The sequence below is a fragment of the Ornithodoros turicata genome, unplaced genomic scaffold (assembly GCF_037126465.1).
Source record: "Ornithodoros turicata isolate Travis unplaced genomic scaffold, ASM3712646v1 Chromosome36, whole genome shotgun sequence".
NCBI lineage: Eukaryota > Metazoa > Arthropoda > Arachnida > Ixodida > Argasidae > Ornithodoros > Ornithodoros turicata.
Genome location: NW_026999366.1, coordinates 206137 through 265724, shown reverse-complemented (window position 1 = coordinate 265724; position 59588 = coordinate 206137). Strand labels below are relative to the sequence as shown.

The 59588-nt window shown below is 43.0% G+C and overlaps 2 long non-coding RNA genes across 2 annotated transcripts; one reads left to right on the top strand and one right to left on the bottom strand.

Annotated features, from left to right (window-relative positions):
• Positions 1–1186: 1186 nt before the first annotated feature.
• LOC135373949 (uncharacterized) lies at positions 1187–42808 on the bottom strand. Its single transcript, XR_010416681.1, has 4 exons — positions 42650–42808; positions 20955–21012; positions 14748–14813; positions 1187–1226 (listed from the first exon to the last, which is right to left on the bottom strand). It is a non-coding gene; the product is annotated as an uncharacterized LOC135373949 (long non-coding RNA).
• Positions 42809–56304: 13496 nt separating this feature from the next.
• Positions 56305–56977, top strand: LOC135373948 (uncharacterized). Its single transcript, XR_010416680.1, has 3 exons — positions 56305–56414; positions 56482–56767; positions 56835–56977. It is a non-coding gene; the product is annotated as an uncharacterized LOC135373948 (long non-coding RNA).
• The last annotated feature ends 2611 nt before the right edge of the window (positions 56978–59588 follow it).

Genomic DNA, 59588 nt, shown 5'->3' with positions numbered 1-59588 from the left:
TCAGTACACAATTGCAAATAACACCTGTTCAAGCATTTCACCAGTAACATCCGGAGTACCGCAGGGATCCGTGCTTGGTCCGTTGCTCTTTCTGATCTACATCAACGACTTACCAAACTACATCAAGTCCAATATATGCCTGTATGCTGATGACTGTGTCATATATAGAACCATACATAATGAACATGATCGAGCCATATTACAAAACGACTTACATTCTTTTCATCTGTGGTGTTCCGACTGGCTAATGGAAGCTAACTACTCGAAATGTAAGTCGATGACTTTCACTCGGTCATGCCAACCTTCTAACTTGAATTACGTTTTGGGAACATCAGTACTAACGCAGGTAAATAACTATAAATACCTTGGACTTCACCTAACACCAGACCTATCATGGCGCACACACATCCGTGCTATCTCATCCAGTGCAAACAAGTCCCTTGGCTACCTCAGGCGAAACATCCGTATGGCTTCACCACTTGTTAAAAAGCTTGCGTACACAACAATAGTGAGACCCAAGCTCGAATACGCATCTGTAATATGGCACCCCTGGCAGGAAACACTAAGCACTGAATTGGAGTCTATTCAAAACCGCGCCATCAGGTTTATAATGAACAACTATAACCCGCACAGCAGTATCACAGATATGAGGCATACCCTCGAATTACCCACACTGAAACAAAGACGTATACATGGCAGCATAACATTCCTTCATAAACTTTTCCACAGCCCTCTTGACATAAAACACGACATGATATTGAAACCCTTCCGGTCTTCATCACGCATTAACAACCTGAAAAAAATCTGTCCAATTCATGCTTCTACAACCTCGTTCCAAAACTCTTTTTTACCACGAACTATTGACCTCTGGAATAACCTGCCGAACAGTATAGTGACGATCACAGATAACACACGCTTTCAACAGTCTCTGACAGAACACCTGAAAGATTAACACTGAACTAACTTGTTAGGTGTTTTCATTATCACTAGACTTACCTTGATAGTTGCAAAGTAGGCTGTACACTAATGAGATACGTCATCATCGTAGTCTTTTTTTTGTAATTTGTTATTGTTATTATTATTGTTATTATAACATTGTAATTAGCATTACTGTGTTTTGCTTTGCCTATGTCCCTTATGTAATGCCCTCGGGCCTTTAAGGGTTAAATAAATGAAATGAAATGAAATGTAGTCGTTTTCTTTCCTGTTATGCGTAAGTACGGAAACTGCAAAGGAAAATGACAGGGTTTTAGGAAATGTCACACGTACTTCCCAGGCCATTCAGAGACATAAGGATTCCTGATCTGAACAATAGAAGTATGGCAGCCGTCGACAAAGCCAGACAGCGACCACGCTCGCATCCGCTTCCCGACGACATGCCTGGGGTCTCAATTTGCTACCGTGACACGCAGTCTCAGCGAGAAAGGACTCACGAGAGAGTTAAATGAGGCTTTGATACCTTCGACAATGGAAATGGCGTACTGGTGTTTGCCTCAAGGTGAGGTGTCATCTCAACTGCTTCATAGGTAAGGAGGTGAACTGACTCTCCAGTGTGACATTCAGCTCTCCCACCTATCTTTAAAGTGTGAGCTGTAATTTATGCTTTCAACATCGGAGTACGCAATTTTCATTGCATGGATTGGACGTCTTGACACGTTTGGTGAATAGAGAACGTTACCATGTGTGCTCGAGCATGTGCAGTGTTCATAACATATATATAACGCACCCCAGAACAATGTGTTTACTGCTGCGTTCATACGCGCTGTTATCGTTCTTTTTTGATTCCTTGTTAGGACCGCCAAGCAACGGTGGCTTTGAGTGGCACACAGACATGGACAGACGAAGTAGGACACGGTTAATAACAATGTTGCTGAAACCACTTCGCTGGTTCTCTACGATATGCGAAGCATCGTGCATGAAGGCTCAAGAGGCCACGTAGAAGAGGCCAGGTTTTGTTAGAACACGAGATTAGCACATCGCAACCCACGACGCAGCTCACTACGGATACAAAGACGCGATTGCACCGGCACCCCCGATGCGACGTTCTTGGACGTCGTTGCATGATTGCTGGCCTTGTTGCTGTCGTGTTTCAGTATTGGGTTGAGGATACGAGCTCCTCTCATGGACTCGAAGGGTGCACTGAAGCGAAACGCTGACTTCGTCTTGTCTAGTCACCGTGCGCCGTTTCCGGTCCAGGATCTCATCTTCTGCGGGTGATGCCCGCTTGCGAGACCCCATCTGATCTGACGCAACGAGTGCCTCAAGATCGGGTTCCATAATCGTTTTATTATAAACGGTTTGATAAACAATTATTGACGACAGCGCCACTGCGGCGCGCCAGTTAAAACTCGGCTTTGCATTGGTCTGGGTGCGAATGTGAGATGAGTGCGTACTACCGTTTCGTGTAGGCGCGACACGGGTATAGCTCCTTGTGCTGCACGCAATCGGGTGCGATATTGAATGGGTGCGTGGGTATACCTCCTAGCTTTGAAAAGATGGCTAAGAAGCAAGCGAGCTGGTGAAGTTGATGCATAATCTAAATCCCAAAGACTAGGAAGCACGAAGGGACCGTGTTCGTGTTCGATTCTACAGTAATCCCAGTAGAGCTTTCCAAGTAGCTCTGCGGTCGCGCATGTTTCGGTTGTTGTAAGCACGTCTGGTGAAATACCGCTGTATATCTTGAAGGGTACAGACCTTCATCAGCTTTATTTTGTATGCTCTTTGGTATAGTTAGATATAACGAGTGACACTAGATATGTGACGCAGCAGCTCGCTGGTTTCGAGCCACCCAAACGCCAAAACCGTGTGTGCTCAAGCTTCGAAAGTTGTCAAGGGCTGGAGAATGCTTTACGTGAGTAATTCTTGAAAAATTCGGTTATCTCTCAAAATAACTGGGCAGCCTTTCAACCTAGTAATTGTCAGGGCGATGGCCCGGTTACGCGAACTTTACTCTTTCAGATCGTGAAACAGTGCACACTACTGCGAAACCTTGCCGAAATTCCGGAGGTCTAACCTAAAAAGTGTTATAGTGATTGCAAAGAAACCCATGTGTATTATTCATTGTACGCTCCCGTACCGTATAGCTTGCAGCTTCTTTCTTTCTTTCTTTTTTTTTTGTGCACAATAATAAAGGACTATTGAATATCGCATTGCCAAGGGACCTCGTTTCGAAATCCAGCCTCCCAGGGCGCGGTCGGAAATTATGTGGCGAATTAGGGGCCATGTTTCCCGTCGTGCTCAGTCTCCTTCCTTCTACTCCGTGAAATTGTCAAAATCGCGCCGCACTGCCGCCACTGTACTTCCGCTCATATTTTCAGCGCAGTCCGAATATACTGTTCGGGACACGGTCGTCTAAAATCTTTACCCCGTGGCGGAGTGACCACATACTGGCGATGTCGCGCACAAAGGAGTTGCACCAATACCCGTCCCGAGGGGAGGTCGCGCTCAACTGCTCTACCTAGCAGACGACGCAGGGTATCCGATGGAACTCTCGAGAGAGAGATAGCGCTGAGTGGCCTTCCCTCTCGCGACTGTATTGATCATGGTACTGCTCGGCCACAGTGCGGAGATTTTAGACAACCGTGTCCAAAAGAGTACCTGCGTTGGCCGCGCGAGGGGTTACGCTGCTTCACTCCCGCCAGTACCGTATATATTAAAAGGGAGTCTGGCCATTAATGGGACCTGCCTATACCTGAGACTCCACCCACTTTTTGAAGTATGTGACAGATCGAAATACAGTTATCTATAATTGCATCCCTCGGTAGTAATTGGCCTGGTCGTATGGTAGGGAATGAGAGAGTTAGCAACCTGGACCCCTGGGCCCTGCCCCTGAGCCCTTCGGGTATTTTTCCCCGCGCGGCGCGTGTGCGGAGGTTTGTCCGCACGCTTATCGGCGGGGGGAAGGCTGCGTGCGCGCTTACCCTCTCACATTTTTCAGCCTGGGCCGACTTCTTTCGACATTTTTGCGCCTTTGCCGACCTTTTTCGCGTATTTTTTTCCCGCGACCGGCGGGCGGTGCTCCGGTGGAGGCTCTTACCGGTGGGCGGCGCGTGGCTGGAGGGCTGCGTGCGCTTTTACCCTCTCACATTTTTCAACCTGGGCCGACTTCTTTCGTCATTTTTCAGCCTGAGCCGACTTGAATCACTAATTTCTTCCAGCTACAACAGGTGTGCAGTAGACTGTTTACATGCAAAGTATAGCCATATACAAAAGTACAAGTGAAAATATATTTATTAAAGTCGTTAGTGTCGGGAATTATGTTATGACTCTGTGTGAAGGAGAAAAACTTAGCCAAAAAAACTCTGATGCAGAAGAAACACAATACTTATTACAATACTTATTACAGTTACGATACAATAGCATTGAAGGGTTGAAGGGGTATCACAATTTTTTATTAGTAATAGTCACGCAAGTTTTCAATTAAGCAGAAGGACTTGCACATTTTAATCACAGAAGATATTTTAATCAATATGATTACAATCAAAATTAAAAGTTTTATTATAAAAAGTCTCATTATTATACGTGAGCACCATAGTGGAGTTTTAATTACAAAGTTCTAATAGATGTACACAAAAAGTACAAGTGAAAATATATTTATTAAAGCCAATAGTGCTGGGAATTGTAATGCCAATTGTGATGCCAATCAGGTGAAAAAGAAAAACCCAGCCAAAAACCTTCACCACCTGAAACAGAAGAAACAAAATGCAAGACAGTACATGTAAAGAATATACATATTTTATTCACTAAACCTAGCCATCTGATTCTGAAAGAAAACATAAAATCAACATTCATCTCATTGCTTACTAGTTTAATATTCCAATATGACACAATGAATCAGTTTCTTATGAAGTGAATAGCGCAGACATAAGGAAATAATTTGAATCAACACGATCAACACATCGCATTAATATAGAACCAATCCTCCAACATGTAGGGAAATAATAGCTACACAGTACCATATCAAAACAAGTAACCGTCACCACATTTAATCAAAGAAGATATTCTTAATCAATATGATTACAGACAAAATTACAAGTTGTATTATAAAAAGTATAATATTCCTGTACGTGAGAACCATCAGTACAATAGCGGGAAGTTCTGATAGCTGTATGTAATTAACTGCGAACAGCAGAGACCCTGGAAGACCATAGGACACGAACGACACAAGAGGAAATAAAATCTATACGACTACAAAGAAGTTATTGTTAATCAAAACAACAGAGGAGAATAATCTATGACTTGAAAACCCGAGACGAGGTAGGGACGAAAAGAGACACACACAAACACGGTCTCAAACTCAGCTGACAGGTTTATTGCAAAACGACATTGAAATATCTCGTCCTAAGGAATTCAGATTGTTTGGTTGAATACTTCAGCCCCTTTCATGGTAAGAAATGTTTTGGCCTTTCTTTGGACATTAAGAATCTATATTACTCCCTGCAAGTTAACCTTCTCTTAAACAGAGTAAGAGACTTTTTAGAGCAGCAGCTGGTACTGTTCCAGTCAATGATTTTTTGCGAATCTTAGAATTGTACCTCAAATCCACTGCCATCTACATTGATGGCGCATTGTACACGCAGAAAACGGGTATTTGTATCGGCTCATCAATTGCGCCAATGTTGTCTGAGATTTATCTACGCACTGTTGATAATGCTATAATATCGTTTCTTTCTGCATTCCGTTCCCCGTTGGTACTTGTAAAAAGGTTTGTTGATGACCTTCTTACATTGTCTTGTGAGAAGGAGGGTCTTATTGATGAATGCCGTGGTATAATAGCCCCTGCTGCTCCTGAGTTAGCCTTTACCTTTGAGCGTCCTACCGGTAATTCTCTTCAATACTTGGACCTAAGAATCATGTTCAATCGGGGTCTGTGTTGGTCCTATGGCAAAGGAAAACCTAAGCCGGTACTTCCGGCCCATACTTGTCACTCGAAAAGTGTTAAATTCGGTGTTGTCTCTGGCTTACTGTCAAATGCCGCAAAAAAGTCTTGCATCCATAACCTTTGCTCTTCTATCAGCCACCAAATGCTTCGCTTGGGTGATGCGGGGTATTCTCAGTCTTTGGTGATCCGTGGTTTAAGGTTTATTAGCGCTAAGATGTTCGGTCCTGCCAATGACCTTGTGAAACCCCACGAGAACCGTGTGGTTATTCCCTACATTCATGCCGTATCACACAATCTCCTACATGTTGCCAAAAAATTTAATGTCAACCTTGCCTTTCGCAATAACTTTCGTCTTGACACCCTGACACCTTTCAGTAAATCTGTAGCAAGTTGTAAAAATCATAAGCGAATGTTTGTTTCCTGTCAGTCGAATATCGTCTATGAAATTCCTTTTAAATGTGGTTTTTGTTATATTGAGCAAAGTAAGCGTTGCTTAAATGATCGTCTGCGTGAGCATGCATTGAAGATGAGGAACAAAGACCGTGTGTCAGAAGTAGCTAAACATTTACAAGATTGTTACAACTGTGAACACTTATGGAATCGAACAATGGTGTTGGCTAGGGAGGCTGACCTTCATAGAAGGCTCCTTCGAGAAACCCTTTCTATCCTCAGTTATGGGAACTGTGTCAGCAAAGCTTCCCTAACCTTGTCTCCCGCTTTGAAGAGCTTGTTAGCTTACCCCCACTCTCCCACCTAGTGTCTATTTAAATGTTGTTTTGCAATAAACCTGTCAGCTCAGTTTGAGACCGTGTTTGCGTGTGTCTGTTTTCGTCCCTACCTCGTCTCGGGTTTTCAAGTCATGGGTCGTCACCACCAGCTCGCTTGCTACCTAACTTTCCTTTGGAGAATAATCTATCATTTTAACTATCATAAAATCATCCTCGTGACATAATCTAATCGAACACTATACAATTTTCATTCAAAGAGACCCTACAAACATTACTATTATCAACACAGAAAATAGATATGTTAAAAATGAACTTCACCACATAGCACGCCCCTAGCAAACAACCAGATCTGATGATATCTGCCCTGATTTATTGAAGACGGAGGCCGATAGATGTATGGAAGACCACGGAACGCGAACGACAAGAACGACACGAACACAAGAGGAAATAAAATATATACCACTACAAAGAAGATATTCTTAATCAATATGATTACAATCAAATTACAAGTTGTATTATAAAAAGTCTAATATTCCTATACGTGCGAACCATCATTGCAATAGTGTGAATATCTGTCATAACATTTTGAGCGCAATAGGGAATCTAGGTTTCATATTCCAACATTACACAACTTTTAATTAACCAATTTCTTATTAAGTGAACAGCATAGAGGTAAGGAAAAAACGAGAAACAACATAATCAACAACTACAATTAATAGAGAGCCAAACCTGCGCACCATTCAACACATAGAGAAATAATAGCTAATCAATCTATCAAAAGGAGAAATATTACGAATTTAACACTATAGCACAGATTTAAGGCTGAAGAACAGAGGAACACTCTAAGCGGCGACACGTAAACAACAACAGAGGAAAATAATCTATCATTGAACCATCATAAAATCGAACAATATACAATTTTCATTCTAACAAACACTACGAACCTTGATGGAGGTATCCACGACATAGAAAATATGCGCTGTTTTCATCTCGGTTTTCACTCTTTTCCTCACAGCCAGGAGACTGTATGCTTTATCCCATGCTTTATCACTCAAAGGGTTGGAAGCTATAAGCCTTCGTCCGGCAAACAGAACGCTCTAGAGGTCAGATAAGATAGTTCAAAGGCGATATATTTAATTGTGCAGTGCAAATAGATGCCGATATTACTCGTTGGGATCGCTATCTTTTCGCATCCTTTCCTTGAAACGGAAACCTTTCGTCAAAGTGGTTGACAAGTCGACTAAGTTTGTACAGATGCGATATTCTTAAAGAGAAAGGTACCTAAAAGGTACTTAAATGGTACCAACAATACCCAATCAAAAACGAGAAACAAATTTAATTACATTAATTTTTGTAATATCTTGCAACAGAAAGTTCTAATGAACCACACAGAAATATCAAATGTGAAATGCAACTCAGAGGTATGAGTCATTCCCATCTTAGAGATTATTTTTACTTATATCAATCGAGTGAACAATTGAAACAAATGCAAAACAATAATTATTTCAGGTAGTAACTTCACAATTCATAGAATATCAGTCGAGTGAATACTTGAAACAAAGTCAAAACAATAATTCTCACGCAGGTGGATATTATAGAATTCTAAACCAGATAATAAAATTTTAATCAATAAAATGAGCATAGATATGCTTTTAATTAAGTGGAGACGAGCACTTGGAAACAGAAGAGGACAATTGCTCTACATTGAAAAGATGGACAGATTTTGTACTCGCTACCATATGTCATGGGAAGATGTGATAAAAAACTGCTTCAAAAAGGAAGAGCCGCGAAACTATTCCATTATCGCTGCATTTGAATACGTCCTAGACATGGTCGTATTCGGAGAAATGGTACAAACTACAGAACTGAAGGTGCAAGAATTTATATGCCGAATCTACAATACTTATAAAAATATCTGCACATCTACGTCGGAAGGGCCACTGGGATTGATGGCGGAGTTTTTGAGGTTTGCTAACGAAGATTTGAAATGCACTATACCAGATGTAATTGTAATCATTGCAATTTGCATTGCGTTTATCAAGAAAGCAGTCAGATCAAATTATCATATACAAGCGGTCTATATCGCACTTTTCATTACGGATTTGTTGAAATTGCACATATCTGAGATGGAAAGTACATTAAAACTTATCACATGATATGTCCCACTACCATGGCAACGCAATTATTTTCTTCTACCAGTCTCTGCAACGATGTCGAATGAGAAGTTCAATATTGTTGTACAAGGTCTGATGTATCATCACTTATTGAAACTCAACGAACATATCAACAGCGGTGGACCACCGGACGATTTTCATCTAATATTGTCTTGTACGCCATTGAAGAACATTCACACAAAGAAAAGAAACATCAATAAGAGATTGTGCAAGTTCGTCGCAACAAAGTGCAAGTTACTGAAGCGAACCCGTTTCGGCAACACGCCGGCCGCGTTTCCCCAATGTCCTAACCGAAACCGAACGCGATTCTGCACCCGACGCGTTAACGCTGTACCGCACGCGAGCGTGTTGCTTTTTTCGGAAACGGCTTCGTCGACGCGGGTGACCCTTTCTTCGAGTTTTAAGTAAATTTCGTTCGAAAAATATTCGTAACTTTTAATATCTACGACATAAAGAATTCGCATTATGTTATAGTGTATATAGAAAATATCAATCCATTCGATTAAATTCTCTCTCATCATGAAAGAGTGCTCGTCAAAGTGAGCGAGCTAAAGCTTGCGTATTGTGAAATTACACATTGTACAACACTGATCGTAACTCGCAACATCTGTTCAAATTTTAATTAAACTCTTACTGATGTGTAGTAGTCACCACTTCTCCTGAATGTGAATCGATAAATTTTAGAATTTAAGCCACAATCAAATATCTTGTATAGTATGTGTGACTATATGCAGAACTTTTTAATCTATACGTTTTAAAAAATGCAAGAAATAGCGTGCAGTTTTGGCTTTGAACATTTAAAGAAGACAATGATCTCTGATGTTGAGTTTGCGTTTTACAAAGTTATGAGCTAAAAACGTATAAAAATAAAGTATGGCATTTCCATTTGTAGTGCCCGGATGCTATATGACACTAAAATAATGTGATAGTTTTTCTGTATGGCTACGAAAAATCTCGAGTATATTTTGTGAATTGGATCTACGTTTATGTGTGACCTGCGCTGATTTGGTTATTATAATTATTATAACATATCTTCCATTGTGTTTATGCTAACGCTCATCTTCATTGTATATTGGTTAAGCACTTCTGATGGCGGTTGTGTGATCCGCTTCTCCCTAAATGTGATTGCCACTTGGAAATTATGTCATATACGTTTGTGTGTCGTGTGTTACGAAGATTACGTGATTAGAAATGTAGACTTGGCCTGCACGTCATGCTCGTAAAATCCTTGGTTTGCATTGTGGCATCTGATAATAGATTCGCTTTTCGCGAAGACTTCGTATTATCTCGCAGGCACTGAACCCGAATGCAGTTGTAAAAGTTGATGACACTGTGTCGCGAACGCTATGACTTATCCCGCCGCGATCTTGCCTTATTTCCTTATTCCTATTCTTGCCTTCCAGTTTTGCCCTATCTTGGACAGCTCCTTTTTCCTATCGAGACACACAAGTGGATAAATGTGTTGACGAAAATATTTATTCCGCGCTCCTATTGGGTTGCTTGTCAAAGACTCATTTTCTTCTTCTTTTCCTACGTCTGGCCTAGTCCAACTGTTTGAGAAATATACATGCACTGTGGAATTTAATTCGTGAAATGTGATAAGTTTTCACAAAAAATTGATTATCTTTCTTTTTTTTGTAATCAAAGATTGATGTATCATGCCCCAAATTTCAATGACCGATCATTCTCCGACAATTCTATCCTTGGGGTGATGAAGTTCTACAGAGTGTAGTCGGGGAAAAAACCTATTTGGCAGCTAGCTCTGATTCCATATTAGAATTTTTGCACATAGTTTGCACATAGTTTTGCACATAGTTCGTTCCCTCAGCAATCATTGTGTTCAATCTAGCCATACCAAATGCAAAGTGTTTTTCATCGTGATCCGTAGAATTCATAATAACGATGACAAAGATTACATTTATTGTTTCAGTTATATGCTTGTTTATTCCGATAAATTACAATTGTCCTACTCCAATATTTGAAGTTTTCGTTTGTTGTCTTCATTGATGAATTCGGAATGTATTACACAATTATGTCTTATTATCGGTCGATTGAATCCAGCGTTGATTAATGCAATTGTAACGTTGTCGCCGCATTTGTATCGCTTCAGTAAGTTGCACTTTGTTGCGACGAACTTGCACAATATCTTGTTGATGTTTCCATTCTTTGTGTGTATGTTCTTGAATGGCGTACAAGACAGCACTAGATGAAAATCGTCCGGTGGTCCACCGCAGTTGATATGTTCCTTGAGTTTCAATAAGTGATGATACATCATACCTTGTAAAACAATATTGAACTTCTCATTCGACATCGTTGCAGAGACTGGTAGAAGAAAATAACTGCGTTGCCATGGTAGTGGAACATATCATGTGATAAATTTTTATTGTACTTTCCATCTCAGATATGTGCTATTTCAACAAAGCCGTAATGAATCGTGCGATATAGACCGCTTGTATATGATAATTTGATCCGACTGCTTTCTTGATGAACGCAATGCCCATTGCAATTATTACAATTACATCTGGTCTAGTGTATTTCAATTCTTCGTTAGCAAACCTCAAAATCTCCGCCATCAATCCCAGTGGCCCTTCCGACGTTGATGTGCAGATATTTTTATAAGTATTGTAGATTCGGCATATAAATTCTTGCACCTTCAGTTCTGTAGTTTGTACCATTTCTCCGAATACGACCATGTCTAGGACGTATTCAAATGCAGCGATAATGGAATCGTTTCGCGGCTCTTCCTTTTCGAAGCAGTTTTTTATCACATCTTCCCATGGCTTATGGTAGCGAGTACAAAATCTGTTCATCTTTTCAATCTAGAGCAATTGTCCTCTTCTGTTTTCAAGTGCTCGTCTACACTTAATTAAAAGCATATCTATGCTCATTTTATTGATTAAAATTTTATTATCTGGTTTAGAATTCTATAATATCCACCTGTTGTGAGAATTATTGTTTTGACTTTGTTTCAAGTATTCACTCGAATGATATACTATGATTTGTGAAGTTAATACCTGAAATAATTATTGTCTTGCATTTGTTTCAATTGTTCACTCGATTGATATAAGTAAAAATAATCTCTAAGATGGGAATGCCTCATACCTCTGAGTTGCATTTCACATTTGATATTTCTGTGTGGTTCATTAGAACTTTCTGTTGCAAGATATTACAAAAATTAATGTAATTAAATTTGTTTCTCGTTTTTGATTGGGTATTGTTGGTACCATTTAAGTACCTTTTAGGTACCTTTCTCTTTAAGAATATCGCATCTGTACAAACTTAGTCGACTTGTCAACCACTTTGACGAAATATTTCCGTTTCAAGGAAAGGATGCGAAAAGATAGCGATCCATACGAGTAATATCGGCACCTATTTGCACTGCACAATAAAATATATCGCCTTTGAACTATCTTATCTGACCTCTAGAGCGTTCTGTTTGCTGGACGAAGGAATATAGCCCCCAACCCTTTGAGTGATAAAGCATGGGATAAAGCATACAGTCTCCCGGCTGTGAGGAAAAGAGTGAAAACCGAGATGAAAACAGCGCATGTTTTCTATGTCTTGGATACCACCACCAATGTTCGTAGTGTTTGTTAGAATGAAAATTGTATATTGTTCGATTTTATGATGGTTCAATGCTAGATTATTTTCCTCTGTTGTTGTTTACGTGTCGCCGCTTAGAGTGTTCCTCTGTTCTCCAGCGTTAAATCTGTGCTATAGCGTTAAATTTGTAATATTTCTCCTTTTGGTAGATTGATTAGCTATTATTTCTCTCTGTGTTGGATGGTGCGCAGGTTTGGCTCTCTATTAATTGTAGCTGTTGATTGTGTTGTTTCTCGTTATTTCCTTACGTCTATGCTGTTCACTTAATAAGAAATTGGTTAATTAAAAGTTGTGTAATCTTGAAATATGAAACTTAGATTCCCTATTGCGCTCAAAATTTTATGACAGATATTCACACTATTGCAATGATGGTTCGCACGAATATTAGACTTTTTATAATACAACTTGTAATTTGATTGTAATCATATTGATTAAGAATATCTTCTTTGTAGTTTTATTTCCTCCTGTGTTCGTGTCGTTCTTGTCGTTCGCGTTCCGTGGTCTTCCATACGTCTATCATTCATAGTTGATTTTTAACATATCTATTTTCTGTGTTGATAAAACAAAGTAATGTTTGTAGTGCCTCTTTTCATGAAAATTGTACAGTGTTCGATTAGATTATGTCACGAGGATGATTTTATGATAGTTAAAATGATAGATTACTCTCCTCTGTTGTTTTGACTAATAATAACTTCTTTGTAGTGGTATAGATTTTATTTCCTCTTGTGTTCGTGTCGTTCGTGTCCCATGGTCTTCCAGGGTCTCTGCTGTTCACAGTTAATTACACACAGCTATCAGAACTTCCCGCTATTGCACTTAGCTATTGTGCTCGAAATTACTCACATCTATCAGGTTCTCACGTCCCAGACCTTTTATAATAAAACTTGTAATTTTGATTGTAATTGTATGGATTAAGATTGATCAAATGTTGTGACCGTTTCTCGTTTTGATATGGCATTGTGTAGCTATTATTTCCCTACATATTGGAGGATTGGTTCTATATTAATGCTATGTGTTGATCGTGTTGATTCAAATTATTTCCTTATGTCTGCGCTATTCACTTCATAAGAAACTGATTAATTAAATTTATGTCATGTTGGAATATTAAACTAGTAAGCAATGAGATGAATGTTGATTTTATGTTTTCTTTCAGAATCAGATGGCTAGGTATAGTGAATAAAATATGTATATTCTTTGCATGTACTGTCTTGCATTTTGTTTCTTCTGTTTCAGGTGGTGAAGGTTTTTGGCTGGGTTTTTCTTTTTCACCTGATTGGCATCACAATTGACATTACAATTCCCAGCACTACACTGTAAACTTTTTCACACCTTTAAAGGTGTGCGCTATGCACATTCAATCTGGTTGCGTAACATTGCACCTCCAGTATGATATTTTACAAAATTCGGAAAGCCTTACTAAAGATCAAGTGTCAGTGCAAATCTTGCTTTCATTATGTCTTGGATATCGTAGGTACGAGCTAATGCATATATGCATCGCTATCGATAATCGAGCACGCGCAAGTGTCTACAATACTGTTGAACAATGTTGAGATGCTGCAAGACTAAATTTTTGGAGGACAGACAACACTCGAGTAAAGAAAATTTGTGCGAAACCGTGCTCCATTATGATGTTACCAAAATTACACCTAAAAAGGCGTGCGCCATGCACGCTATTACACCTTTAAAGGTGTGAAAAGATTTAGAGTGTATTGGCTTTAATAAATATATTTTCACTTGTACTTTTTGTGTACATCTATTAGAACTTTGTAATTAAAACTCCACTATGGTGCTCACGTATAATAATGTTAGACTTTTTATAATAAAACTTTTAATTTTGATTGTAATCATATTGATTAAAAATATCGTCTTTGATTAAAATGTGCAAGTCCTTCTGCTTAATTGAACACTTGCGTGACTATTACTAATAAAAAATTTTGATACCCCTTCAATGCTATTGAATCGAAACTGTAATAAGTATTGTAATAAGTATTGTGTTTCTTCTGCATCAGAGTTTTTTTTTTGCTAAGTTTTTCTCCTTCACACAGAGTCATAACATAATTCCCGACACTAATGACTTTAATAAATATATTTTCACTTGTACTTTTGTGTATGGCTATACTTTGCATGTAAACAGTCTAGGTGTCAAGTCAGTCAAGGTGCTGGCCTCCTCGAAAAGCCTTAAGAAAACTTCGTGCTGTCATCAGTTCGGGCTCACCACGGGCAGTGTCCTGTGGCTAGCACGAGGAAGCATCCCATACCATAACCACTTTTCCATCATTTATTGTTATTGTTGTTGTGCTGAAGTGATAGCTCGGACACCTAAATGAACAATGCGATGCCAAAATATTGTGATGCGCTTACCGATGTGCCCACTACGTTCAGTCCAGAAGCCGCCGCCACCTTGCCGACACTGTATACAGCAGAACCCTGCGTGCAGAACACACAGATCATTGGTACATCGTTTATATTGCCACACTGTCGATTGCTAATTTGTGTCATGTGTACGGTGAAAGTGGACACCGTTGAAGGAAACAAAAGTGGAACAAATGGGCACTCGAAATATTGTACAAGTCAGTTTTCTGTCCCTGTATTGTTGTAGGACGCTAATTCCACAGAAATTCGACCACCGCTGGAACTTGGATATCTGCGGTTTCTTGAAAAAAAATATAGAAAAGATGTTTGTTGGGACGCACAAAACGGACGGTGCCTTATCAAGCGAAAGTGCTAAACACATAGCGGTATATCAATTGTAGTTAATGATAAGTTCTTAACAGACCCAGAAGAAGTTTTAAGTCAACTTAATAAATATTTTAGTGACTTAGTGAACCATGTGCCTTCATTAAATAGCCCTAGTCAAAGAGCCCCGCTGTTTCCGTCAAATTCAAAACAGTTTTTTCCTCGAGCTGACTACATCTGATTAGGCGCTTTCAGCTATAAAGTATCTTAAACCATTCAAAGTGCTTTGGGCATGATGGCATATCCACAACGTTCCTTAAACGGTTCGGGCATTTTCTGGCTAAGCCATTGTCGGAGATATCACTTGACATATTTTCTCACGGTGTTTTCCCCGACACACTTAATATTGCTATGGTTGCCCCGATCTATAAAAAATCATGTATTTCTGCAGTTGGGAATTATCGTCCTATATCGATACTTACTTTTATTAGTAAGGCGTTCGAGAAAGTAGTACTCAACCAATTAGGAAAAAGAATCATGAGGCGTTACGTTGTTCTGGATCAGGGAGGGCCCAACACGGTAGGCCCACCATCATTCGAAACCGAACTGCCGAAATACACCGGAACGTAGGCAAAGATCACTGGCAATATGTGCCTAAAGACCCGAACCCCTCGGATCTTTTAGCTAGGGGCATATACCTCGAGGAGCTGTTCGCTTCATATATGTGGTGGAAAGATCCATCTTGGCTGCAAGACATTCCTGAACTAGTGGCCTGTCCCAGTTCGTCCCTAAATACCAAGTCACTTCGGAAAATTATGAAACGAGTCCCACGGTCTTGCACACGTCCGCTACGCCGTCGGCAGCAATACTGAACGGGGAAATATACAGAAGCGCAAGCACCGTACATCGAGTCACAGCATGGCTTCTGCGTTTCATCAGCAACACCAGGCTACCTTCAAAGATAAGGCCATAAGGGCCATTAGCTGCTCAAGAAATTAAAGATACCGTACACTACTGGATTAGGCAAGTGCAGCACACGTCTTTCGGACTCGAGATCACTTGCTTGAGACACCGTGAGCCGATGCCTAAGCCCTCTAAGATTCGGGAGGTGACTCCTTTCCTGGATGACGACAGTATATTAAGGGTCGGCGGAGGAATGCGCGCAAGTGAACAATCTTATGGGGTGAGCTACCCGATATTGTTTCCGGCTAAATCTTGCTACGTCAAACTGCTGACCTTGGCTGCACATCGTCAAGTGCTGCATAGTGGTGTGCGCCACACCCTTGTGCAATTACGAGCAGGGCTCGAAACCGTTATCTTTTTAGGTTCGGTTCAAGTTCCGGTTCAAGGTTATCGGTTCGGTTCAGGTTCGGGCTCAGGGCAACCAAAATAATGGTTTGAACCGATATTAATCGGTTCGAACCGGTTTACGTGTGCTGTGCTATTCAGTGTACCATATGTGAAAATGTATAACAGGTTCCGGCGATGACTCTTTTCTGCCTCTTACTCCCTCGCCTCTACACTTCATAGGTGCAAAGAACCATGCATCATATTTTTTCGGTTCAGTTCCGGTTCGTTCAAGGGGAGAGAAAAAATGTTTACGGTTCGGTTCGGGTTCGGTTCGCCAAAAAATAACGTTTTTTTTTGCGGTTTTTGGTTACGGTTAAGTTCCAGTTTCGACCCCTGATTACGATAGATGTTTTGGGTCATTCGTGTGAGCCAACAAGTTGAACACGTTTTAAAGGATTGTGTGGAATGCAAGAAAAGCAACGCCAAGCATGAACATCAAAGCGAAGGACAACTTCAGTCTTATCGTTCCTCCATTAGTCATCCGTTTCAAGTAACAGGTGTCGATTTTGCTGGGCCAATCACCATAAAACAACGCAAGAAGCCTTATACGAAAAGGCGTACATTGCCTTGTTCACCTGCGTCGTAACGCGTGCCGTACATCTGGAACTGTGCGATGATATGTTCGCTGGCATATTTTTGCAGGCATTCCGCAGATTATCAGCAGGCAGGCGACTCTGCCACACCGTGTGCAGTGACAACAGAAAACCGTCTAAGCTTGTTTCTAAGAAACCTCATGACGTATTGCGACCCGTGAGAAACTCGTTAGTTCAAGACAACTACTCTGCCAGGGGAAGACGCTGGAAATTCATTGCAGGACGAGCTCCCTGGCGGGGTGACTTTTGCGTTCGGTCAACTCAGCCATCAGGAAGACCCTCTGAACGCAGGTAATAGGGTTCGTGGTAATGGAGACCTTGCTCACTGAAGTGGAAGCGGTGATCAACTGGAGGCCAACGATCTTCGTTTACAGCGAAGCGAATGAGTGTATTCCACTTACGCCAGCGGCTAAGATAACCGGTAGACGTCTGGTAGCACACCCCAACACGTTAGCACTTCCCCCTGTGGACATTCTTCGTGACACTGCCCTATCGGTAGACCACTTTACGCGCATATAGAACAGACGCCAAGAACATCGTCCGGTTGCTATGGATTCGATGGCGCAAGGAATGCCTCGCAGAACTGCGCTCAGCGTATCATTCGCAGCATCTCGGAGGGTCAGACCTCAAGACCGGTCGTCCTCACTGAAGATCCCAGCCGGAGCATGCTCTAATGGAATCTGGAGGGATATCGAAAGCGCACTTCCAAGTTCACATGGGAACGTCCGGGCTTGCACTCTGATAACGTTTAATAAGGCTCTTCTCAGAAGACGGATTCCGCGTATGTACAAGGTCCAGTGCAGGGAGCGCAACCACCATCATATCACCCACCATCAGACCCATTGTCGCGGGCGCCAAGTTTCCTGAATGTCCCAAAATAGACGACAGCTCATTACGTCATCGCTCGCGTCACCGTTCTTGGTCGCTTGGCCATTGAGCCATGTCCTTCGTCATGGAGCTCCCCGCGCATCAGTGCCGGGCTCTGGTCTCCCTTTTTGCTTTCGTTCGAGCTGCTGGCCTCCTCGAAAAGCCTTTAAACAAAACTTCGACCTGTCATCAGTTCGGGCTCACCACGGACAGTGTGCTGTGGCTACCACGAGGAAGCATCCCATGCCATAACCACTTTTCCATCATTTATTGTTCTTGTGCTAAACTGATAGCACGGACACCTAAAAGAATATTGCGATGGCAAAATGTTGTGATGCGCTTACCGACGTGACCACTGCGCTGAGTGCGGAAGCTGCCACCACCTTGCCGGCACTGTATAAAAAAGAACCCTGCGTGCAGAACACAGATCATTAGTACATCGTTTATATTGTCACACTGTCGATTGGTAGCCTGTGTCATGTTTAGGGTAAAAGTGGACACCGCTGAAGGAAACAAAAGTGGAACAAATGGGCACTCGAAATATTGTACAAGTCATTTTTGTGCCCCCATATTTTTGCAGGAGGCTAATTCCACCGAAATTCGACCTCCAGTGGAACTTGGACATCTACGATTTCTTGAAAAGAAAACAACAACAAAGAAACAAGACATATTTGTTGGGACACGCAAAACGGACAGTGCCTTATTGAGCGAAGGTGCTAAAACACACAGCGGTATATCAATTGTAGGTAATGACAAGCTGTTAACGGACCCAGAAGAAGTAGTTTTAAATAAATTTCGTAACTATTTTAGTGACGTAGTGAACCATGTGCTTTCATTAAATAGCCCTATTCGAACAGCCCCGCTGCTTCCGTCAAATTCAAAACAGTTTTTTGGCATATTCACAACGTTCCTTAAACGGTTTGGGCATTTGCTGGCTAAGCCATTGTCGGAGATATCAAATGACATATTTTCTCACGCTGTTTCCCTGTTGCTAAGGTTGTCCCTATCTATAAAAAAGGACTCCAGTTGGGAATTATCGTCCTATATCGATAGTTCCTTCTAATATTAAGGTGGTCGAAAAACTAATACTCAACCGATTAGAAAAATTGTGTTAAAGGTTTAACTTATTAAATTGCCATCAGTTTGGTTTCCCCCGAGGTGTGTCAACAGGTTTAGCGTTGGTCATCGCAACACACAAAAAATAAAAAATAAAATGTAATCAAAAGAATATGGAATCTAAACTTATTAATTATGAGCATTTTAGTAGACTTGACCAAGGCATTCGATTTAATAAGTCGTGAAACCCTCGTCGGGAAATTAGAGATTTATGGAATCCGCGGAGTACCACTTAGATTATTACGAAGTTATTTGCATGATGGAAAGAAATTTGTGTCGGTATTCGGATACAGCTCTAGTGTTAAAGACTCGACAACTGTTGTACCCAGGGCTCTATTCTTGGACCTATTTTCATTTGTTGTTTACATTAATGATCTGCCTGACTGTCTGTCACAAAAATTGTTTTCTTTATACGCTGACGACACCAACGTTTTTGTGGATGCCGTTAGCTATTCTGTTCTCTTTGCTAACGCTATAATAATGTTTTAAGTAAGTTCCCCTTTGGCTCTCACTTAATAAATTGGTCCCCAATATTCAGAAAACCTCATACGTAATTTTCCGCCCACGCCAAAGGTTTCTCGACTTCGAGCAAGGGACATTATATTTTTCTAGCTGTAGTCTTGAAAGGGTTCCTTCAGTCATATTTGTAGGAGTCATTCTCCATGAAAATTTATGTTGGGATGATGTTTTCTTTGATCCAAGATTCTTCCAGGTTTATACGCACTTCCAAGGCCTTAGACAACTTCTTCCCAGTCATATTCTTCTTATTGTATACTATGCCTTCATTCATTCACATATTTCGTATGCCCTGAAGGTATGCGGTCTTACTTATTCTGCTTAACTCTATCCCCTTTTAATTGTCCAGAAGACAGCCCTGCGGATCATCTTGTCTACGCCCCTCCATGATTCTAAATCTTTCCCTTTCTATTGTCTCTCTCTTCAAGATATTCACATCCTTGTGAGATATAAGGTTACGCTTCCAGTGTACCAGCTGTATCATAGTATGGTTTCAGGTCACTTGATCTGAATGAATCATTTTCAAACATCTTACCCCCTACGTTGTCAAATTGCCCTGTTACAACCTGCCTACTCCTAGATCGAACTTTGGTATTCATTCAGTGCCTTATGCCGACTCCAAAATGTACAATTGTTCGCCGGTATATCTAAGATTATTGACCAACTTTTCCCAGTTCAAGCGGGAAGTACCTATCTTTCAAGGTGGGTAATATATATTACGTACCCAAGTTTTCTTTTTTTTTTAAATCCGTATTAGAGCCGCGAAGCAACGGTGGCTGTGAGCGTGTAGAGAGGACAGCAGGAAGGAGTGGGGGACAAGGGGGTTAGTATGCGTCCTGGGCCGACTTGGCGAGGAACTGTGCCGACATTTGTCTGGAGAGTCTTCGGAAAATCCAGGAAATAACAACAAGGAAACAAGTGATCGACTTGAGATGCCGGTTGTTTCCGTAATTCTTGCGTGTATTCAGCAGAAGATCACTTGGACCGCGATGTCACGCTATTGTTCCGCTTTCCAATGCTCCACCTGCAGCATTGAACGCGGAATAAACGCGTAAAAGCGGACGACGCGTTCACACCGCGATAGTGTTCCGTTTTTTGCGAAGCGCGCCGACACCTTCCGACCTCGGAGCGAATTGCCGGATATTAGATTAGCTGCAAAAAATAAACGGCGCAAAACTCCGAATTCCCGGAACACAATAAATTCCGAAAAGTTCCTTCCGTATGTGCCAAAAATAAACTCCGAAAGAAAAGCCCGATTCCTCATTGCATCTTGCGTATGCCAGATCCTTTTGAAGTGCGTCTGAAATGGCCGACACCCGATTCTGGATGCAATGTTCACTCCCCGCTACTGCTACCACCCAGAAAAAATCATGCTTGTCACGATACACTGCGTCTCGTATAGCAAGTATACCTTCTGTATATCTAATACTAATTGGTATTGTGTACTTACCGTTCTCTTCGCGGCAGAGATGATGTGGTCAGACATTTTCGTTCCGGTAGTAAGGGAACTGCGGGGAAATGAAAAAAAGGCACATGAAGCCTCATTCCAGGAACAGGGTCACTTCGAAACATCCCTGATCTTCACTTTCAGAAAGAAGTGACTCAAACCAAAGGGATCGTTTGGCGCTCTTGGGAATGAAAATATCTTAGAGGTGGTTACACCTAATTTTATGTACTGAAAGAGGAATGTCGTCTGAACTCCCTCATTGGTGAAGAGGTGACCTGACTGGATCCCCAGCACGACACTAACTTCACCCTCGCTCGTAGATGTTGTACGCTTGAATTGTGATTTGTTCATTCAACGCCTCAGTACACTATTTGCATTGGATGCAATTCTCAAGGTTTCACTTGTACTTCAGCGATGCTTCGGGAAATGCATGTGTTCTTGACACGAGCTTAAGCACATGCGTGGTACGGATCTGCGTTGTATGAATCTCGCACACAAGAAGGTGTGTTTGCTACTGCACTAGGAAGGTTAAGGGGACACTAAAATGGCTCTCGTACATTGTGTCAAAAAAGAAGAAAGAAGAAGAAAACTTCAGAGAGTAAAAGGAGGGGTTTCACTGTACCTAAATATGTGAAAGGCTTTGCATGACCCACACTCTAAGGAAATGAACTTCAACAAACAACAACTTTATTTTGTCTTTGGAGAGTGGGGAGGTTCATCGCCACAGGCGATACTCTGCCCCATTGCTGATGGGAATGTGGGGAATAAAATAACGGGCCCCGTCACAATAAGGATCGAAGTCCGATGGTGTCCAGAAATGTCAGAAGAGCTTTGAGCGCAGAGCGTTGCTGGGCTGGATTAGGCCAGGGACCAAGCAATTTCGATAGGGAGAAGGGGCGAGAGTCCAGCTGACGAAGAGACTCGGAAAGTGTGGTTCGGGAAGGTCGGGAAGGTTCGGGAGGTTCGGAGGAAGGTTCGGCAACTTCAACGCATAATATGCTCCTAGCTAGCCATATCCCGTGATTTGTTGAAAGCGGGGGGAGTACGCCTCTTTTGTGACAATTATGTACAGCATAAGTGTCACAAACGAGGCGTGCGCCTTACGTTTTCAACGAATCAGGAGAGATATCGAAGTCATTAGAGGTAATGGTTGGTTAGGAGCAAGTTATGCGGCGATGTTCATTTTTAAGAGTGCAGGCGCTTTCACTGCTTAAGCGGTTGATCAAAGAGCGAAGTCAGTGCAACTCTTCCCCTCGTCTTGTGTGCAGACAGACGTCACTCGGGTACAGCAAAAGGGTACAAAATGGCGCCGTACTGTCAGGGGTTCAGGTGAGCAGTCACGTGGTAGACAGCAGCACTCCAGAATGCAATGCGAAGGCGGCTACGCTCGTGACGGTGGGAAACGGTCGGAAGAGCATATCGTGTATTTCCATCCTCCATAATATTTCCCGGACTCGAAATTCACGTTCTCCAAATAAGAAAAATCATGGGAAATACTCGACTGCTTCGTAAGACGATACGCCGTCCTTAAGAACTTAATGACAGAACTAAATGTTTTCTCTTTTTATTTTTTCATATTTTTTTCGTTTCGACGGATACACCAATCCGGACAATTCTCATGTACAATAATGCGGACATGCTGCTCCACCTTTGAGTGAAGTTTCAAGCGCATGGGGGAGCGTGTCTCTGAGACAAGCAGCGTCGAGCCAAAAAATGTCGCGTCTTGTCCCGTGTGTCAATCTTCCCTCAGGTTACCCTGCATTGTATTGGCAACGCGCATGAAGCACAGGAGTAACACAAATCCGCCATTGTTTGAACTATCCTCAGACGGGTGTTTTTGGCACAATTGCCACCCTGTCCTGGTCGCACTCGTAGAGAGTCATTTTGAGGTCATGTGACTTTGTTTACATGTCGTTTTGCCTCCTAACGACATATTTCTATTTTCATAAAGGCAAGAGATGAACGTATTTCGCCAGCGTAAACTATACGATGCTTCTTCCGCAACCTGGTAGCCCATTTCTCCTTAGTTTAAGTAGATCGAATCGGCTCAGTGGGTCTTAACGCGCGATCGTCGTGTCGTGTTTGTAAGTCAGGCCTTATGTTCAAAGCTGCGCGTCTTACTGCAAGATTATAGGACAAAAATAGTTACAGTGATTGAAAGACATCCAAGACGTCACGCAAGAGCAACAACCGCATTGTTTACAAATGGTTTAGCCGCTGATCGCGGGCGCCGCCATCTTTAAGGTCACGTGTGCATTGCCATTTGCTGTCACGTGCGCCCAGTACCTGTCCAGAATGCAGTGCGTTCGCCCAGCGCACTTTCGTCTACGAAGCCATACATTGGATGCCACCCTCGTGGCATGGAGCCTTCAACATCACTATCATTTCTGGTCCAACGCGCATGGTTATCTGTTACGTGGTGAACAAAAGACGGGTTATAACCACAGCAAGCGTGATGTGACACGAGGGCCCACGTTAGAGCCCTGTAATGCCGACATAACGCAAGTAATTGAACACGCTTTTGCATATTGCGCAACCGAAAATCTTTCGATTTTCACGAAAAATACATCAAGACGATGAAGGATGTGCCTTTTTAGAAGTTGGCTCGAATGTATGACCTCCATTCCAATTATTTCTTTCAATTTTTGCGAGGCTGCAGTGCGTGAACACAGCGCTGACGAATACTAAACATATTGCCACAAATCATCTTCGAGAAACTTCCAGGGCAGGCACGAAACGGTACATCTTATCCCGGCGCATGCTGAGGAAGAAGCAAGAAGCTTCCAGACACATCGCCTGCTCCCTTGCAAACGCACGTGCTGTTTCTAGACTTTTCGGCGCGACGCTTAAACGCTTCTGCGCTCCAAGCTGGAGCATTCATGCTTTGGACTCTGGAGTTGTGTTCAGAGAGCTATCACTCTTGTGTTTTTCTACCGAGTAGTTTAATAAACCGTTTGCTGTTTATTCAACGACTCGCCGGCCTATTTCGCTTGGTGACAATATCTCAGCGAAAAGCACATTTCATGATGAACAAAATGATATATTGCTTATCAAATATTCGACAGATGCTACGGAGGAGGGCCCTGAATTCAATAATAAAGTGAACGACCGAGCACGTCTGACATTTTTTTACAGAAATGTGGGATTTACTAAAGTATTTTTGTACACTCGTGTCCACTGTCCCCAATGTGGAAACAATAGAAAAAAAAAATCACGAATGTTTCTTTCAGACGTCGCGTCTCCAGCAAGAGAGATAATTGGCATTGAGAATGAGGCAATTGAGATAAAATTGAACTGCACCCGATTTCGCGCTTATTGTTTGTGTTTGTTTTGTTTTTTCTCTCTCTCCTTCTTTCTCTCTCTATCGGTAACGAATGGATATAGAGACTTGAAACAAAAGGTTTCGTCACCTAGAGATATCGAGAAAAAACATACAGTTATTCAAGCAAAATCTGAGAGCACATCACCTGCTGTGGCTTTTGGCGAGAGATAGATGTGACGTCACCGAAAGGGCGAAGAAGAGAAAAGCTTACTCATCAACATGGCTCCATGTGTTGACCCTTATCTCGCCACTCCAGGTATAACGAGGATGACAAGGTATGACGCCACGTCACCGGTGAAGTTAAGGACAACTCTTTTTGGTTCGCCGGTCAGTGGGGGTCAGCGCCTTATCCCTTAACCAGTTTAACTAGTCCCTTAACCAGCCGCCGTAAACCTGCCAGAGAATTGGGGATAGTAGGAGCGGCTGAATCATTACCTAGCGAATTGCAACGTCTTTTCAGAACCCCCAACAACCGAGTAGCAGAGGACAGCTATGTTACAGACAACATTTCCCTGGACAAATCAACCAACGTTCTCCTCATAGCGTCTGCGCGATGTTTCAGGCGAATCACAGGCTCGTACTTGTCTCCACCGGCGTTCAACACGGTCGCATTTTGTAATCCAGAAGATGTGGGTTTGAGTCCTACAGCTGTCTCACCTTTTTAGCGACTTTCATCTTTCATCATTAATTTCTTAGGCAACTGAGGCCTTGTTTGTATTCTCCCTTATTATGTGTTCCAGCCTCAGAACATCAGTTCTCTCATGTTCAACAGTTGCCGTTACGTCGATCACATAGTATGATGGTGTGGATGGAAAAGAAAAATGTAAGAGTGAAAGAGGGATGAGTGTGAAAGGGTGGTTGATTTGTCCCTTCACATAACGCGCCCTTGTAAGTCGCTGATCCATACGGCACAATTCTATACTGTATTCATTGAGAGATTGCAAATTCCATCCTTGATTGGACCTATGGCATCTTGTATGGAGCGCTGCTTGGCGTCCTCGCAGTCACGATCAGATAGATCGGCTGCGGCCGTCATGGGGGCGTGCGTTTTTGGTACTTAAGCAGGTCCTCCTGCAAGGTCGGCCTTTTGTTCCCTGTTGCTTGTGCTAGAGAAGACTGGGTGGTCTTACCATGAAGGTAATAAACCATGTCGTTTAATTGAATTTGTTGTTGTGCTGCTTGTTCCTTCGTGCGCGGAAAGGACGGACTGACGTCCCGGGGTTGTGGAAACTGAGGTTTCCACAATCTCGACAGAGAGACAACAGGCTAACAGTCAAGAAACTAAGAATGGAATATATTTCATATGATATATCGTTATATATTACACTGCCCGAATTGTTGCAGAAACAGGTACATCAATTCGTACGCATATACCAACACAGTCTCGTCCAAACATGTATGCACATGCTGTTGTACCCTCCGTACATTTCATTGCAATAACAATTCACGTTGTTCTTCACGTTTTGCAAAAGTTCACTCCGCCATGTATTAACCCTGGGCCCTTACGGTGCTACAATAAATAAATTCAATAAAATATCACTTTTTGGGCTTATTGTTGAACGCTGTAAACACGCCAGACCTAAGAGCATCTATGTCGCAGACAAGTGTATTAATTTTCACGGCTGCTGTCAATAACTAGACATGGCTGCTGTCAATGACGCCTAGTCTGCATCGATGCAGACTAGGCGAAAGACACAAGAATAGCAGTCTAGGCGGGAATTGGACTAAAACTTAACATGGCGGCAATTCCGGTTAGACCGCCAAGTAGTCGACTTACCGGAGTATTGGAACACAGCCTATGTTGCGGTTGTGACGTAGCGGAAACCGTCGGAACAGTCGACTTGTCCAGTTTACATAGAAAAAGCGAGTCGTCTGATCTACCCCAACGTGGCGACTTATTTCTGCTGCATCGACGTCACCATTAGGTCGATGTAGGGGAGTTTACATGGACAGGGAAGATTGACCGATCTGGCTCAGTCGACTTATGTCGCCTTCCTGTAAACGCGCCTAGTGAGAAAAAAAGATTAAGAAACGTCAATTGTTTTCGAGCTTCGATGTATTAAGCATTTATCTCTCTCTCTCCTTTCTTTCTTTTTTCAAAAGTTACCGTCGCACTTTCTGATATCGAATGGGGTATGTCGGACAAGTCCATTTTTATGGCAAGAAGAAAAAACAAAGGTGGTTGTGGTGGTGATGGTGAAAGGGCTTGCCGTTGTCGGCCTCACGTATGTGGGCAACGTCACGACTGACGCCCTGGGGAAATGTGCGTCCTGGGCCGACTTCTAGGGGAACTGTGCCGACATATGTCTGAAAGCCTCTGAGGAAAACCCAGGAAAAACCCCAGACAGCACAGCCGGCACCAGGATTCGAACCCGGGTACCTCCCAAAAAACAAAGGAAAGAGAGACAGAACAAGCGATAGCAAATCGTGATGAAATTTACTTTTTTTGTAGAAACTGACAAAATTACATGAGACATATGCTGTTATACCGCCTCAGTGTGAAGTATTCTGGTCTTTCGCGTTGCACGATCTCGAAAACCTTCCGTAAAATGTTCCTTCCATCTGCCAACGCCCTTAAGTCGTGCCTGTGTAAAGGGCTAATAGGCTCGTGGGGCAGGGATTGGCATAAATACATTTTTTTAGTTACATATAAATAGAAAATACTTTGCTGGAAAAGGTATTTAAATACTCTTCATAAATACTTTTCAATATGTGTATTTAAATGCAAAATATAAATACAGTATTTAAATACCGTAAGTATACTACCATAAATACTCTGACGAAAATGTCATCTCGATTTACAGAAATAATGATGATCATAGCAAATCAGCAAGGAACAATATCATTTATTTGTTAGGTTATCATGGTGATTTTAATATTAGACGTTTCTCGAAGACTGCATCTTTTAGGCATCTTCTGTTCGTGCCTGCAATCAGATTCGCAAAGGAGAACAGCATCTCCACAGGTGCCGATGAACAAGCGCTTGTACAAATTTGACGACGATGCTTCGTACAACAAGGTAATTGTGTAGTCAAGACCGCTATCTGCAACAATAGTGAAAAACTTGCCATCTAAAATGGTTTGTCGCACGCGCATGCTAGCGCAAACATGGCATAACTGCGCCCCAAACTCGCCCTTCTTCCCGAAGGGTCAAATGCAGGAGAACTTTAAGACATGAGTCAGCATATACTGTATTTAGAAGTATCTATACATCATTTACAAGAATAAATACGAAAAAAAATATTTAAATACATATAATTATTAATGCATTTTCCGGTCTGTATTTAAATACAAAACATATGAACACCATGAACATCCCCGAAAACGCTCAAGTCATGACGATAAATCGGGAGAATAAGTCGACCTCGCAGTGTCGAAGAGGAAGGACAATCGCAGTCACCAACTTATTGTTTAGCATCCCCTCTCTGTTCATCTCCTACAAAGGGTGTCCGCCCATTTGGTGGCACGTCGTTTGATGGAAGGCGTTTGATCGACGCCGTTTGTTCGAAGGGAGTTCAAAGCTGCATGCACTGTGTCGTCTCCACCTCCTTTTCTGTAACCTTTGACTCGAGCATAGGGTGTACGCACGTAGTGTTTTCTGCTTTTTTACTTATTATTCGTTTTTTTTTCTTTTTGCAACCGAAGAGGGGAGGCTACTGGTTAGTTGCAGACGTTTGTTATTCACGAACACATAGTACACATATGGAAAAAAGCTGCCCCAGGTTGGGAGCAGCCGATAGTCTGTGCTTCTTCTGGGCACCCTTCTTATTGCATGCGACATATTTAAAGGCAACCGTTTGAAACGGGATAGCCATATGTGCGCAGCCAATCGAAGTCTGTGCATACTAAGAAGGAAATTTCGCCTTACACAGGACCAACCTCACGGCTTCTGGAACTGCGCTGCCCGATGTCCCCCTCCTCAGTGCGCAAGAGTACGTCCACTTGACTTGAAGTGTGGATTCCGCGTCTGCCATGCGGAAAGAATAACCGCCGGCTTAGCTTGAGCACTGTAACCCGTTCTATAGCCCACAATTCACAACAGCCAACTAAGAAAATCAAGTCAGGGGCAAAGTCAGAGGCTACCGGGTAAGTACTGCAGTACCAAATGATAAAAGCAGCAGAAAAAAAGTTTCAGGTTTATTCGTATGTATAGTCAAGTGCTCACAGACCTACGCACAAAGAAAATTGTCTTAAAGAATTGTTTTTTGCTAGGCTGCTTATTGATGCGATCGTTTCAACGTACCCATGGTTTCAGTCTCAAGTTCTAACAAGACTAGCTGCTTAGACAGTGCAGCTTCATTAAATCCGTGCGGTCGGGTGCGTTCAAGCCCTGTCAGAAAAAGTGTGCTATAAAAATACACTAAAGGATCTAGAAATAACGAATAAATGTTTTGCTTCCCTAATCATATTACCAGCTTTATTATATTGTTATTTCAGTGTTGTAAACTTCGCTAATCATAACACCAGCTGTATTATATTCGGGATTTCAGTTATGTATCGAATTATCGACGATACAGTACCGGGTATCTGTATCGAAAATCAATTTCGGTTCTTATCTTGTATCGGTATCGGAAATACAATTTTTGAGGGTATCGAGTATCGGCATCGAAGATACTTTTTTGAAGTATCTTGCCCAGCCCTGTTAGGGTGTAATATCACACCCTTTCCACCGACTACCACCTCAAAAAATGGTGTAATTTGCTACTTCAAAAACACCCTTTAGGGTGTAATCCAAAAGTGCTATAACTCACTCCCTTTAGGGTGTAATTTAACACCCCTGGTAATATTGACGCGAGTAGACTGACTGGCGCTACGACTGTGTCTTTAATGTCAAGAAAGAAGCCCAGTGGAACAGAGAGCGAGCCGAAGGGACGGTGGCACACGCTCAGGAAAAACATCCACTCGTCTTCATGTAAGCACACGAGTGCGAGAGGTACGGGGATCGATGTCCCGCACCTCCACCAAATGACACGGGCAGCACAGCGTCGTGATAGCAATGATTTAATGGATGGAATGAGAATGGCCGTGCGTGACATGCACCCGCCGCTGCTGACACCATCGTCGTCGTCGTAACAATATTACACCCCTCAAAAAAGGTATTGTTTATCTGTCAAGTAATACATGTGCTACTTGAGAGATAGATGCTATAGTTCTCACAAATACCAGAAACTGTGAATCTATGCACACATACGCAGTCCAATAAATGAGGAGTTGAATTACTCAAACATAATTCAGGGGAGTGCCTCTCTGCTAATTACTGTGGACACAAGAAATTTCCACGAGCACCAAATGCACAGCCACTGCAGCATTTGGGAAATGCACCTGAAAAGAAAAGCCCAGACGTAGGTTACGTATACATGTTCTTTATTTCATAGTGCTTGAGGTACAATTGCTACCGCAGTTACAATCCTTTGTATTGCTAATGAGGCCAAACCAGACAAACACCTACCACCTATCAACCACCTACCAAACACCTATCAATACTAGAACCGTAATTACCACCGAAGCTATATATGGCATGAAACTCTTGCTTGCCAGGATACAAAGCGGCTGCTTTGTGCATTGCATAACAAAGCTTGGCCTCCCTTTGTTCTGGGGTCTTAAAAGAAACATTCAACAAGAATGATGTAAAGTCCTGCTGGCAACACTGCTTTAAAACTCCTGACGCCAGTATATCAAAGCGTGCCAAAGCTTAATGTGCCCTCAAGGAGCAGCGAAAGAGCGAGCAAGGAGCAGCGGCGTTTTCGCTTCACAGGTTTTCTTGAATGCTCTGAAAAAAAGTCATATTCAGCTGGACATGTACTGCTGGCGACATATTGTCTGTCATTTGGGTTTCATGGTCTCGCTGCTTTCTGCGGCATGCTGCAGGTAGTGAGTAATAAACAGGCACAGCAGATTTTTCCCGACCTGCCTGCTGCTTACTGCTTGCAACGACTCTTCACAGAGGCTGCAGAATGCTGTGAAAGCCCGAAACCCAAACTTCAGACAAGTACGTCTCAAATAGGTACAATGTACATTCTAAACCCATTGACGGATAGGTGCTGCCTGATCAACTGGCACATTTATCAAAAAGTGCACAGATGACTTCAAGAGGAAGCCTGCGAAAGCTGTGGGTGCCCTGTGCCCCCTGAAACAACTGGTACGACATCGCTGCTGACGCCAGGAGCCACAGTGTACCGGGCGTAATGAAGGATTACTTGTACCAACTAATAGCGAGGCACATTATGCCTCTCGAGTTCTCTAACAGAAAATGATCTCCAGGCTTCGCAAGAAAAAAAGAAAAAGAAAAGAAGATGAAGAAAATAGGGGAAAAAATGCACCAATGACATTGAACTTGAAACACCAAATTTTATTGGCGTACACATACCTTTAAATTTCATCCAGTACATTATCGTTGGCAGAATGAAAACCATACAGCGTTCACTATTCCCAACACACACATATGGAGCACACGTTGCATGGACACAACCCCTCCGATGCACCAGGCTGGCACTGCAAAGCTCAATCAACATCCTTAGTGACAAACACGACAGTTCCTCAAACGAAATGGCCGACGAATAATTATCCGAGCATGTGGCACCAGACCCCTCTTCGATGTGAGAACCAGTTGAGTTTTGCACGCATATGCGTTGTAGCGGATGCTGGGCAACGACAAGGATGGCCACGCGCATGGAGCACCCGCTTCTCAGTTCCACCGGCGCGGCCATGGAGATAGGCCACCGTCATCGCCTCTCCGTGGCATACCATCATCGCCGGTCGGGGCTCATGTAGAGGAAGACCATCGTCCTCTACATGCGTGACCGTTGAGACAGGACACTACCTGTAAAGAAACCGAACTGAACATCACGCTGGTATTGTTCAAACGTTAATGCTAGAATATTACGGCTTTCTGTAACTCACGTGCTTGCAGTCGATACAGTCCCACGTTCACCTATAACGAAAGAATATGTTTAGCCTCGCTTGTAATATAAATCGTCGCTTCACCGATGTAGCCGATCCACTCCTGCAGCCATTTGCAATGTGTCCATCGTCTGCAACAGAACTATTGTTAAACACAAGTAAAACGCAGGCGTCGTACGTTGCATCACAGCCAGGTTGACTTACCTTGAGCAAACATTAAACTTGTAATTAAAAAGCAAGGTTGTCGTCCTTTCAAAGGCAAGGTTGCAGCGCGCACAACAGGCACGAACGCAGCGACGAATGCACTGCGGTAGGATACGCGGTGCCACGTCACTCCTCACGGGCGGAGCGCGGAACAACGTAGTACGCTCCAGCGAAGGCAACACATGCTCAGCCGGCACACGGATTATTCGACAAGCACACTAGTATGCGGCTCAGGAGGCACACATTATTCAGCGGGGCGCACATATTTGGCGATAGGTATCGTTGAGTTTGCTATTTGATAGCTGTTACGGCTGCTTCCAGACGGGTACGGCTGTGTACCGGCTGTACTTTCTGAGGGAACTTTTTTAAACCGGCACATGTTCGTCACATGATTTAGAGTTTAGACTCAAAATTTCTACTGAGGTGCCCTATTGTATGCATCTGTAGGTAACATGAAGCATATCATTGTGCTTTCAAAAGAAATACAGTTCATGTGAAAGCTCTATGCCCGCGACACCCATTTTACGCCTCTTTTACACTCGAGCTCAGTGGACGTTGTAAATAAGGTGTTACGTTATTATTACACCCATTTAACACCCCTCATTCCAGGATGTTTCTTCGAGCTGGTATAATTTGGGAGTAAAAATTAGTTTACACACCAGTTACACCCGGATTACACCCTAAAGGGTGTTTTAAATTTAAGAGTGTAGTGACTCTGGCCATGTACTCTACCCCGATAAAGTATCAACCTACGAACGGTCTAGCCGTTTCGGAACTGAAATGATACGTTGAGCTGACGCCTGAAGAACACTGTCAAGCGCAATCGAACTTTCAAATACAGTGACTAAGAAGACAGGATTCGTAACGGCACAAGTATTCCACGTGACTGTGTAACCTTCGGTGCACCGCCGGTATGAAAAGGAAATGCTCATTTGTGAAATCGCACGCCATCGTGGGCATAGGTCGGCGAATTCATGGCCTTCACAGACTCCATTCACCATCACCTCATAGAGAATGATGTGATGTTAAATGAAGGGCATGATGTGAAGTGAAGTTGAATGAAGGGCTATGATGGGGTTTGAAGTTGAAGTCCGCGTGATCGGTTTTGAAGTTGAAGTCAGCGTGTGCGGGTTTGGAAGTCGAAGTCCGTGTGTTGGGTTTTGAAATCAGCGCGATGTTTTTAAGGGGAAGTCAGTGGGGTGAGTTTTGAAGTTGAAGTCCGCGCGATGGATCTTGAAGATGACCGATAGGTTTCGAAGTCCTCATAATAGGTTTTGAAGCCGACAATCTTTAGTCGATGTCTGACGTTCACGTGTTGTGATTGTTACTTGTGCGAACGCGTGCGAAGTGAAGGGCAAATATGTATTGGATTGCACCGAGCGAACATAAACAGTGGAGTGCAGCTGTAGCTTCCACAGTTTCGCCACGAAAACCACCGCCCTCCTTCACCACGTGATCATCCGTAACGAATCACGACAAAATAGCCGGAAAACGGCGCCAAAAAGCGCGCTGGCTGATCGAACTGCGCATGTGCGCTGCGTGCCCTCTCCACACCCTCTCACTCATCTTCTCTATCCCCCCCCCCCTGTTCCGAGCGCTTCGCCAGGTCATCTGCTAATATTATCGGGAAGCAGAAAATGAAAATCCAGAAGACGAAGGAATTCACATGTACACATTTATTGACACGGTAAACATATACACAAGAAGCAACATTTGAATGCAAGTAAATCTACGCAATTATTACAGAATACTGCAGAATAAATAGGGAATAAATAGTGCCGAGCAACAGAAAGCGTGACTATCATATTATACAATCCTTAAAGGTCAGCTATGCCGATATCCCAAATAGTCGAAACGGTTGTGATATTCTGAAAGCCCACATCCAGCTCTCCCCAAAATTCACCTTCATTCTCTTAGTTCGGTACAGTACCCTGTCAAAAAAATAGATAATTCATTCCGAAACACACATGGGCGCAGCCATTTTTATGACGTAGATGCACCCGAACGGGCATTGTGACGTGTACGCGCCTTCGTACTTGTCAGTGGATTTCAGCTACGGCTTCTCGCGGCTTCACGTATCTGTGCTTGAAGATGGCGGACAGCCGGGTTCCACCGTTCCGCGATAAGTAAACAGTGCAGCAGCTGCGAACTCATTCGCGAACCAACCTCTGTGCGATGTTGTGACTGGAATTCGTCATTTGTGTTTTGTGAGCACGTACAATTTGTATCAAGTCGCGTCTGCGTTAGCCCCTTTACAGCACTTGCCCATTGTAGAGACTGACGTTTCGACAGCCGTGTTAGCAAGAAAATGCCGACAGCGTTTTATTCCTGCACGAAAAAATTGTGCTATGTATTTGAGAAACCGCATACTGCTATGGGACAAGTTTTACATACGATTTATCAATGTGCAACAGCGTCGACGATGGTATGTAAAGACGAGAGACGTAAAACGAAATACAAATCACATTTTATGGGATTCTGTGCATTTTCCAGAAGCTTTCTTTGAATCACACACTCCCATGTCACGCTGCGTTGTGTGGCACGCTACAAACTACTGCATTTTATGTCTAACATCTGGATATTGTTTGTAATGAGCACCGTCGCAAAACATGCACACGAAAGCTCCAGTAGCCATGTGGTTGCACACTATGCAGACGCAAAAGAAGTACCAGAGCAAATATTGCCACTTAGAAATGGTGTTTTTAGAAATGTGGGGTCTGAAGAGTTAGGGCATAGCATAGATCCTAGAAATCAGGTGCACCTTATCCTTCTGTAGAGTGCTCTTTCAATTCACAACTCAGCCCATGGGGTGTAAAAGTGTTAGAAACAATTATGTGACCTGTCGTCCTGGGTGACATCACTGGCCAGCCTCGGAATTAATTCCGTGCTCAGGAATTATTGTACAAATCACTTTGTGTGTAGGACATGATAAGCAATATGTAAGTTGCAACCTTGTCTGCAGCATTCTCGATTGCCTCTTACCTTTACAGTTAGAGACATGTTACCAAACCATTTGCAAAGGGCACTCTTACAGGGGCCGTATAACTTGAGTTTTTAATTTATCAAATTTATAAAAATACAAGTATACAATATGTAATATGAAATTGATATAAGATAAAAAATAACATTTATAAAAAGAATTTATCAAAAATAAATGAAAAGGCTTCATGGAAGCAATTCGTTAGCATACTCATTGCACATGAAGCACAATTATATATGCTTGGACATCATCTAATTAATCTTCTGAACCATATGTGTGGCTGCATACGAAATATTTTATGCGCATTCTCTACCTTCCTATTCCTACATGTGCACACGAATAACAGTGAATATATGTGAAGTGGCAAAAAGCAACGCTAGACTCTACCATAATTGTGCCCCTTTAACTTTTCCACATTTATGTCTGGTGAACAGGGAATATCTCACTAGAAAAGAAGACATTTGTGCATTGTTTGGCAAGCAAATAAATATATTTATTTACATTTTCCATCAATCAACAATGTTGTGACCTGGTGCAAATATTAATGTCAACAAGGGAAGTACTTACAAATTATTCGTATGTGCTCAAATGCAGATATGACAATTCTGTTTTTGTACCTCAGCACAGTACAGTTTCAAAATTAACAAACTGCACAGCATCAGCAATCTTAAAGTATCTCAAGAGGGGAATCACATAAAGCTCCAATAATAGACTGTGCAAACAAAGCTCCAAAAAACAAAGTACTTCAAGAAAAATCTAAATAATCGGTTGCCGTTGTGATATGTACTACTATGCGCAGTTCATGAATGGAACATACCTCATTGCATTGCCTCCATGTGAGCACTAGAACAGGCAGCTTTTTAGGTCGCTCTTTTCGTGTGTTTCTATTGTCTTTTTTTGTTTTCTGTTTTTGCAATAGAAAGCATGGCCATAGTGAAACACAAGCAGCCAAGGACAGGATGAGACATCTACAATGCGACTGCTAGCACTAAACTGATATATTTATTAGCAGACTCTGGAATATACACATATATGCAGCTAAGCAAATGACAATTTAACCAATAGAATAACAGACAAGAAAAAAGGGGTTATATATCTTCCCCTCTCCTCATTCTCTTTCACAGGCAGCCCTAGTATCATTCTCAGTGTGTCCGTGCGTTCCCTTTGAGATAACGTATCTCGGACAGAAGCAAATCCAACAGCGGACTGCTTACACATGCAACTGTCTTGGATTTCTCTAACCACTTGTTATTTAACCGCTGCCTTGAGCTGTGTGTTCTGGAAATTTAGGCAGCATCCAGAGTCCCTGCAATGAGTTGCCATGTTTCTCGAGGGCATCAAAAGTCTGTCCTTGGCTGCCTGTGTTTCACTATGGCTCTCAGATACAAACTACCCCATTTCAACGCAGTAGAAAACACAGATTTGTAAATAGCATCTGTTGATTGCACTGTACATACCCCCCATATAAAGGATCATAGTGGATACTACATCTTGTGCGATAACGTCAGGAACACAAAAAAGCTAGATTTGAAACCACTCTTACGTTATAGTAGTAGTATTTGTGTGAAGCTACGCAATTCCTGTCCTGCAAATAATTTAAACCATATGTTTCACCTGCCAGCGTGATGATCCCCTGAAAAGCAATTCACACTTGGCGGGAACTACCAGTTCTGAAACCTATCCCTCACATGTGTAGCCATCAGGGAGGGAACCCAAGGGCTGCGGTGGAAAAGACAAACACACACGGGCTATGTTCTCACTGTGTATCAGCTGCTCTGGTTACTAAGAAGAACATGTTCCAAATTAATATAACATGGCTTGACATGATACGCCGGCGAAAGCTAACCAATAAAATTAGTAGTTAAATGTACAATACGTAAACAGTTGCCATAACATGACAGTTTCCTTCCTGCATTCATGCGCTACCATTCAACCCACATAAACAGTGTACTGAATTTTTTTATAGCATTACACGTCGTTTGACAGAACTTGAACAAGATTATATAGCACACGATAAAAGTAGAGTGAACATAATGTGCAGAAAAAATGGCTAGGAAGCAAGCGAGCTGGTGAAGATGATGCATATGTAAAACCCCGAGACTAGGGAACACAAAGGGACGTGTTTGTGTCTGTCGCTTCGTGTTCCCTAGTCTTGGGGTTTTACATCATGCATAATGAGCAGCTTTCCATTCACGCTTAATGGCCGTAGCAGTAATGTATGAAGGCCACTGCTAAGTTGTGTTGAGAAACACCACTTTATGTTTGCCATGTCTAAATGAAACGTACCTGACCTGATCCAAATTAACCGTTCTGAGTCTGGAACACACAAAGAGAAAAACGCAACACACGTCACAACATTAACAGATAGGCAAGTGAGCTGTGGCGAGCTCCACCTTGGGACAAAGTCAACAAGTAATTCACCAAAAGTCAATGAGCGCCTGAAATGTAACATCTCTGACTGGTAGCAGGACGGTCCACGTTCAAGTCCTGGTGCTAGCAGTGACTGGCTTTTTCACAAATTATTTGTTGAAGTTTCGATGTGCTTGAGAACCATTCGTCAACCATTGTATCCTCATGAGGTGATGAGGGTTTGTCATCCCAAAGAGACTCCCTTTCTGGCATGTGTCCTTATGGATGCTCATCACTGCAGAAAAAAAAAAAAAGAAAAAGCATTTAATGACAAGAAACGGATAGTCGTATTTACTGTATAATGATTGTGCACAACAGAAAGAATACTTTTGCACAGAAGGCTGTACTTCTTGAGGTCTAACATCAAGTTACAAAATTCCAGAATATATAAGACATGTTGTAAGGTAGAGAATAAGTAGAGTTATTGAGTTGTCGAGTTGAGTTGAGGGGAAAGTTGTACCCCCTTTTTATTTTATTATATATGATTGTATAATTATTGTTATGTCTGTATCCACCTTCGCTCTCTACATTACAACATGTTTTATATATTCTGGGATTTTGTAACTTTATGTTAGACATTAACAAGAGCAGCCTTGTGCGCGAAAGTCTCGTCTCATTAAAATTTAGATGCTCTCGACAGTCTTCTTTCTGTTGTGAATCTCTATCACAGCATACCTGCACATTGCTGTTCTACGTACTGTGACTTTGCAGTAAGAGTATGGACTTTGGGTAAAAAGACTACACAGCACTGCTCAGGTATTTTTGCCTAATCGAACAGTATGTATGTATGCAGTATGCACACAGTATTTGTGCACCGGACCCACTAAAAATGTAGTGAATGTGGCATTGCCCACGGTAATGCACCAAGTTCAACACAGTTATTGTAGAATCCAGGTATTTTAGCTTGCATGTCAAGCCAGTACCACATCCAGTGTGAAGTTGTGACAAATAAATAGTTTCCATTTTTCTTAGCGCTCAGAACACAGACAGTGAATTAATAAGAGTAGACAATGTTAACATGAATTCTATTCACAGATAGTAAAGGCACCTTTCTCAATGGACGTTGATGACACTGAAAATTCTAAAACGTTATCAGAGGCGACATCAGCTTCTGTGTGTCAAAGGATTGTATGTCCAACAGTAATCCAGCTAACAGTAACAAAACTGTGCAAAAGACAAATTAACTGAGCTAATGTAACGTACCTTCTATATCAGACAGTGAAGCTTGTAACACCCCATCCACAGGAACCAGTGTCCAGACAGCAAAAGTGCTTGAACTGGGAGATAGCAGCTAATCGGAATGGCGACCTTTGTTTTCCACCCTGAAAGCACAGGTTGTAACTTTGAGGGCAGATTTAAAAGTGGTGTCAAGATGTCTGCATGCGAGTGCACATGAAAAGTTGAACATAGGTGAATACTCAAATTATAACATCACATTGTCATACCTGTTGGTGGAGGTAGACTGCAACTAACGTGTCAGCCATTTCTTCATGCACCAGATGCAAGCCAGATCATGCTTCATTTCCGCCTTCAGCGTGCACCTGTGATAATTCAGAAGTTAGATTATCAATACTATTGTGCTGTTAATCGTGGTTATATCAGAGTAAGCGCAGTAGGACAGCTGCATAATCGATTCAGTAAGCTTGCTATTTTTTATATCTGAACCTCGACTTACCTTTTTTGCTCTCGTTTTTTGCCTTGATCCTCCGTGACACGTTCAAAATGTTGTGCGTCGGGCACCTCAGATTTTCATCAGACGATTTCGTGCCGAGATTCCAAATTGCCTCTGGAGTCGCGCGTAACCCATCATAACATACGTGGGCGAAATCCTTGCAGTGGAAATTAGCAGGCACCACTGTCAGCCAAGAGCTTCGCACTGCTTGGTCATTTGGCAGCTTATAATAGGTAACACTTGAATGCTCCGATGAATTGTTCTAACAGCGTAGCACCGTCGCATCTTCGACAACTTCGCCGTGGCATATCACGCTCCAGCCCATAAAAGGCAAGGTCAGAACAAGGAAGTGCACTTTCCAACGACGCCGTGCCAAAAAAAAATATTCACATGCTTTGTTTGCGGCTTAGCAACAACATAACAGCTGTTCGCTTATGTACGATGCACAGAGGACGAAACGAAAGAAGCCAAGCAGCCAAGCCAAGAGGCCATGCCAAGCCAAAGACAGATAAACCGAGAGCAGTGACGTCGGTGCGCCCGTGCGCAGGGTTTGCCGACGGTCTGACGGCCGGGCGTGGGAATTTAAAAAAATGTTTTCTAAAAAACTACGAACAGTTGGAGCAAGATATTTCGCACACATATTCAGTGTTCGGTAATGAACACACGGCGCGAATATCGCTCAGTTCTGCGGCACTTCAAAATCGGCATATCTGACCTTTAAGGGAACCTATCCGGTTTGGAGAAAGTAGATATTATTATACATATATATAGCACGTGATGAGTCGCAGAAGCCAACCGCTTCATCCCAGCACAACTGTCGAATTTTCTGGTGACAGGGGCCACATGCTCGCGGATCGCAGGGCCACGAACAGCTGTCGGTGTCTGAATGAAAAAAAAAAACACAAGGGAACCTGTTAATAATATGGTAAACCCGAGCACAGGCAACGTTAATTGGCTGAATACGCTCTGTAAGATGCCAGTGTTACGCGCCTAATGTCGACTAATGCCAAAATTGGAGGAGCACTGCGTACGCGATGCACGCTGTTTTCATTTTCATGCACACCAGTGTATTGAACATCAGACACATTCAAATAGCGGAACAAAACGCAACAAGTAACGCCACGCAGAATCATCAACCGGCATGACTGATAACCGGCAGAAAGTGATGTAATACGGGACAAGGCGTACCTCCACGCACACTGTTAGGCGACAGTACTAAACGTCTCATCACTGACATGCATCATACGTTTGTCTGCTTACCTTTCATTCAGGCGTTCGTCCATGGCTCGAAGATCTTCGAAATCCACGAAACGAAATCGACGAAATCGCCGCCTGCTCACATATGTAGACGCGAGCTACACAACGGTCAGACGGGTCGGCGCCTCGGAGAAACGAACGCGGGCGAATCCACGGGTGAAATGAGCCTCAGCCAATCATGATCGAGAAAGGTCACGTGGGGGACAGGAGCCAATTTAAAGTAAATAGCCGGAATTTGGCGGGAAATGCAGGCTGCGACACTATTTTCGCGGCGGCGAAACGCGAAACCGGCTTACTGTGCCTCCTCTGAACATAAACGCTTCGCTTTTCGTGTCTGGTGTGGGCGTATGGGCCTGACACTGCAGATGCCTGGCGGACTTGCTCACCCCCTCGTTGTGTATCGGCGGTCGCAGGGAGGGAAAGTGTTTGGAACGCGTTACTCTCTCGCGTAGTGGGGCGCGGAGGGCAATGTCATGTAGCCGGAGGCAACTGTGAGCCTACAGCTCACAGTTGCCTGTGCTATACACCTACAGCTATAATGTGCGCCTACAGCTATAATGTGAGTATATATGTATATTGGATGGGTTTGGATTTGAGCCTCTGCCTTACGTCGCGTACGCGCATTTTACTAGACGACAGTAGATTGCTGTCCTGCTGACGAAGTGTGTTTTATTAGGCTTATTTTGTGTCTTCTTAGATTGCTTATTTTTCCTGCGTGTGATCGGGATCCAAACAGGACAAGATCAGGCTGGCATTGCTTTTGTGGACGTCTTTTATTTTAATGTAATACACAGAGGTCACTATAGTTCTCTTTCTCTCTCTCTCTCTCTATCTGAGGTGCATAGGTCATGTTTTTTTGGGAATTATGTGTTCCGCATGCATATAGCATCCATCGGACACAAGTGTTCCATCAGAGCACGCAGGTGTTATATCTTAGATATTCATCGCCAATAAAGTACATTTCAGCAGAGGTAGGGAAGTTAATTACCACCCAAAGTTGCTAGTTACGAGATATGTCATTAAGCTAAATATGTAATGAAGTTACAACCTTCAAGTTCTCAAAATGAAATTGAGTGGGAAATGAAAGTTCTTGCTACCATGCCGAAATTAAGTTGGGAGCTGAGCTCCGAATATACCTTGTCAATTGGGCACAAAGTGAGAATGGAATTCCAAGTTCTGCGAGTTCCCATTTTCCGCGCACATTTCATAGAACCTTGCCAGTGGCCTTACCACCTTCCCCGTTAAAAAATGCACTCCACGAACTCCAATTGAACGCTCTGCTGCAGCCTAACTCAGAAGCACGTCGGAATTGTGGTAGCGTACATCCAGTACATCGCGCTGCAACAAGGCGCAGCAGACAGGCTGCTGGCGCCGCGCACGTGCAAGAGGCGCGGTCACTGTCGTCGGATTTTCCTGCAGCAAAATAAAAAGAAAGAAGCCCGCGTTGTGCGTTCTGCCTGCTTGGACGTGAAGCGAAATATAGATTTCTAACTTTGCTCATGATACTTTTGCGAAGTTACCTCAAAAAGCGACTAACACTACAGTCAAGTGATTATGATGAGAGGTTGTTTCAAACATCAAATAAAAACAGGTAAGAGTGGGAATTGTTGTGCACTGTGTCGACACATTCTTATTCACAGATTGTGAGAGAGGAAAAGAAACTGTTTCACGGACTGTAAGTTGGTGGTCTTCCGGGCTCCTTGCAGTCTTCACTTCAATTCGCGCCTCACATTCTGTATGTAATACATGTGTCCAAATGTTTCGGTCGTTAAGAATTCACTTAGTGTTCGTCCGTATAGGTGGGGTGCATTTGCGTAAGCTGGATCACCAGAAAGAGTGAAAAGAAGCACACGTATAGCCAGGGTGCTCCGGTTCACCAGAAAAAGGGAAAAAGCACGGGTAAAGCTATGGTGTGACGTCATATGCACGCCACCTATATACCCTATATACAGAACCGATCATAGGAATTCCACTTTAAAACCCCATCACAAACTTCAACTTCAAAATCCATCGCCGTCTACAGAACCCATCATAGGTATTCAATTTCAGAGCCCCATCACAAACTTCAACTGCAAAATCCATCACCGACTTCAGAACCCATCATAGGAATTCAACTCCAAAGCCCCATCACAGACTTCAACTTTAAAATCCATCACCGACTTCAGAACCGATCATAGGAATTCCACTTTAAAACCCCATCACAAACTTCAACTTCAAAATCCATCACCGACTACAGAACCCATCATAGGTATTCAATTTCAGAGCCCCATCACAAACTTCAACTGCAAAATCCGTCACCGACTTCAGAACCCATCATAGGAATTCAACTTCAAAACCGCGATGGGATCTGAAGTTGAATTCTGATGATGGGCTCTGAAGTCGGTGATGGTTTCTGAAGTTGAAGTCGATGATGGGTTGTGAAGATGAAGTTGAATGATGTGATGTGATGCGATGGGTTCTGAAGTTGAAGTTGAGTTACGGGCTCGTGATGTGATGTGATGGGCTCTGCAGAAAACTGACCATGATGTGATGTTGAATGAATTCTTAGGAAAATGCCGACCTATGCTCGTAGGGCACGGTTGCTTGCGGAAGGAGACTGTGTACGCGTTTCTCAAGTTCGAGCTTGGTTTGGTTGCAGTTTATTCAACGAACGAAACGTCCTGTACGCACGGTAAATATATGAGCTTTTGAGTCAATACATTGCATCAATAAATGTGTACTTTGCCACTCAAAATGTCTGAGTCATTTTGGAATAACGGGAGCCAGGCATGAAAACCAGTGGAAGGCGAGGGTAGCCAGGACCAGCCTAAAGGCGAGCCAGAAGGTGATTCGTTCACTGTGACCGAATCATTCGCGATTGACGCATCACTAATTCGGACCACAAGATGCACCACATAACCAAAAATATTTTTGCCCAACATTTTGCGAAATTATAAATGGAATAATTAACTTACAGTCTACGGGTAATCCTTGGTGGAGGCCCTTGTCTCTCTAACGCAACTCAACACGGCAGAACTGACTCTTCACACTGCAGGCGCAATGGCTCGTATTACTAACACGCCCGAGAGGGGAGAACCTTTCGGAGGCTGTCTTGGCACAGGAAAAGGAGATAACCTTCTCGGAGGCTCTCTTAGTACAGGAGAACGGGCGGTAGGATCACGTGGTTCGGTGATGTCGCCCACTCGTTGGAAGACAGTCACGTGGCTTCGGCGCGCAAGTTGTGAACACCCTCCACCCGACCCGGAGGAGCTCTCATGCTGTAACCGCTCGAGAATAACGCTCGCAGTAAAGTCGCGCCTTTGAAGTTCGCGCTTCGAAATCAAGTGACTGTGTTCCGAAGACGGGGCCGGGTTCGTTAGCGAACCACGTGGTACCCACGGCTCTTCTCCTGTACCATTTCAGCTTCCGAAAAGATTCTCCCGTCCCGGGCGTGTCGGAAACTGCGGTCGAGACCGGAACTGAGCCGTGGCTGAAAACCGTACAAAATACGTTTTTTTTTTTCATGTCGAACCGAACCGGAACCGCACACATTTTTTCTTTCCCCTTGTACGAACCGGAAGTGAACCGAAAAACCATGTCATCAACCATGTGGCCACTTCCTTCTCTCTTCTTGTTTTTTTTCTTTAAAAATGAACGATAACCTTTCCCGATGGAGTTCAATGGCATGCTAGCTGTACATCATTTCCCAGTCGAAACCGGGAGGTAGCCGGGTTCGAATCCCGATGCCTACTGTGCTGCCTTGGGTTTTTCATTGGTTTTCGTCGGACGCTTTCAGACATATGTCGGGACAGTTCACTTAGAAGTCGGTCCAGGACGCACCTTTCCCGGGGGGGGGGGGGGGGGGCGACAATGCCGAGCCCTTTCACCGTCACTTTTCGGTGCAGTAGAATATTTTCTGCTGTGAGCTGCGTGTTTCTTTGTATCTAGGAGGTGTAGAGGAGAGGCAGTAAGAGGAAGAAAGAAGGAAGAAGCCACCGCCGAAACCTGATATGAATTCTGAGTCGCATGAGTTTCGATATTCGCGGTGGCCATTTTCTCGGCTTCTGTTACCCTCTTCGCTATGAAACTTTCAATGCAGGTTCGCATTAGGTGCAAAGAACTGTGTTTTTTTTTATTTTTTTTTATTTTTTATTTGCATAACCTGGGATGATCTGGGATAAGGTGCGGTACAGGTTTCCAAAATCAGGGTGCGGTGAGATACGATAGCACACCATTATCAGACTGCTCGTTACGTGAGAACGTAGAGGCGCAGTGCGCTGGGAGCTCTTCAAGGTTCTAAGGTTTTATACTCGACAATCCTTGTCACACAGCAGGGAATTGGTAAAACGTCGTCGGTAGCGGGACGACTTCAATGTTGAAGGACTGGCAAATTAAGAACCGCTTGTACACAGGAAAGAAAATATACAAGGAAGGAGCCACATCCGGTACAAATGAGTATCCGGAGGCAAAGTAAAATATTTCCCTCGCTGCTATTTCGATAACAAGACTGAGTTGACGGGCATGGTGTTTCTTAACGACATAAAATAACGTTCAGCACGAAGCTGAACATTGATAAACAAGATCTGTACGGATGGACACGGAAATGCTGTAAAAAAAGAGGTGCTGTAAATAGTGCTGGCAAGCTGGTGTATGACTGCGTACTAAACCCGTGACAAGGAGTACAGACAAATTCTGGCTACACAGCAACAGGTTTCATATGTATAAAGAAAATTTATTACATTAACTTGATGACATGTTCAGTGCAAGCAATGAATAACGGTGGTATATACAGAGAACCCAGTTAATAACCCACGATGAATAACAGAGGTAGATAAAAAGAGATAACAAGTTTAATGGACAGCAAACCTTATGTAGTCAACAACCTCCGGAGAGGAGGCGCAGTGTTGCAAAGTGTTGCGAATTCGCTGCCTCAATAAGAATGATTTAATGAGTGTTTGCGCAGGTGCTCTTTGGAGCAATATACAGAGTGTCCTCGAAAACGTGTCATTGAATTATAATAAAAAAAAAGTACAACACCTAGAGCCATGCGGTCAACGGCATTTGTTCTTGACGGGTTTTTCCACCTCCTGATGTGCATGCCACGTAACCTAAGTTTAATTATGTAAAATTTTGGAAGCTTAAGTTTGAAATTTGCCAAGCAAATGTCACTTTTTACCCCACCAACTTGAAGAGCGTGTCTCATTTACTCAGATTAATGATAATTGACGAGGATATTCAGGAGCTATCACATCGGAAGAAATCATCATGCCGAACATCATGCCCTACGAAGCTCCGGCAAGATAGCGCAAAGTGATTTTTTCAGCGGAATCTTTGTCAGTTCGACGAAAGGAGGTTAGAAACCCAGCCCAACCGCGGCATCGCAGAAAAAGATACCACAGGCATTGCTTGTCGCGTCCAACTTTCGCTGGGGTAACACTTGGCGCCTCCCAATTTTAGGAACTGCTTCTTTTTCTACTATCACTCTGTGGGCTGGCTTTAGGACCTCCTTTCGTCGGTGTGTGGGCGATTGCGCTCAAAAAGCCATCGCGCGTTATAGCACGGTGTTCGGAAAAGGATGCTGTTGGACTGTTTTTTTCGATGGGATACCTCATGAACATCACTGTCAATTGTCATGAAGTTGTGTGAATTCTGCCCGCTCTTCATATTGGTGGGGTAAAAAAGTGACCTTCACTTGGCAAACTTCCGAGTTGAGTTTGCAAATATTTACATAATTAAACTTACAATATATGACAACCACATGAGGTGGTGGCAAAGTCCTAATAAAACAAAAGCCGTTAACCGCATGATTCTAGGTGGAGTAGTTTTTTTTTATTATTATTATTATGATTCAATGGCACGTTTTGTGGGACATCTATGCATTTGGCGTTACGCATTCGTTGCTGCGAGTGGTGGATCCTACAATGTCGGTTGATACACTGCGGTTCTTCACCAGCACTATGCGCATAGAAAAAAAAAAGTCATTTCCTCCCCCAAATATATTCCGCGGCACCCACTCTTTTCCTAATATTTAAAAGATGGAGTGACTTTAACGAGGATCTCTCCTGTTTTGCTGTCTTTCTTTAGCCGGAAAGTCCCCAATTAAACGGTTCATTATTGTATTGTAAGTAATTAGTAATCGTGGACGTACATACGCTCTTCTAGGGATTTCCGCGTGGCCGTAGAACTCAACCGCTAAAAATAGAATCTGTGCTGGTCTCTGTAGCGTGTTGATAAAATTTTGTAAAGGTAGAAAATAAACGCCCTCTACGATCTTGTTGAAAATAAAGCGATGAACTGTCCGCAACTGGTATGTCATCAACCGATTCAGAAACACAACTATTGGCCATTCAAATCAAGTAAAGTTTGCGGCAGCATAAAGTTTGCAACAATGAGGATATACTCTATGGCTTCCGCTTTTGAGGGGGAGGGGGGCATGACTAGTTTTGTTTCGGTATTCGCAATTCGATATTTCAGCGCGTCTATTGCTTTCTCTTCCTCATATTTTGTACACTTTTACTTCTCATGGCCTATAGTAGGTGACGCCTTCATCCTTGCAAATTGGAGTACGCTGCGTCGCTAACTTCACTTTACCTCAAAACATCATTTCAATCACTAAGTTTTCCCGTATGTCAATCACCCACTAAGACTGACCAGCTTTTCAATGATGTCCATTCCGGCAGAAGAATCAGAGCGGGAGCTTACTTTGACCAGAGAGGTGCTTCAAATGTCGATGAACGATTAACGACAATCATTGTTTATAGCTTTGTTCGACTGAGCGGGTCGTCCTTGGAAGAGAGGCGACGCAGTTTCGCTCAAGGCGGAGTCGCGGTTTCGTAACCTGTGCTATGTATACTACTCCGACCGATGTTGCTCGGTATCGTATTCCTCTGGGATGGAAGCCAAATACGTAGTACCATGCGGTGCGATTCAGCTGAGGCTGTGCGAAACAGTGTTGTGGATTTAAATCCGGATTTAAATCCATCAAAGGGCTCGTGCACTTGATTTGGGATTTGATTTACGAGGAAAATATGGCGAGAATTCGGATTTGAATTGAATCACATTTTTCACAGATGATTTGCATTTGGATTGAATCACAATTTTGGCAGATGATTTGGATTTGGACTGAATTACGTTTTTTTTTTTGTGTGTGTGTGTGTTGCGACGGAATTGGATGTGTATTTGGTCAAGCTTCTTAAGGCAAATGGCTGGATTTTGACTGCTGCGAAATTTGACGTTGCCGGGCAGGCAGATTCTTTGTCAGTCGTGTCTAAAGCCGTCTCTATAATTACGTTTTTACAAGACATTTGGCTGAATTGCAATTCACATATGTTTTCACATGACGCAATGCAACTCTTAATGAGGAGAAGGTTAAAAATATGTTGGATTTGGGATGGTTTGCATTGCATCCCGCCATCTCGGTTCCCAATGCCCCGCCGAAAGTTCCGTTTCGTTCAAAAAGAAATCCCGTGAATTTTTGATTGCGTGAAACAGTCTACGGACAGTGTCTATCGACTGCTTCAAGCTTAAGAGGTGGCCTATAGACATCTTTCTTTCCGAGCAATAAGGGCACGTCATGAAATACTCTCAAACATAATCTCATGGGAATTTTCTACGTTTAATTCACAACAGTGTCGCAACTTTCTATGATTTCTTAGAAATGGAACGTATTGGAGAAAGCGCACCACAGGGTCGCTGACCTCAGGCACAGTACGTTCGAGAAAAGGACTACCATATACGTATTCTGTCTGTTTTGTTGGTTCTGAACTGCGACTGATGTCGCGTTCTGGTGTCCCAGAGACTGCTAAATTAAGTCTCGAAATGTGCACATGAGAACCAGTGGTATTAGGTCATTGAGTCCAGGAACAGGAATGTGAATGTTGGTATCCCTTTTTTCATAGTGGCTTGCTTATGGTCAACTTGATGCCACCGCAGAACTTGTACCGCAAGAACGAACGATGAAATAGTCCTCTATTTAAGCGAGTGCACAGTACATGATTATGTTTCCCCTCTCGGCTATTGGATGTCCGCAGCGGCCCGCTACCTGCTGCTTTCGGAAGTTAGCGAAACATGTATTTGCAGTACGTGCAAGCTCTGGAGCAGTTGAACGAGTGTTCTCTGCAGCCAGCCTGATCAAGACCGCGAAAACAAACAGAGTGCATCCAGCTCCATTGGAGCAGCTGGTCTTTCTAAACAAGAACCTGAGAGAATAAGCGCGTTGGGCGTGTTGTGCGGATGTACTATTGAGTTCTTTATAACACAACTGCGGTGTGCAGCACGCAGCCATCACATTTAACGTAACATAATTCCCGACAGGTGGCTTTATCATATGTGCCGAGTAGGCGTATTTGACAAATGTTACTCTGATATCCGCGTGAAAATAAAATGTCAGCTTCAACCTTCGCATCCCTATGTTGGCTATTCCTCTCCGCTGCAGGTGACGTTTATAGGTGTTTGTACCATGTCACGGGTCCTATCCAGCGAATGCATGCAGTAATTGTATACCTTGTAGACATGCTCAGATGCATGCTACAGTTATTTCGGGAACTTTAGCCTCGGGATTTGTTGAAGGATTTGATAAATCTTGGTTTAAAACCGGATTTGATTTAGCGCACCAACAACAAATCCGGATTTAAAATGATTTGATATGTTGCCTCAAATTTAAATCCGGACTTGATTTGGATTTGACTTGCGGTGTTTCGAAAAACATGGATTTGATTTAAATCTGATTTGACTCGTTAAATCCGCAACACTGGTGCGAAACTCTTGTGGTGGTGGGGGGGGGGGGGGCGGAGAACAAGCGGTGTAGATCGCTTTATTCCAGTGTTATTAAAGTACATGAGATATTTCCTATAATCTCGATAAGGCTCCAACATAAAAGTAGAGCGTGCAGTGTGGCGCGGTTGAGTGCTGTAAGAATATGTGTTGTTGTTGTTGTTGATGTACCTCCTCTGTAAAAATACACTGTATAAGTAGTAATTTTCGCGAAATTTGCGAGCGCTCTTTCCTTCGCGATATTTAAAGTTAAGCGAAATATTCGAACGAAATATGTAAGAATTTTTACCCAGAAAGCTTAGGCGACCTATGTACGCGATTTCTTACGCTGTTACGCTGCGTTGAATGGCAGTCAAACCTGCTCGATGAGGTGACAGGAGTGACGGGGGACAAGGCAATTCGGCAATGACCCGGACACCAACCGAGTAGGGACCCCTTAACCTCAGCCCCATCAGTCAGAAGGGCTGAAAAGCAGATGGAGTGGCTTAATACCCAGTTGTGGCACCTTTCCTTAACTTCTTCCTGGATTTTCAAGGTGGAAGGCCTCTAAGACGCCTGGTACAGGATCAACGCACCGCGGGACCGCGATTTCAAGGTTCCGCGAACATATGCCTCATCCCACTCGTGACAGGCTTCATTTTACTCACAAACGTTCTTCATGACGGCTTAAAACAGAAAAAAAAAGCTTCAGAGATGGTCGAAGTTACGTTCGTAACTCAACGTCGTTCGCAGCGTAAATTCGGCCATCTATGAAGCAGAATTTTTTTACGTTCTGCTTTGAGTCGTCATGAAGAGCGTTTCTGAGCAATATGAAAGTTGTCACGAGTGGGCATATATGGGATGCCCACGCTGTCGAATTGACGCATTTTCCGTAGTCACCCCTCACAAAAAGACTGCTAGGGGCGTTGCCCTAAATCACAATACGACGTACTCGCTATGAGGAGAAAGGACATTTCGAGGCGAACACAGTGGTGTAGACTACTTTGGGGACTTACCTGGGGACGAGTTGTGAGGTTCCCAAAACCTACCATATCTTACAAAGGTGGCAACTTTGCGATTTTTTCACTCCTCAAAGGCAAACCTTGGGGTCTTCAGAACTTTTGATGAAATGCTACCCAACCTAGATAATAAGTGGAAAAAAAATTCAGCTGAAAATGTCAAATAGTTATCTGGATACGTGGCGCCAAACTGCGTAGGGAGCGCAGTGGTCGAAACGCCCACATCTGAATGATCCCAGGCAGCACAGCGCGACGACCCAACGTCGGTGCGCCGGCGGTGACCGACCCGACCGGGTCGGCTCCCGACCATGGTCCGGCATACGGTTTGCAACACGGGGGTGTTAATGGTCCGTTATCGGCAGCCTGTATCGTACCCCAACGATTTCCCAATGCACACTTACGGGTACCTCCTACCGCCCCAAACAAGAGGTAATTTGCGCGATTTTTAAAAACAAAAACAATATGTCATTGTAGAAAACTCTTTATTGCATCATAGTCACAAGATACATGGGATCTTTATGGCATCACTTCATCAGCAACGAAAAAAAAAAAAAGAACGTTACATTGGAAGTATATAATCACCAGTCCTGCATATGTACTATTTACTTCAGAAATATTCACTTAACAGAGGTTATATGGAACAGAGATAGGAGTTGGAACTCGTTGCCAGTTAAGTTAGACTGTTGAAAGATGGAAGTCACTGAAAACGGAAGGGTTAGCCAGAATACAATGTAGCCCGTTTCCGCGTTAGCTCAGACAGGGAGGTCCCATGGACCTCCTAGATTTTCATTTTATATATATATATATATATATATATATACAGGGTGTCCACGCTAAGTGTGAACAGATTTTTAAAAAAATATATATAACACTTTTTCCAAGATGAAATCAATTGCAATATAGCATTGCTAAAGGGCAATCCCTAGCAGGGCATTAGCAAAGTCCAAAGGCAATGTCTTAATTAACTTTCATTAATTAACTTTTTAATTATAAAAGCTACAAAGTTGTCCCAATGAGAACATCTGTTCCTTTCGGTCACCTGATATCGTAGCCGTTTTCAGAACGAAAATCCGTTCGATTGATCGCCCGCAAAAAATTCGTGAAGGAACGCCATCTTTTTCTTTATTTTGTTCATTGCGCTTCTTAGAAGACGCGTCTTTCTTTCACCCCCAATGTGAGAGGGAGAAAGAGCACACTATCGCCTCCGTCGTCATGGAAAAAGATTAAAAGGAAACAGAAAATGCAACCCAAGATAAGGCCAGTTCCGATAGAGTCACCCGATACATTTGTTTTTGTTTTGTTTCCGCAAGTTAAAGCTCATCTTCGATGCATGAGGAGGCACTGTGCTCCTTCCCCCTCTCCCGTTGGGGATGAAGGAAATACGCGTCTTCTAAGAATCGTCAATGAACAAAGTAAAGAAAAAATGGCGTTCCTTCACGAATTTTTTGCGGCCGATCTATCGAACGGATTTTTGTTCTGGAAACGGCTACGATATCAGGTGACCGAAAGGAACAGATGTTCTCATTGGGACAACTTTGTAGCTTTTATAATTAAAAAGTTAATTATTGAAAGTTAATTAAGACATTGCCTTTGGACTTTGCTAATGCCCTGCTAGGGAGTGCCCTTCGGCATATGCTATATTGCAATTGATTTCATCTTGGAAAAAGTGTTATATATATTTTTAAAAAATCTGTTTACACTTATCGTGGACACCCTGTATATATTTAGAAACGCATCGCACATGATGATCAACATTGGTAAAATTAATAATTCCTACCGGATACTTTCCGTGCAAAAAATCGAGAAATACAGCCCTGAATTCGACTGTTGCAATTTTGCCGCGTTCGCACGTGTATACCACCTGAGTTTTAAAAAATATCGTAGTGGATTTTTTTTTGTGCTTTAGTACTCTTACCTGTCAGCAGTCCGAGCGCAAATTTTGGCGCGCAGGTGCAACACTCTGTTGTATAAAAGCGGCGAACATGCTTGTCGCGCAGTTTTGTTCCAACATCGACGCTTCTTGCTCTGGCTGCAGATATCTCCAACATGTTCGTACGCAGTGGGGCCGCGTTTTAAAGCGCTAATCACCAGTATACGCCGTGGGAGAATATTTTTTTGCGTTAGATGAAAGGCCTACCATCGGGGCATATCCTGGGAAAATATACATTGTGTCTTTTTTTAGGCGATACAGATTTTCCTAAAAAAAAACTATCACGGTTATAGACATGCTGTTTTCACCTCTGTCATCTCTGGGCCGGCGGACGTTCTTCGCCATCTGTTACTCAACCGTCAAATCTCTAATTACCTATGAATCATTAATTAACTTTTTAATTATAAAAGCTACGAAGTTGTCCCAATGAGAACATCTGTTCCTGTCGGTGACCTGATGTCGTAGCCGTTTTCAGAACAAAAATCCGTTCGGTAGATCGTCCGCAAAAAAATTCGTGAAGGAAGACCATTTTTTTCTTTATTTTCTTCATTGCGCATCTTCCTAGATGCGTTTTTCCTTCGTTTTCGTTTCATTATGAGGAGAAGAGAGGTTGGCCATGCTCAGCAGGCCAACGAGAGATGGTGAAGGAGCCTCATGCGTCGAAGATGCCGCTGCAGTGCCGCCTTATGCGTCGAAATTGAACATTAACATGCTGAAAGAAAACAAAAACACATGTATCGGGCGACGCTATCGGAACTGCCCTTATCTTGGGCTGCATTTTCTGATAATCTTTTTCCAGGACGCAAGAGGAGATAGTGTGCTCTTTCCCCCTCTTACATTAGGGGTGAGGAAAGACGAGTCTCCGAAGATGTGCCCATTGAACGATATCAAGAAAAAATGGTGTTCCTTCACGATTTTTTTGCGGAAGATCTACCGAACGGATTTTTGTTCTGAAAATGGCTACGATATCAGGTCACCGACAGGAACAGATGTTCTCTTCGACAACATCGTACCTCTTATAAACAAAAAGTTAATTAACGATTTTTAGGTAATTATTCATTTGACGGTCGAGCAACATTTGACGAAGAAATATTGCCGGCCCAGAGATGATAGAAGTGAAAACAGCATGTCTATAGCCCTTATAGTCTTTTAATGAAAAATCTGTATCGCCTAAAAAAAGATCCTGTATACGAAATCAAGTGGGACATTTTTGAGAAATACGCGCGCAAAATCCATGTTTTTTTCTTATTTGGATTATGCCTACACATTTGCCTATTTCAGCACATGCCGCGAGGAGGTATATGCAAGATAGATATATCAGATGAAATAGCATTAAAAGCTGAGTGAGCCGATACAAGTATGGCAATCAGAGACATCTATAGTCAGAGATATCACGCGTCGAAATTAGGACAAAAGTGCGCGAGAGGGCATGTTCGCGATTTTTTATAGCACACAGCGTTGCACCTGCGCGCTAAAATTTGGTCTCTGACGGTCGGCTTGTAGGCATAACAAAAAACATAAAAAAAATCACAACAATATCTTTTAACACCCGGGAGATATACGCGTGCAAACACTGCAAAACTGAAACATCCGAATTCTGGGCCGGATTTTCTCGATTTTTTTGCACGAAAGCTATTCGGCAACAATTATTCATTTTACCGCTGTTGATCATAATACACGATGAGCTTATCGATATGAAAAATACTTAAGACCCAGGTGGTCGATGGGAGCTTCCTGCCTGAACTGACGTGAAAACCGCCCGTAACTAAATTTCAAACGCAGTTACACCTAATAAAACGTAATGAAAATTCACGTGAAGTTCCTAAGCTACTTTAGAAATGTAACAGGTTACCTTCAAGTTATTTGCTACTCAATATATATACTGTTTAGTTCTTGACCTGCCTATATGGTTAATTCAGACCTTGCTGTCAGAATGGGCGATTCAAGCCGTTTCAAAATAGTCTCGATATACAAAAACGATATCAATATCTGCTACGACAAAAGCAGCCTACATTTATAGGCTTCTTTAGGGAGGGATTTGATGATTTTGATCTCGTAATAAGGCACATGAAATAAGAGCACAAAGCAAGTTTATGATGTATTGGTTGTCTCCTTCACACATATCGGATAACTGTGCAAAGTTTAACCCTGCTACTGAACGCCCTCTATCATTATCAATACACTGCTTATCGTTAAGATGCGCGATACCTGAGCTTCCTGATGTTCAGCTAAAACAAAATTTGTAACATTCACCGCGTAACAACGGGAGTTAGACGCGCCGTGCATGTGTCATATTTCACCTCAAGTCATGGGGGGGACGCAGCCTGCGATGTTTGTAGAAGAGAATCGAACAACACGAACTTGGAACTTTCATGAAGTTGCTTTGACAAACTTAACCCCCACCAGCGAAAAATAAAAGAAGGTAAGGAACGAACTCCACAAGAAGATACTGGAGCTCAAAAGCAAAGAGTTATGCAAAAAGTTACTGAAAATAGCTAAGCCGAGTAGTCTACGTAGTTCCAGTATCGAGTTACTTGTAACGAGTTACCCCCACCAACAACATGGAACACGTGAACAACTTGAGAATCCGTACTTCATGTGTCATGATGGTTCCATCAACAACAATCTAAGAAAAAAGGTGCGAAAGGGTGGTAACTTCCTTGGTTACCACCTAGGTCAATATAACGTCTGATAAGGGGCGTAAAAGGGTGGTAAAAGAAATTATCATCCATGCAAAATACAACAAAAAGGTGTACGCCCCCCTCGCTCACCGAATTAGAAGCGGTAACCCTATCGTGGCAGAGAGCAAGGTAGAGGGTAGAACTTTGCAACCTTTTAGGCACAACATATGCGACAACTATTACCTCCTAAAAAGTATAATTGCTCCAACTTTTTTTCTGAAAGTGCAGTATGGCACATGTAGTGCGACTCGTACCGTTGTCTTTAGGATACTGAGAGAACTATTAATATATCAATCACTATCACTATTAATGTATCAAGAATCAACTTCCGCGATCTTGAGCGCAGAATTACTCCAACCGTTCGCAAATTCGCGGCTAAGGGTGGCAGGGTCACGTGATGCTACGTCACACTGAACTCGCGAGGTTACTCGAGCTTAATGAAAAAAAAAAACGCATCCTGACGTCATAATTCTAGGTTACCCTGCTTTGGAGCAGAGTGCTGAAAGGTTGTTACCAGGGGGTACCAGGCCAAAACACCCGAAGGTCGTGCTCGACCCCGCTCAGTTTTGGTTCCCAAAATTGTCATCGACTCCTTATTGCAAATAAGGATATTTTCCTGGGGCTTACTGGACAATGTTGAACCGTTTTCGATTTAGGCGGGGACAAATTTTGTCAGAATCGCGAAAACCATGCTACGAAAAAAGTTACGTATCGAGCAGGGTTTTGCGTCCAGGTGGACTTTAGTGAGATAGAATGAAAAAGCATGGCCCTATCATTCTGCCAATATCCAGTTCTTCCGTTGTGTTTCATTTTCGGCCAGGGGAAGGGGGCTGCTTTTTGGCGATATTTTTTACCACTTTGCGCCTTGCTAAGGCACATTTCGCACAAGCTGAAAGGGACAAATAAATCCAGCATGTTCCATACTCCAAAATACCGTGTTGTCAAGGCCGACCACGCAATATTTTTTGCCCAATTTAATCCCAAACGTCGTACTTTTGGTACAGCTGGCCGTTTTCAACACCATTTTCAAAAATGAAGCGGTCGGCCGAGAACAACCCAAATGGGTGCAGATGACGGATCAATGTCTATACTAACGCACATAAAAAATTAAGACTGAAGGTACTTTTTAGGTACTTTTTGATACTTTTTGGCGAGAAAATATTTTTTTGGTGTCCCACTCAACTATACACAGAGCTACGCAGGGGCCCGAGGCTTGATTCGGCGAACAACGTTTTTTCGTGTGGTGGAGTTTCCCTATCGGTTATGGAGGACCATAAATACATTATATATTTATACACATATAATACATAAGGACATTGTAGCTCTAAAGGGCTAAATGCGCCGGGAAGAGGCAAGCAGTAAGGGTGCCATCCGCGGATACGTCGATTGAAGACGGACTACACGCTCACACACGTCCGCACAGGTTGACTTCTTTATTGCAACTACAACTAAACACAGAGAGAGAGAGATGGAGACCACAGAAGGGAAGTAAACGGACACTCTCCGTGGGAACGATACGAGGATGGGAAGCCAAAGGAAGTTTATGTAATTGGATGCTCGCCCCCAAGTGGTTCACAGATCGAACCCCAGACACTGAAAGCACATATGAAACGGTCTGTCTTTACGTTAGCGGAGAAGGCAGCACATACATCTAAACATACGTTCGTTTCCCCAACAGACATTATATACAGCTAAGTCACATCTATATGCTACTACCGCGTACTAGCCCGATACATTCATGTGGTGCTCGCTAACCTATCCACACCGAACGGCTGGCTGCTGATGATCATCCAAGCAGGCTGGGATGATAAAAACAGTATATTTGTAAGTTAGACAGTCTACATATTTTATCTTCGCGATTGTAACAGCTTGCAGTAAGAACAAAAGATACCCACATAAATGAATGCAAAACCGTTTCATTATTATTCCATGTTTTCTTTTCAAACGTTAAAAAGCAAAGGCGACTATTGGCACACTCTAAAAAAGAAACAGGGTTCACGGTGCGCCTTCGAGAACCTTCTCATTCATGGGGTTCGGGCTGCAGCGTGTAAGTTTGAAGCGGTACATAGCGGGTTTGTGAAGTCACCGACGGTTTGAACCGCCTAACAGCGCCGTGAATCCCCTGTGAACCTTCTCCTCTCGGCCACGAAACAGAAAGAAAAAACAAGATGTGTGTACTTCATGAACTTCTCGTCAACGGAAGGCAAGCTTTTGCTTTAGGACGCTGTTGGCAGTGTTCCAGACAGCTGCTTCCTTGCGTCCGTGTGTTGTCATGTCGTCGTGCCGGCGCGGTTTGAATGGTGTTGTTATACGCGTTTCATATTTCCAGACTGCAACGTGCTTATGTGGAATGGCACCGGTATGTACCCGGACATCTTGTTATTTGCTACTTACTACACCCTCACCATTGAAATTTTTTGTCGCAGGGATCAAGGAAAATGATGTAGCCTGCGTTGATTTCCAGACTGGCAGTGTGCTTGTGAAGAATGGCTTCGGTATGTAGCTGCATCTTTTTTACTCGTTGCTCGCTACACGGTCACCATCCATATTCTTTATCGCGGGGATCAATGGGAAGGATCCGGTCTTCGTTGGGTACAAATACCACTGTTTAGGTAGGTCTTAGGCAACAACTGTTTCGATACGCCGATAAAACTTTGCAGGTTATGGTATCTGGCATCAGGAGGAGCTTGGGAAACGGAATGCAGATAACAGGTGAGCGTGAAAGTCTATCTCCGAGAGGCAAGTTTGCTGATCGCACTTCTCTGTCTCTCCCATATAGATACTGATTAACTGTCACTCCGTCGTTCGTTCTGCTAGGTTGAAGATACGGGTAATTGGTTAGCTCGTTACTCGAGCTTTGTGTCATATACGCACATAGATGTGCTATTGCTTGCTTTGAGAGAAATAAACGTTCCGAAATGATTCGTTTGTTTCGTTTTTCTGTCTTTATGTCGCCGAGGTGCCGATGGTTGAAAATTCAACCAGAGGGGAGGGAAAGGGCAACTTCTGGAAAACCTCGAAAATGAGAGGGTGATCTGTACCTCTTCATCTTCGCGGGTTTGTGGTACCCTCTAAATCAGGGGTTACATTACTGCAATTTTGTGCCCTCTGAATAAGCGGTAGCCAGACGGTACCAGATTTAGAGTGTAGGGTATCTCACTAAAAGTGACCACCACAATTTCCTCTGTACTGCGAAAAGATAGATCTTGAACGCTGCTCCGAATGAAGTTTCTGTGCGAGCCACGCACTTTCACACCGCTGTCATTCATTTTGCCCGCGCGCATTTGCTGACGGTTAGTCGTGAGCATCTGTCACATTATTCACTGGCACGTTGTGCGCGTTTTGCCTTCAGTTAGTTCAATGTACGCAGAAGTGCAAGCTCTAGACAACCATAACGAAGGAAAACAACGACTTCCCTAAGGTGCTGAGGAGATTTAAATTTGGGTGTCTACGTCGCGAGCCAATTGAGATAACGTGCGACGCCGCAGCGGTCGGTGTGTGAGGAGATTCAGAAGTGTCTCCAAACGTTCTAACTTCGGCCATTGTTCAACACAACGACTTCCGCAAGAAACTTGGAGCAATAACAACCTTTTTGGTTACCCGGCATGCATCACATGTGAGAAAGACGATCATAAACTAATGAGCTGAACCGTGGATATCTCTCCTGTGTTAAAGGTTGCGTGGATGTACGAGCGCGTTTTTGAACACGGCAAAAGCCATCCTCTCACAACTTGAGGCTTAATGAACTGACCTGAATTGACCTGAGGCTTAATGAACTAAGTTGAGTTAAATGCAACAAAGCCAGCCGTGAAAATGTTGCGTTCACGCCACTTGACCTTGGGACCGGCTCGCCGAGCGCAAGGCTGGCGGTGGTGCTGTGGGGCGTCTCAGACGGCAGGGGGGCAGAATTAAGAAGATGGGGTGAAGGCGGATGGCGGAGAAAAAAGGGGCCCAAACCACCAAGCTTTTAATTCTCCTTGAAATGAATGGAATTTGATCACAGGTAGGGTTTTCGAGATGCTCTGAATTTTATAAAGTGCCTGTGTCTAGATTACTGGGTGAGCACTTCCTGGTTTTCAATCAGCTATAGGTTTCCCACGTATGGAATTACTACCACATTAATATTTTTTGTACGATCTTTTGCAACGTTAACAGTAGCGGAATCATGCAAAAGCAACCTCGGTAAAGCACTGTTGAACGGCCTGCGCGGCAGATCCACATTGTTTCAGCATGCTTTTTGCTAAAGGCATGAGCATGCCCAAGAATTAGGGACAAAACGTAAAGCAGGCTTCACCTAAAACAGCTCCCATAGAGCCTGTGTATTTTGGAACGAAAAGCGCGTGCTACATATTCTGCTGGCAGCGCTTTGCATTCGTTCTCTAATGGCATATTGCCTCTGCCAAGACGAAACTTTTGAGCATTTTTTTGGGCATGAATAGTGGCATCTTCAAGGTTCCATTCGGGTTCCAAATTCTGAACATGTAAAGGAGCCTTCAATCGCCGCACGAACGCGTAGCGGCGAAGCCTACGTTCAAGGCCACGCGCAACCACAGGTTTGGGAAATGGCTCGCCGCAGAAGAGACTACAACAGATAAAGAAGACAAATAAGAAATAACAATACGAGGAGCAAAGATTTGTGTGTTACTTCACGTGGTAAGGGTATAGGATATAAAAAGATAAAAACTTGACAGCTGTTAGGAGAACTAACATCGTTGGGCAAACGTGTGTACATTATGGCTGTTACGAAGTCTGTTGGTATCTGATAAACTGTGAGAAATCAAACAAAACATAAAATAAAGGTGTGGTCGGAGTGAACGGCACAACAAAAACAACAATAAATGATGACAATGAGATGGGGTGTTTCACCGCAGAGGTGCGCACCCTACCCCACTGCACGTGGAGCATTATGTGAAGATGATGAACGAAGGATGAAAACACAAGAAAGAACTAAAATGAACGGCAGCAAATAGATCAACGACAGCTTAAGACGAGACATGTACTACTTTGCATTGGAAAATGTGATATCTGAGGTTCTACGATGTGCTAGGGTTGTCAAATCAAGTTTATCGAGGATAGGTTAATAATTATAGACACCAATGCGTCGGTCATAGAGAATGTACAATGACTCCAAGGGATTCGATGCTGTCATTCGGTCAATCTCTTATCTTTGAAAATTAGTGAAGCTAATTAAGTATACCATTTCAGTTAGCCATCGAACACTGATGCGACCGGCTAGGAAAGATATCCGAGAGGCCAGGTATGTTAGCCGCCCAAACGGCACGTCCGGGGCTATCATACATTTTTAATAACAACTGTGGCACCTAACAAAGGACAACCTGTATATCCTCATGTGTTTCCATACTGACTCCCGGAAGAATTCGAGGGTCGTTCGAGTAGACCGAATGTACAATCGTGTTTATGAAATAGCGCAAAAAAAAAAAAAAACTAAAAAATTGGATACGGTTGCAAAATTTGAGACATACAAAAATAAAAGATTTGACTAAAATTGGCGGGCTAAAGTGTGCCTAATGAA